General features: G+C 37.4%; 1 protein-coding gene across 1 annotated transcript; it reads left to right on the forward strand.

The window, feature by feature from the left end:
- The first annotated feature begins 762 nt into the window (after positions 1-762).
- Eif3e (eukaryotic translation initiation factor 3 subunit E) lies at positions 763-39,576 on the forward strand. Its single transcript, XM_060389485.1, has 13 exons — positions 763-915; positions 5,262-5,376; positions 7,467-7,584; positions 10,804-10,846; positions 12,102-12,206; positions 20,846-20,971; positions 21,707-21,831; positions 27,040-27,166; positions 27,850-27,951; positions 29,342-29,451; positions 37,637-37,739; positions 38,352-38,486; positions 39,397-39,576. The coding sequence occupies exons 1-13, from the start codon at positions 826-828 to the stop codon at positions 39,433-39,435; spliced, it is 1,338 nt and encodes a 445-aa protein (XP_060245468.1). The 5' UTR covers positions 763-825; the 3' UTR covers positions 39,436-39,576.
- The last annotated feature ends 32,513 nt before the right edge of the window (positions 39,577-72,089 follow it).

The raw sequence follows: 72,089 nt of genomic DNA on the forward strand, positions 1-72,089 counted from the left end.
CTGTGAGTTCGAGGCCAGCCTGGTCTACATAGTGAGTTTCTTCAGGACGTCCAAAACTATATACAGAAAAACCCTGTCTCAAAAACAAACAAACAAACAAACAAACAAACAAAAAGGTGGGTCATCTAATCTTAAGTGATATGGATTTAAGATGGGTCTTCTTACTTCAAATAATTTAATTAAGAAAAATCCCTCACAGATGTACCCAAATGCTCGGGGTTTATTTAATTCCAGATGTAGGGAAATTGAGCACCATGAACAGCCATCCACATACATTATGCTGTGGTTTCTTTGCTTGATCTGAATTGCTCCCGTTTCTGTAAGGTGAAGCACCTATATTTAACCTCCCTCATTTCTCTTTCAAACACTGTTACAGCTCAGTTTTATGTAGTTTCGTGGTTTTTCAATTCCATCAATAAGTTAGCAAGAGTTAATTTATATCTCTTTTTCGGATCTTTGACTCAGTTTTAGTTTTAAGTATGTACCATGACCTAAGTATCTCCACTGTTATGTCAAGTAGGCGGCCAAACTACATCAAATCTAAGTGTAAAGCTAAATTTTTGGTTTCCTTCATCCCTAAAACTAGCACTTATTTATTGGTACAACAAGAAAACACTGAAGAATTTGGGAGCAGACCAGATTAGGCGCAAGGCTTGAGCCCCACCCAGAAGGCGAGGAGAAGGAGCAGAGGGAGGGTCCACAACGCGCACGCGCTGCCATTGTCAGCGCGCTTTCGCTGGGCCGCGACTGCACATGCGCAGTGCGGTCTCTGTCTCGCGCTGTCAATAAAGTTTTAGGGAACAGCCTCCTTTTTCCCCCGGCAAGATGGCGGAGTACGACCTAACTACTCGCATCGCGCACTTTCTGGATCGGCACCTGGTCTTTCCGCTCCTTGAGTTTCTCTCTGTGAAGGAGGTGAGGAAGCTCTGAGCGGGAGTGAGGCGTGGGAACCGGAGAGGCGCCGGGAGAGGCGGGAGGCGGCGGCCGGGCCTACACACGTGCGAGCTGGCAGCCGGCTTCCGCCGCCCCGACCCCGCTGGCCCTGGACGGCGGCTACTCTCGCGGCGTCGTTGGGGTGCTTGGGGCGGTGGCATCCGGCAGTGGGAGGGTGGGGTGGCCCCGCGGGGCTCTGGCGACCCCGAGGCTCTGCTTCCTCGCCGGAGGGGCTGGGCCCCGCGAGCGGCCGCGTCCCTGCTCGCCCGAGGCTGCGCTGGCGGCGCGGGAGGGGCGCCGGAGCTCGGGGCTCCCGTAGGCGCAGTCGCGAGTTTCGTTTTTCTTTTTAGAAACGAAGTCAGTGGGCTTGGATTTGGGTTGTGTGCGGGATCCCATGACCTGATACTTTTTAAAGTAGTAATTGGCAGGAAGTTGTGAATGTTGTGCTGTGAATTTCCTGGTCTTTGATAGGTATTTACGTCGTGGAAATGTAGCGTATGTTGTCAGATGAGGATAAAAAACAAGAATAACCCATAGTCTCTTGAGCTGCAGTGTAAACTTTTTTTTTTTTTGGTTGATGTTCAGACAACATAGTATGATTTAGTCGTTAATGTTTTATGAGATAATCCCCACTAAGTATGTAGTTCTGGGGCTTAATACATATTTCATACATATTTCTGCCCTAAAAGACTTTGTTCTGGGGGTGTTGAAAAGAAATACTGGATTAGAAAAAATTAGCCTTAGCTTTATATTGACTTTATAGATTATTGATGTGTTTTTACTGATTACAGTAAATCAAATGTAAGGTTAGCATTTTTGCCAGAAAAGTTAATGAATTCTGTTTTCTGGACACAGATTATAATTTAGGAAATTGTAGATTCGGAGGACAAAGTTTTTGTGTTCAACAGCAGTTTTTTGTTTGTTCCTTTTTTGAGACAGGGTTTCTCAGTGTAGCCTTGGCTGTCCTGGAACTCACTCTGTAGACAAGTGAGTTGTCTCTGGCCTCAAACTCACAGAGATCCACCTGCCTCTGCCTCCTGAGTGCTGAGATTAAAGGCATGTGCCACCGCCACCCGGCTCGATAGCAGTTTTTTAAAAGCCTGATAAAACGGTTTTGATGACATTTATAAGCTTTCAGAAAGCTATGGTTGATATGACAGGTGTAATCTTTATATCCATAGGAAACTTTCTAAACACCTATGTAGACTACTCTAAAATAGAGTAGGGAACAGCAAAATTCATTTTCAGTAAATGCTGAAGAATGTCTTGACAGGTGAGACTTGAGCTTGATAGATATGTTCTTTTTATGTTGAATTGTGTAGTCTGTAGACCAGAGATAAGTTTTGTGTGTCTTATGTTTCATTTTCTGGGTAAATGAGGGTTCTTTAGCAAAGGTACATGAGAAATACATATTGAAATCCCTCATTTGCTATGTGTAGCAGAGATATTTTGAAACTGCCTGAACTTCATTTTTTTTTAACTTAATATTTTTGTGTTCTTTATGCATTCCTGTTTTGTTTGTTGATTTTTTTTTTTTTTTGTGGGGGGGAGTGTTGTTTTGGATTTACAAGACAGAGGCTTGGCTGTCCTGGGCTCACTTCCTACACCAGGCTGGCCTCAAACTCACAGTGATCTGGCTGCCTCTACCTCCCTGAGTGCTGGGACTCCAGGTGTGTGCCACTGTGCTTGGCTTGCATTCGTGTATTTAAGAATTTTTAAGAATGTTTATTTGTAAGGCAAGACTGCCGCTGAGACTCAATGGAAACATCTTAGAGGACATTATTAAGGTGGCTTTAGTACTTTAGGAGGAAAGCAGTTCCTACATAGTGGGATGTAGAACTTTGAAAAATTCAAGATAAAACTTAGATATCTCACCACTGAAAAACATAACATCTTTTGCCAGATGAGTCTTTAGGTAAAAGTAGTTCATATCAGATAAGTGCTCTTAAAGAATTTGTTACCATTGGTAGGCAAAAAGGACTTTGAGTCTTGTAAGCTAGATAATTAGGAAAAAGTCAGGGATCATGATGTTTGTCAATACTGATACATTTAAGAAGAGGAACATGTTCTCAGCAATTAAAATAGTTCTGCACAAAGGCTTATGATAATTGTTGAGTAGTTATATGAATTGCATCTCACTGTTAATCCTTATGTCAAGTGCCAGAATAGATGATACAAAGGTATAGTCCCTGGATTTTGAATTTGGACTTGGATTAGGATTCTGGCCCAGTCTTAATTCCTCTGCACTTCAGATATTTTTATTTGTTGTTTTTTTAACCAGCTTCTCAGTCATTACACCTCTTTGTGTCTTTGTGATAGATATGTTTGATTTTTTTCCGTGTGTGTGTGTGTGTGTGTGTGTGTGTGTGTGTGTGTTTTGTTTTGTTTTCCTTTCCTTTTAAGATAAAATGTTGTTTGCTTACTGGGTGACCCAGGATGGCTTGAGCTTCTTATCTGCCTGTCAGTTTTTCCAGGGCTGGATTTAAAAGAGTATATAGCACTATGCCCAACCTTTTTTTTTTTTTTTTTAATCATATAAACGAATTCATCACCAGGAATGTATACTTGTTTAATGCTAGGGATTGAACGCAGTCTCTTGGTGTGACAGGCAAACTGGTGTTTACCATTGTGATCTATATTCCAGGTTCTATTTGTAGAAACAGGGTTATCCTATATAGCCCTTACTGGTCTAGAACTCCTAACTCTCAGAGGCCCTCCTCTTTTTTCCTGGGTGCTGGTACTATAAATGTTTGCCAGCATCCCTGGTTTCATGAACTTTGTCATTTTTTTCCTCAGCATTGTTCTAATAATCTCCCACCTTCTTATGACAGCATTTGTGAATTTTCAGTGCTGATGGTTAATTTGTTGTGTCATACCAGTTTGTTCATCCATCCTAGCATTAAACAACCTACCTGTGTACTATGAACATTTTTAGAATATACTTTAAGTAGATGTACTCTTGGGTATTTTACAGAGTTGGTGAGTCAAAGTATGTATGACTTCAGGAGATAAAAGCATTTTTTTAAAGTGATTTCAGTAGGATTTGGATAATCCATTAGTCTGCATTCACATTAACACTGATGATATCAGGTTTTTTGTTCGTTTTTTTTTTGTTTTGTTTTGTTTTTTGTAGCTTTATATACCCTTTTTCATTAGGGAAGGTGAGGTTTCCTCATGCCTACTGTCCATTTGATTATCTTGTTAAGTGACTATGAATATGTGTTAGCCATTTCAGTTAGATTACTTGTCTTATATTTTGTTGGAGTTTTGTATATTTTTTGGAATTTAGAACATAAGTCATATTTGGCTAAATATCTCTCACATTCCATGTATGTTTTAAGTAGCCTTCATGTTTATGTGACTCTGTATGTATGTCTTTATTCCTTGTGAATTAATATGTTTTTTCAAAAAACTCTGTAGAGCAAAATTCTGGCATGAGGTTGTTGACGCACAGAATTGGTGCTAGTTTTATTTTAGAGGTACAGACAGAGAAGCACATAAATGATTGCAACTACTAAATAAAAAAAATGTAAAGGTAAAGGAGTGGCCACATCAAGGAGATGTGGGTAAGCATCATGTAGATGGAAACAGACGATAGTGAGGAGGTGAACTGTAAGCCTGTTCCTAATTACCTAGTGTGCAGTGGGAAAACTTGCTTAGTAGAGAAAGTGTGGATAATTTTTTATGTTGCATAACTCTTCTAGAAAGAATGAAAGATTGCTTGATAAAACAACAGTTTAGAACTAAAATAAATGGGGATGAAAAATTGTGTAAATTGGGTGCTTTTATTTTTTTACAAAAAGTTGATAGTTTGTGTCTGTATATGTGAATACACTCACAGGTGATACTGGGAGGTGAACCTCTGGCTTTATATACAGTAAGCCAGTGCTCTACGACTGACCTGTATATAGCCTTATGATGCTTTTTGAAATAAAAATTGGGGGAGGCGTTGTGGAGAACTCAAGCATACTGGGTATCAGAACACACGTGTGGAGCTTAGAGAACAAAGGATAACTTTGTGAAGTCAATTCTCTTGACTTTTATGTGATTTTTCAGGGGTTGAACACTGCTCTCCTGACTTGCTCAGCAGCTGCTACACCTGTTGAACCAACTCATTAACCCATATACAGACATACAAACACAACGCACGCACACAAATGCCGAACCAACTTGCCAGCCCATACACAGACACACAAACACACACTGAACCAATTCACCAGTCCACACACAGACACAGACACTTTTATATAGTGTTTTATGAAGTGTTTTTTTCTGAATAAACTGAAGAACTTAAACATATTCATTAAAAAGTAGTTTTTCTTTTGCAGATATATAATGAAAAAGAATTATTACAAGGAAAATTGGATCTTCTTAGTGATACCAATATGGTAGACTTTGCTATGGATGTCTACAAAAACCTTTATTCTGATGATATCCCTCATGGTAAGTTTTATTGTTAGAACTAAAGCCTGACAGTAGTTGAAAATGTATGTTTGTGATATAAAAGATCTGTAACAAAAAGGCTTAATGATTGTTCAAGAATTCTTAAAGTCATTGGATGGGAAGGCATAGGAAGGCTATGGATTCTAAGATGTGTTTTCTCCTAGTGAAAGATGTGAATCTACTTTAAACATAATCATTAAATTCCTTCAGATCATAGTGTATGTCATTAAAGTTGTTCTTACTCTACAGGCTATGGGCTTACAAATTTCTGAGAATGCTGTAGTTTTTCCAGTGTTCTGTAAGTCTTTTTCTCCAGGTATGGTTTAAGACTAGCATCAACAGTTCACTTGGGAGAATTCTTTAGAAATGTGAATTTTGGCCCACACCTATTTGTTTAGAAAGTCCTGAGACCCTGCAGTAAAGTAAAGTTGGAGACCAAGTAGGAGAATGTTTTCCAGACTGGTTCAATGCAGTTGATATTTTTTGAAAAAGAACAGAAAAATGGTCCCTGAAGTATTATGGGCTGGGTGTGTTGCCCACCTCTAATTTCAACTCCTAGAGGTATATAGGAGCATATATGGAGAAGACAGCCTGGTCTGTATAGAAAGTTCCAAGCCTTCCAATGCTATAAAGTGTCATGCCTCAAGAAGGAAAAGAAGGAAAAAAAAAAAAAAAAGCACAAAAATACTATGGCTTTTTTTTTTCCCCCCTGTGCATGAAACAAATTCTGGCTATAGCAAACTGCTCTTTACTGTGCTTAAAATTGCTATTTTTCAGATTTTCATACCAGGTTTTCTGTTTTTTTCTTTTAGACATGAACTTGGAAGTTTTTGGGGTTTTGATTGTTAACATATGTCATAAGCACAGAGGTTTACAGAGAAATGCTTAGGGAAAGAAAAGGATAGCATATGTTGGGCCAGAAGGCTCATAGAGTAAAGCACTTGCTACAAATGCCTTATGACCTGAATTTGCTCCCTGCAACTCACAGTAGGAGAGGGAACCAACCCTATGCTCACACAGATAATCCCATCATTTACACAGAGAACAATTATAAATAAATAAATTTGGAATAAAAATGGTAACCATATGTGGAGAGGGAAACACTCACTGCTGGGATAAAAATGCAGAATATACAGCAGTCATTGTTAAAAGTCAGTATAGCTTTTTTGAATTTATAGGCTGTAACTATTTAAAATTAGTTTGTGGTACAAGTAAAGGGTTTTTTTTTTTTTTTAGACTTATTATTTTATGTGTATTAATATTTCCCGCCTGCCTGTATATTAGTACACCATGTGAGTACCTGGTATCCTAGAAGGTCAGAAGAGTGTCATATCTCCTGGAAGTGTACTTACAGATGGTTGTGAGTGCTGTGTGGGTGCTGGGAATTAAAGTGAGCTCCTCTACAAGAGTAAAAAGTGTTTTTAACTGCCGAACCATCTCTCCAGGTTCACTGTTGTTTGTTTTTATCTCAGCTTCTAACTGGCTGGAAGTATAAGTACGTATCACCACAAGTACAATTACTGTTAGTATAAGATATTTTCAAAAGATTATGTGTGAGGTTTTGTTTTGTTTTGGGTGGTGATATAATAAATAGGATCTATGGAATTTGGTTTTTGAGATTACAGTTTATAGTAAAAATCCTTCACTAGATTAAAATTCTGATCTACCTAGTAATAATACATAAACCCATTAGTGTAGTGACTGTACAAAAACTCTAGGGTAGTAGTCTGTCAGTGATTTAATAGGAACAAATAGAAGGCTACTTGAAATGAAATCATGGAAAGCCAGTTCACAAGGACCATTTCCTTCCTACTTTCTTTTACCACTACCCACCCCTGCCCTTCATAGTATGTGTGCAGTTTTCCCTTCTGCAGTAAGTGGATAAATCCTTCTCTTTTATGCACCTTTGTGGCTCAGCCAAAGGAAATTGTGAATGTAGGGAAGTTGGTGAGTGGTGGTTCCTGGCATGTGAATGAAAGTGTGAGGGATGAATAAGTGTGTATAGTTTGAATTAAGGACACTTCTCTAGACAGTTTCATAGAGCAGTCTGGTTTAACTTTCTAGTACTCATACTCAGTGGTTTTCATTAGCTTTGAGAGAGAAAAGAACCACAGTTGTTGCCCAGCTGAAGCAGCTCCAGGCAGAAACAGAACCAATTGTGAAGATGTTTGAAGATCCAGAAACTACAAGACAGATGCAGTCAACCAGGTAACTTGTTAACTTGGAATCTAGAAGTTCTTTCCCAGAGTAATAGAAATAGTTAACCTTGCAGGCTCTGGTAAAAGTTCATGGTTTGAGTGATTGCTTCATTTGTTTATTTTCCCTTATTTTTATTTTTAAGGGGTAGGATTCCATATCAATAAATGTTAGTATTTACTTTTTTACGTATGTGAGTGCTTTGCCTGCATATGTTTATGTACATATATGCCTACTGTGCTTGGAGGTCAGAAGTGGGTGTCAGATTCCTTGGTACTGGAGTTACAGATAGTTGTGAGCCACCAGTTGGAGACCTGGGATTGAACACAGGTCCTCTGCAAGAACAGTAAGTGCTCTTAACATCTGAGCCACCTCTCTAGGCCCCATACTAATTTTTTTTTTTTTTTAGAAGAAACTTTAAAGCCAGTTATTCATACCCTATTGTGCTATGGCAGTTCCATATTTTCTACCTCTTCTAAGGAGACATTTGGTAATTCTGGAGACTTTGAATGTCAAAATTGGAGGGGTGCTGCTCTCACCAAGGAAATGTAGAGGTCCAAATGCTGTTAAGCATCTGTTTCTTTTCCCTTTACTCATCCCCAAGAGTCAGCCAATTCAAAGTGTTACTAGGTCCCTTGATCCTTGCAGATGATTGGGTTGCTTTCTGAAAGAGAGACTTGAACTCACTTATCACTTATATTTTCTTATATCCTTTCGATGTCTATACTTGTCCCAGCTAAGATTATTTTATTCCTGATTTCTTTTTGCCAGAAATAAACTTTCTTGTTTGGTGTAGATCTAATAAGACATGTTGCCGTAACCTAATATAACACATTGAAGCATTTGGAGTTAACTTGAAATATTTAAAAGTAAAATGTACTAAAACTGAATGTTACCATTATAGTTATATGTCTTAGTTACCAGTGCATTCACTTTAGAAGTTGTTAGTGAGTTTTTTCCATGCTGCTAGTTTCTAGAATACATGTTCCAACCAAGTTTTTAAGAAATTAACTCTAAGGTTTTATTTGCGATTTGGGAAAGTGTTACTTGATAGTATTAGAAAAGCTACAGGCGTTACTCAGTTACTCTGCCATGTAACTCTGCCATGTACAGTATGCTATGTACCTACCGTTTTATGGTGGTTTGAAAAGGAATGGCTTCCATAGACTCATAGAATGCTTCAATGGTTGGCCCATAGGGAGTGGTACTATTAGGAGTTGTGGCTTTGTTGGAGGAAGTATGGCCTTGTTGGAGGAAGTGTGTTACTGGGAATGGGCGGTGAGGTCTCATATGCTCAAGCCAGGCCTAGTATGACATTCACTTCTGAATGTGGACCAAGTATAGAACTCTGAGCTTTTTCTCCAGCACCGTGTCTGCCCGCATGACACCATGCTTCCCACCATGACAATAATGGAGTAAACCTCTGAAACTATAAGACAGCCCCAATTAAATGTTTCCTTTATAAGAGTTGCTGTTCACAGCAACTGTTGTGAACTGTTGTCTCTTCACAGCAATAAAACCCTCACTAAGACACTTGCCATATTACATTATCTGCATGTGCAGAAATACATACTGATGCTCAGATAAAAAGCTGTGTTCAAATGCAAAAGCTCCACCTTTCTGTGTGAGTATGCATGTCTCCATTGGACTTTTTGTTTACTTGTAAGAGTACAAAGGGCCTCATATCCAGGAAGTGTAAGTTGAAATAATCCAGATGTTAGCTGAGAACAGACATTTTAAGATGTGTTAGGCATTTTTAGATTGGAAATGGGAACTAGAGAGGTGCCTTAGTAGCAGTGAAGAGCATGTGGTGCTGCAGAGGGCTGGAGTTCGGTTCCCGTCCCCACTTCAGGTGACTCACAACTGCCTGTAAGTCCAGCTCCAGGGACCATACGCTTCTGGCCTCTGTAGACAACCCGCAGTCATGTACGTGATACCCATACAGGCACATATACACATAGTTTAAAATGATACAAATAAACCTTAAAAGATTGGAGATGATGAAATTAGAGTAAAAGACATGAATGGTGGTTCATCACAGAGTAGACAAATGGTGCCTTTCATAAGATAACAGACACTGCTGATTAGTTCTTTGTCAGCTTGACATAAGCCAGACTAGTCTGGGAAAGGGGAACTTCAGGAATTCCTTCTTCTGTCATATTGGCTTGCAGGCAAGTTTGGGGGCATATTATTGATTAGTGGTTTCTGTAGGAGGGCCAGCCCAAAGGGGAGAGAAGAGGGACACTGTCCTCCTGAGCAGGTTGTCCAGAGTTATATAAGAAAGCAAATTGAGTAAGCCGTTGGAGAGCATTTCTCAATGGGCTCTGCCTCAGTTTGGGCTTCAAGGTTCTTGCCTTGAGTTCTTGCCATGATTCCAGTGATGGTCTATAATGTTTAAGCCGAGTGAGCCCTTCTTCCATAGATTGCTGTGTTTCATAATGTTCTGTCACAGCACTAGAAAAGACTAAGGGACTAAGTTGAAAACAAATGAAGGGATCAAGTGTTACGAATTTGTAATCTAAATTAGAGTTTAAAACTACTTATTTCCACACTAATTATTTTCTTTCTACCAATCTCTTTAAGTTTTTATTGAACATATAGTATTATATTTCTCATACTTTCTGAGAAACAATTATCCAGAGGATAGTAAAAGTTTTAACTTTGTGCACATTTCAGTATTTCAGTATTGAGTAATTTAATGCTTGCAGGGCCCCTCCCAGTTAAGTTCTAAGTGAAGTTATGCTCCCACAGCATGCCATAGGCCATCACATCTTCCCACGTATGAAGACTCTTAAGAAAACCCTGTCCTTTTTGAAAATATGAAGATGAGCAATTTGACTTTTTAGTCTTCTCCATGGTGTCCTTGTTAGGCTTGCCTTATACAGTCTGTCAGGCTCTTGAGTTAATGCAAAACTAACTTCTAACTTAGTTAGGTTGGGCTGTTTGGCAACTTGATATCGGTACCGATTGAGTGGAGCTTGTAACATTTTGAAATAACCTTCATCTAAGTTTCGTCTTCAGTCAGAACTTAAGAGATCTGAAAGTAAAATTTCAAGTTTGGATTTCCTAATTCATATCAGAACTTGACATGTGCTGTTTATTCTATAAGTTCTATTTCTTTTTAAGCATTAAGAGATTTGCGGTGACTTTTTGATAACTTAGAAGTCAGAACTGTACATTTTGTGTTCTGCAGCTTATAAAGCATAATAACACTCACTTTCCAATATTAAGGGATGGTCGGATGCTGTTTGACTACCTGGCAGACAAGCATGGGGTAAGGTTTTTTGTTTTTGTTTTGTTTTTTTAATATTAAGAAATGGTCATGTTCTGAAAAAAGTTCATTAGAGACTAATGCTATATACAAATAGTTTGGTATAAGAATAGATATAATTTTTAGATTAACTTACAAATACTGGTATGTTTTTTAAAGTAGTTTTTAAAAAATTCAGCAACAATAGTTTATAATCCTCCTTTGATAATATATGATAATATATCCTCACAATATTTGTCTTTTTGAGAATTATTATAGAATAGTAACTCATGTTAGTGCCAATAGAAAACCAAAACTTAGAGGGTATGGGATCTCTCTTTTTTGTTTTTCCCACTTCTTGAGCCCCCAGGACTCTGTTAGATTTTTGAGGTAGGATCTTGCTATGTAGGCCAAACTGTCTCCAAATTTCTGGTTCTAGGATTACATGCATGTGATACTGTGTCTAAACTCAGGATTTTATTTTTCCCCTCGTGGCTTTTACTTATAAATAAGTGAAGGCAGAACTAGAGTTAAAATTAAAAATGCTTTGTTTGCTCAATAGAGAACATTTTAGCTACCTTAGGGAATGCAATAGCTTATGATATTTTCTTGGTCTTCAGTAATTCACAAATTTATAAATAAATGTTATCATTTTTCATAGACATCTTTGATTTCTCTTCTGTTAGCTTAGAGAATGACACTTTGTATATAATCAAGCTTAACTTTCAAGTCTCATCTCTCATTTAATAATGCTATAGATGGCTTGCTGACCACTGCATAAAAAATTCTCTGGTTTGCTACAGATTATTTAGTAGTTTGTTGTTGTTGTTTTAAGTCCTCGGTTCTTTCACGTTTCTTCAGTTTTATTTTATTTACATGTTAGCTCAGTTAATGTAGTTTTGAGCCAATTTTCAGAGAAGAGAGGCTTATTTTATGTTTTATTTGTGTAAGGCCACAAAACCTTAGAGGTGCATACATACACAGTAGTTGGCCAGCTTAGTCAACTTAGTGGACTGAGACCAGATTCGTTACAGTCCAGGTTTGTTTTGCAGTCAAATGGCTATCAGCGCAATTCACAACTCTTTGAGATCAATGCTGAACATATAAATGGACAGTTTACACACACACATTCGTATATACATACAATCAAGTGTTTTTCTGATTATGGTATTATTGGTGGCAATTTTAAGGAGACTTTAAAAGAATTGACTAACTGGCTCATCTAAGAGTTAAGTGAATGGAATTTACAACTTAACTATAAAAGCTTTTTTCCCCCCAGTTTAGGCAAGAGTATTTAGATACACTCTATAGATACGCAAAATTCCAATATGAGTGTGGAAATTACTCAGGAGCTGCAGAGTATCTTTACTTCTTTAGAGTTTTGGTAAGTACCTGTTTGTTTTTTTCTCTTCACCTTCTGCTTCCAGAACTTTGATTTAAGTCTGTATATTACATTTTAAAACAGTCATGGACAAAGTTGAAAGAGAAAGAGAAAAAATGAAAAGGCCCTCTACATCAAAAACCAAATAGAAAATCCTTCTAACACCTCAGTCTGTATGTAGAGAGGGCTGGTGAGATCGGACAGAAGGCAAACACTCAAACCTGCAGTCAAACCTGCACTACAAACCTGGCCACCTGAGTTTGACTCCCCAAAACCTCCAGCAGGGTGTATAGAGAGAACCAACTCCATAGAGTTGTCCCCTGACTTCCATATGTATGTTATGGCATCCTGCACCCATGCATAGACATATATGCATGCAATAATAATAAATATAATTTTAAAAACAAATTTAGAGGGACTTTAGTTTGACCTTCACATCACAAAATAGGAAACTGTTAAGTTATAATTGTATGAATTTTAGTATTAACAGAATTCTGTCCTTAGTTTAATACATGTTACCTAATCAATTTTTTGTTCTGAACAAAAAGGTGTTATGTTTTAATACTGACCTAAATGATTTCTTTGTTACTGGAGGTGTGGAAAAGCTCAAACAGTGTTACTAACTGGCATTTGCAATCTGCTGGGTCATAGCATGCTCCTCTTTTCTATCTTTTTATCTGAGAAGTTAAAATTTATTACTTGTTGTGGATTAATGAGCAAGTTACCAAAGTCTGTGTTTTCACTAGTTCATCCTAGAACCTAGAGCAAGTCTGCTTAAGACAGGGACATACTGTCCTTCAATCTTAAGAGTTCTTTATTTGCTATTGTCACAAAGACAACACTTGGACCATGCTGTCTTTGGTGCCTTCCATGAAATTCAAGTTTCCTGTTTGGGGTAGCTCAAGGGGCAGATCAGTGTTATTTATTCAGGTATCTCCTACACTAAAATGGCACAGGGAACTTTAGTTTTTAATACTCCCCACCATCCTTTCTTCAGGGAAACAAATATTTTCTGTTTATTTCCAAGTTTAGCTTAAAACATTATTTTTCTTTTTCTCTCATTTGTAAATGAGTTCTTCATTTACGGATAAGCTGTGATTAGCTTGCAAGTGCACTGAAGGTAATCATTGATGTTAAACTTGAAGTGACTTATCAGAAAATTCCATCAGTTTTCCCTTGAATGTTACCAGGGATTTAGGAGAGCAAAAGTTGATTACTTTGAGACTATAAACAGCTTAAGCTAGGATTGTAAAGCCAGAAGCCTGGTATGATTACAGGTACATGAAAAGAGCCGGTTATTCATATCATTTGTTACTGCGGGGAGTGAATTCTGAGAATGAAGATTTAGTGTCATGTTAGAGTTCTAGCACAGTAAATTTATTGTTGCTGGTCAGTGAGCAAACGTGCCATTTTCCTAAGACATGGAAACTTAAGGTAACTGCTGGAAATCCAGATATTGAAACTCTTCTAATATATCCACGCTTGAAAGCAGTTGCTCTGAAGAGCCAACTGTAATGACATGGAGCTGAGCCAGGGTAGTGCACATGAACCTTTTGGGGGTTACAAAACTTGCTGAGCTTGTACAAAAAGCTTTTATCCCACCACATGTAACACATTTTAGTTTTACAAGTTTGTGGTTATGTAGTATTGCTTTATAATTAGCATAAGAATTTCTAAAATTAATAGGTACATATTTTATAACCGAGAGTTTTCATATTTACTTTAAAAAGTTATGCCATCTATTATTCTGTCTTTAAAAACATTCAACTCTATGCCTTTGCATTATTCCTAAGAGTCTTTTATGTTGGAATCCAAATAATAAAGATCCACAAATGGAAATTAGGTTTCTTGAAATGTATGTAGTATTCACTTAAAAATTAATTTTATTGTCTTGTTTTATACCATAAAAGATTAGAGCTAGGTAGAAGCTGTTTTCTTTTGGCATATTGTTACCTAGTGCAGAGAAAAGAGGATTAGGCGTTAATTATGTTTTCTTGATTTAGCTACTGCCATTAAAAATCTTCAGTGTTTAATTTGAAAGTTCAGTAGCAAAATGAAATCTTGCTTTGGATGAAAATGACGTGGTTTTTAAAATTTAGTTGTATTTTTTTGCGTTAGTTTTTTTTTTTTTTCTAGAATTTTTTTTCCCCCCTGGTTGGTTCCTTTTAAATCTATGGTTAGGGAAACATAAGCTATGAAAGAGCCATTGTAACTATGGGCTGAGATTAGAATTTGACTCTCCAAATGACCTATTGTAGGTCAGTGTTTATAAATTAAAACTGTGTGACCCTAGATTTATTTTTAAAGGAGTTGGTGGCTTTTCCAATATGTTGTGGAATATACCATTTGGATGTGAGACTTATTTGAATTATGCTCCAAAAGTGTGTTAATTAGAATGAAATCAGGGGAATTGTTAGAAATGTTTGAATGATTTTGTTTTAAAAGTTTTACTGAATTTTTATTAAAGATCTGTCCTAACTGTATAGAGCCTTTTGTTTACCTCTAAAATAAGACAATTAAGCCAACTATTGAAGGTAAAAGTGATTTTAAAGTACTAGAACTATTTCTTGTATTTTTTAGAATTTTTTTACTCCCAGTTGGAGTTGAAGATGTATTGAGTGTTAATGGTATATCGATTCATTTAAAAGTACTTTCTGCCAGGCACTGTGGTACACACCTATCATCCCAGCACTTGGGGAGCTAAAGGCAGGTGATCTCTGTGAGTTTGAGGCCAGCCTGGTCTGCAGAGCAAGCCTGTGGACAGCCATGGCTACACAGTGAAACCCTGTCTTGAAAAACAAAACAAAACAAACAAAAAAGTATTTTCCATGGTGCCCAGACAGCTTGGGTAGTAGTGACTTGAGCGTCTTGGCCACAGTTTAGGCTCTGATGTACCTATTGTCCTGTCAGTTTAAAAGGCTTGTACTTCACTGTCTCTAATTGGAATATATATTGAGTTGGTTGCTTTTAGTTTTAGGTAGACAAGTAAGTGTATTAAATTTGATAACATATTAGACTTGATGAAATTACATGTGTTGGGGTAGGGTGGGATATCCACTCTGGATTGATGTGCACATGTGAAGGCCAAAGTAATGTTAGGTGTCCTCTATCACTTTGCATTGAGAATAAACCCCAAAAGGTTCATGTGCACTACCCTGGCTCAGCTCCATGTCATTACAGTCTCTAATTGTATCTAAAGCTAGACCAATACTTGCATCTCCACTCTCAATGTTGTTATATTTACCTATGGATCATATTGTGGATATACTTCATGATAAAATTGGAAAAAGTGGCTTTTTGCTCATGTATCACATTTTAAATTACAGCTGTTATTTCTACTGTTCAATTGCTCTGAGCTTGCTAAATGTTTTCCAGAACATTTGAGAAAATTATTGCAAACAATAAAAATTATTTCAAAGCACTATAAATTACCCACTTTGATCTCACATTTACTGAGTTCTTAGTATGTGTTGGTTAATATACTTTCTGTCATGTTGAAGCTGCAAAGCAACTGAGAAGGGTTCTCTTTCATCCTCATGTTGCAAGCAAGGAGGCTAACACAGGTGCCTTGCTACTTAGAGTAGGAGTGGCAGAGTAGAACACTTGGCTGGCTTTCTCATCACACTGTATAGATGCATTTTACTTTATCATAAATGTTACAGGTACTTTCTGTTGTTTAAATGGTTTGGTGAGATGTGAATTCAGAATTTCGTCTTGGAGTGCAGGAACATATCCTCATTTTTTTCTTCCTCATAAACTCCCAGTTCCACCCACCCACCCTCTTTTCCCCTACGCATACCCTTTCCTAGTCCACTGATAGGGGAGGACTTCTTCCCCTTCTATTTGACCCTAGCCTATCAAGTCTTACCAGGGCATGTTGCAGCATCTTCCTGTATTCTGGCAAGGTTGCACCTCCCAGGGGTATCTGATCAAAGAGCCAGCTACTAAGTTCACGTCAGAGACAGCCCCTGCTTCCCTTATTAGGAAACCCACTTAGAAACTGAGCAGCCTATGGGCTTCCTCTGAGCAGGGCATCTAGGTCCTCTCCATGCATGATCCTTTGTTGGAATATCAGTCTCTGCAGTCCACCCTGGACCCAAGTTTTCTGGTTCTGTTGGTCTCCTTGTGGAGTTTCTGACCCCCCAGGTCTTCCTATCTCTCTCTTTTTCCATAAGGTTTCCAACACTCTGCCTAAAGTTTGGCTTTGAGTCTCAGTATCTCCTTTAATACTCAGGGGTAGAGTCTTTCAGGGGCCCCTGTGGAATGCTCATGTGCTGTTCCTTGTGTTCTCCTCCTTCCAGTGTCTATCCTGTTTACCATTCTGAGTGAGGTTTTCAGCCTCTTCGCTAGGGACCTCCTTCATGTTTAGCTTCTTTAGGACTATAGATCTTAGTGTTTATCCTATATTTTATGGCTAATATCCACTTAAGAGTGTATACCATATGTGTTTTTCTGCTTCTCGGTTACCTCAGGATGATCTTTTCTAGTTTTTAATTGCTGAGTAGTATTCCATTGTGTAAATGTACCACAATTTCTATATCTATTCCTCAGTTAGGGACATCTCTGTTGTTTCCAGATTCTGGCTATTAAAAATAAAATAAAGCTGCTATGACCATGGTTAACCAACTGTTTTTGTTGATCATATTTTGGATGTATGCCTAAAAGTGCTATAGGTGGATCTTGAGGAAGCACTATTCTTAGTTGTCTGAGACAGCGCCAAATCGCTTTCCAAAGTGGTTGTACAAGTTTACATCCCCACCAGCAATGGTTCCTTTTTCGCCACATCTTCTCCAGCATATGTTGTCACTTGAGTTTTTTTTTTCTCATCCCACTATGCTTTATTTTTATAATTTTTATTAATTTACACTTTATTCACATTGTATCCTCCTTGTACCTCTTTCCCTCTTTCCCTCCCAATCCTTCCCTTCCTCTCCCTTCTCCACACATGCCCCTCCCCAAGTTAACTGATAGGGGAGGTCTTCCTTTCCTTCCTTCTGATCCTAGTCAATTATGTCTCATCAGGAGTGGCCACATTGTCTTCCTCTGTTGCTTGGTAAGGCTGGGTGCCCCTATGAGGAGGTGATCAAAGAGTAGGTCAATCAATTCATGTCAGAGGCAGTCCCACTTCCCATTACTGTGAAACCCACTTGGACACTGAACTGTCATGGGCTACATTTCTACAGGGGTTCTAGGTTATCTCCATGCATGGTCCTTGGTTGGAGTATCAGTCTCAGAAAAGATCCCTGTGCCCAGATTTTTTGGTTCCTTTGCTCTCCTTGTGGAGCTCTTGTCCTCTGCAGGTCTTACTATTTCCCACTTCTTTCATAAGATTCCCTGCACTCTGCCCAAAGGTTGGCCATAAGTCTCAGCATCTGCTTTGATACCCTGTAGGGTAGAGCCTTTCAAGGGCCCTCTGTGTCAGGCTCCTGACTTGTTCCCTGTTTTCTTCTTCTTCTGATGTCCATCCTCTTTGCCTTTCTGAATGGGGCTTGAGCGTTTTAACCAGAGTCCTCCTTCTTGATTAGTTTCTTTGGGGAGTATATATTTTAGTAGGTTTATCTTATATGTCTAATATTCACTTAGGAGTGAGTCTATACCCTGTGTGTCTTTCTGCTTTTGGGACACCTCATTCAGGATGATCTTTTTCAGTTCTCACCATTTACCTGCAAATTTCATGATTTTCTTGTTTTTTATTGCTGAGTAATATTCCATTATGTAGATGTAGCACAATTTCTGTATCCATTCCTCCGTTGAGGGATATCTGGGTTGTTTCCAGGTTCTGGCTATTACACATAAAGCTGCTACAAACATGGTTGTTCATATATCCTTGTGTACTTGAGCATCTTTTGGATATATGACTAGGAGTGGTATAGCTGGATCTTGAGGAAGCTCTATTCCTAGTTGTTTGAGAAAGCACCAGATTGATTTCCAGAGTGGTTGTAGAAGTTTATATTCCCACAAGCAGTGGAGGAGGGTTCCCCTTTCTCCACAATCTCTCCAGTATGTGCTGTCACTTGAGTTTTTGATCTTGGCCATTCTGATGGGTGTAAGGTGAAATCTCTGGGTTGTTTTCATTTGTATCTCTCTGATGGCTAATGACGTTGAACATTTCTTTAAGTGTTTCTCTGCCATTCAATATTCCTCTATTGAGAATTCTCTGTTTAGCCCTGTTCCCCATTTTTTAATTGTATTTCTTGGTTTGTGTGTTTAATTTCTTGAGTTCTTTATATATTCTGGATATTAGTCCTCTGTCAGATGTTGGGTTGGTGAAGATCCTTTTCCCAGTCTGTAGGCTGTCGTTTTGTTTTGATGATAGTGTCTTTTGCTTTATAGAAGCTTTTCAATTTCATGAGGTCCCATTTATTGATTGTTGATCTTAGAGCCTGTGCTGTTGGTGGTCTGCTCAGGAGGTTGTCTCCTGTGCCAATAAGTTCAAGGATCTTCCCCACTTTTTCTTCTAACCCATTTAGTGTGTCTGGTTTTATGTTGAGGTCTTTGATCCACTAGGACTTTAGTTTTGTGCAGGGTGATAAATACGGATCTAGTTTGATTTTTCTGCATGTAGACATTCAGTTGTTCCAGCACCATTTGTTGAAGATGCTGTCTTTTTTCTATTGAATGTTTTTGGCTTCTTTGTCAAAAATCAAGTACTCATAGGTGTGTGGGTTTATTTCTGGGTCTTCTATTTGGTTCCTTTGATCCACCTTTCTGCTTCTATGCCAATACCATGCAGTTTTTTTACTATTGCTCTGTAATACAGCTTGAGATCAGGGATGGAGATATCTCCAGATGATCTGTTGTTGCTCGGGATCGTTTTGGAATTTCTGGATTTTTTGTTTCTCCATATGAAGTTGATAATTTTTCTCTCAAGATCTATAAAGAATTGTGTTGGTATTTTGATGGGAATTGCGTTGAATCTGTAGATTGCTTTTTGGCAGAGTGGCCATTTTCACTATGTTAATCTTACCTATCCATGAACATGGTAGATCTTTCCATCTTCTGATATCTTCAGTTTCTTTCTTCAGAGACTTGAAGTTTTTTTTCAAACAGGTCTTTCACCTGCTTGGTTAGAGTCACTCCAAGGTACTTTATGTTATTAGTGGTTATTGTGAAGGGTGTTGTTTCCCTGATCTCTTTCTCGGCCCTTTTGTCTTGGGTCTACAGGAGGGCTTCTTATTTTTTTGAATTAATTTTGTGTCCAGCCACTTTTCTAAAGGTGTTTATGAGCTGAAAGAGTTCTCTGGTTGAATTTTTGGGGTGACTCAGGTATACTATAATATCTGCGAATAGTGAAACTTTGACCTCTCTACCAGGTCAAATCATAAAGCACATGGTTTCCTCCTGTTCTCTACTGGCCTGTTTGGACCTCCTGAGTCAAATGTGGGAGGTTGAGCTCAGTTAGCTCAGTGGTGCTGCAGTCTTTAAACTAGGGAGTCCAGCTGCTGCTGCAGAACTGAAGTGTCCAGGTGCCTGCTCGGAAGTCCAGGGGAGCCACAAAAGTGGTCCACAGACCTAGGTGGCCTGGTGCCTGGTGTACCTGGGTGGTTTTGCAGGTCTGCTGGACTTTGGTTGGCTGTACAGTCACTGGCATGGAGGCCCTGAGGAGTCAGCATTGCTGCTTGCAGATGTGAGACCTGGGAAGGATTATACTGCTGATCTGGGATCTGGCAGGCGGGTGTAGCCCGCAGCCCTGGCTGAGGAGCTAGGAGCCCTACCTCTGCCGTCTTGGTCCCCATGAGTTCTGTGCTCAGTGTCACTGGTGCTGTGTGTTGGCTTCCCAGAGGAGGAGGAAGGGCCAAACAAGGGAAGTGCCCCTTTCCATTCCCAGAGAAGTCTGTGCCTGATCTGAATCTAAATGTTCTCTGCTCCTGTGATTCCCCTCTCTTTCAGGAAGCCAAAACGTTGATTTTTCTGGCTTCAGTTGCTTCTCCACTCACCAATTTCAGAGTTTCAAATCCTCTGCTTCTCAGAAATGGTGGTCGCCGCCATCTTGGATCTAGTTTGATAGTTATATTTACAACTTTGAATATAATTCTTTAGTAACTTCCCTTGTAAACCAGTAGGCCTGCATTTTACATTTTCTTTTGTGTCATAATTTTGTATTATTTGTTTTCATGAGTGTCAAGGCCTGGTATGTGGTCTCGGCTGGTCTCAAACTTGTGAGTCTCAAACTTCTTGTCTCAGTTTTCTAAGTGCTAAGATGGTTACTTGCTACTGTGCCCTGTTTTGAAATGTTTTTATTTTTTTTGTTTTATTTTACTGTATTGTGAATGAGACTCAGAAGTTTAGGTTTCATACACATTAAATTCATTGACATTTTCTTCCTTTGAATCTAACATTGTTTGTAATTTTAGGTATATGGCATTTGATTGCATATGTATTATCTGAAATAGATTATGCTAAAATGCTGCTGCTATTTCCCAGCTTTAAAATCACCTTTTATTTTACAGTAAAGACCTGGTATTAAAGGCTAAGTATTTTTAAATAAATTATTTGAAGTAGTTTACTGTTGTGTTTCAATAAGGCCTTGAATAAAAGAGTTTGTGGTAGAGGTATAATTTGGTTATATGTTTGTAGGTAAGCTAGATGGTTGTGTTGGGTATAAAATGTACCTTTTTTCTTGCTGCATAATATTCATATAGGTTCCAGCCACAGATAGAAATGCTTTAAGTTCACTCTGGGGAAAACTGGCCTCTGAAATCTTAATGCAGAATTGGGATGCAGCCATGGAAGACCTTACTCGGTTAAAAGAGACCATAGACAATAATGTGAGTTACATGTTCTGGATTGATTCTATGAAATTTTTATGTACTTGTCATGTTTTCTGATACGGAACAAGACTGCACATTTTAAGAGGGAATAGGGAAGAATAAAACCTTCATATTTTGAGGTTTTTTTTTTTATTGTTGTTGTTGTTGATATTGTTCTGTCTTGACTGAAAACTCAGTTAATTGATTAGGTGTGTTTACTTAAAGTCACACTTAGTTTGGCTATTAGAGGAAAGGATTTATCCCTTCCCTTCTGCTGTAACTAACTACCATGTCATTGAAAATGATGCTGCCCTTGTCTTCCCCATGACGCTGCCCTTGTCATCCCCATGATGCTGCCCTTGTCATCCCCATGACGCTGCCCTTGTCATCCCCATGATGCTGCCCCTGTCATCCCCATGACGCTGCCCTTGTCATTCCCCCTACTATAGAAAGTTGTTGCAGAAAGACAGCAGTTTCACCCACAGTTAATGTCACCCTCTCACCCACAAGTTAAGGACTGTCTACTTCTGTCCTTGTTTTTAAAATGTCTTCTGAAATGATTATTACAGTGTAATACTTTGAAACATCACAAAAGCGAAGGGGTCAAACCTCAGTCATAATGCAGTATTATTATGGTTAGTACAGTATTAGAATAGAGTCTAGTTTTGGTTAAACTAATGAAATCTCTGTGTTTATTTTCATGTCTTTTCTACATACTAATATTTCCTCTCTATAAATTTCTAAATCCTTTAGTCTGTGAGTTCTCCTCTCCAGTCTCTTCAGCAGCGAACATGGCTCATCCATTGGTCTCTGTTTGTTTTTTTCAACCATCCAAAAGGCCGTGATAATATTATTGATCTCTTCCTTTACCAACCACAGTAAGTTACATCACTGTTTATTTTTAGTTTTTGATTATGTGAAATGTCCTCCTTTAATATTTCAGTTTGTCACCTGCCAATATTTTGTTTGTGTGATAAATGTGTGTGTGTGTGCATGTTAATTTAAAAGCTAATATGTAACAGTGGGTAAGTTATTTGATAACTGTATTCTGTGCTGTTCAGAATTCTTTTTTTTTCTATTGGTATATTTTTATTGTTTATTATTATTAGTTACATTTTATTAACTCTGTATCCTCGCTGTATCCCACTCCCTTATTCCCTCCCAATCCCACCCTCCCTCCCTCAGCTTTTCCCTGCCCCTTTCCAAGTCCATGGATTGGGGAGGACCTCCTCCCCTTTCGTGTGGCCCTGTTTTATCAGGTATCTTCAGGGCTGGCTGCAAAGTCCTCCTTGTGGCTTAGCAGGACTACTCCTCCCTTGGGGGGTGGGGAGGTCAAAGAGCCTGCCATTGAGTTCCTGTCAGAGATAGTCCCTGTTCCCCTTACTATGGGAAACCAATTGGTTATTGAGCTACCATGAGCTTAGTCTGAGTAAAGGTTCTAGTTTATATCCATACATGTTCCTTGGTTAGAGAAACAATTTCAGAAAAAAACCCTGTGCCCAGATATATATGATCCTTGTGGGGCTCCTATCCATTCCCTGTCATACTAACTCCCCTTCTGCCAAAGGTTTGGTTATGAGTCTTAGTATCTGTTTTGAAACGCTTCTTGGTAGGGTCTTTCAGATGCCTTCTGCAGTAGACTCCTGTCATACGTCCCAATACACATCTCATTTGTCTTTCTAAGCGAGGATTGATCATCTTACCTCGTGTCTGCTTTCTTGTTTATCTTCTTTACGTGTATAGACTTCATTATGTTTATCATATCTTGTAGGTCTTTAAGAATTCTTAAAGAATGATGTCTAAACCAAAAATGCAGGTATCATTTATACTCTGGGCTCACTTTAAAGGATTAAATCAATGTGCATTGTTGCTGTGTCCGTGGTTATTTAGCATATAGCTGGTCCTCCATTTCTGTGGGTTACACATTTATAACCAACTCAGAGAAAAATTTTGTTTTTAGTGAATATGTCCAGGTATTTTATTCTTGCAATTACTCCATAAATAATACAGCAGATCTACAAACTACATTTATATAGTAGGTATTACAGTAATTAGAGGTTGTTTTATTTTTACAGGAATGTATGCAAACAGTACTCTATAATTTTATAGGGGATATTGCCATCCATAGAGTTTGACACATAATGACATTTTGGAACCAATCCTCTGTTGATACTAAAGGGTTACTGTAAATTCAAGTGTTAAGAATAAGACCTACACTATTCCTAAATTATTGGAAAAGAAAACAGGAGAGATAGGGTTGTTATATCATGGAAGAGTCCTTTTGTATCAGGTTGCCCTGTCCAGTTTTTTCTTTGTCTTGGGTTGATAACAAATGTATACACTGCTTTGTAAATTTGTGAACTGCAGCATTCTGTTCTTAGCCAGAAGTAATTTTATTTATTATTTAAAATTCTCACTATTTTACTGAGGTTTTCGATGTTCCTCAGTCATTCCTAAAGCTTGGTTATCCTTTTATAAATCACAGATATATAGTACCATGCCCAGCACTGTTTTAAATTTGACTCTTCCAGATCTTAGGATGTGTGTTTGTATATAAGTATATATCACATGCCTCTATATTCATGTCGCAACAAATAGTGAAATGGACCCCATTGTGCTTTTAAGACACAGTGGAAATTTTTTTTATTTATTCAGTTGACTTAAGATGTATAACACTGAATTGATAGTATGGATATGCTATGTATATATCCACTTACCATCACAGTATTCTCAACTGAGTGAAGAACAATTGTAAGAAAATTAGGAAATTCAAAATGTTACACCACAGCAAAATTTGCTCACAAAGACTAATGAAAGTGAGGTTTCAACAAAGTTTCTGGTTATTTGTTTTGTTAGCCAAGTAAGAAAGGTCATTTACCAGCAGGGGTTCTATTTTTTGTTGTTGTTGTTGTTTTTAATAGGCTTTCAAAATTTTATATATTTATTTTTATTTCATCAGCCAGAACAATGCAGCCAGAACAAATGAAATTGTTTGAAACTAGAATAGTTGCTCAGGTGGGGCCACTGGGGACTTGCTCAGGGTAAGGTAGATACTTTTTGAGTTATAGCTGCCCTTGGGCCACTGTCATCACATATTGCATGACGTGAAGATTCACTTCTGCAGTCTAATATTCAATCTGAAATTTCAAAGTAAAACAGTGCTTTCATGTGAAATTTATGCTTCAGTAAAAACATTTGAATCACAACTTGTAGCTTGTACATTTTTCATCTGCCAAAAGCCAAGACAAGAAGCAGACCTTCCTTGCTGCATGTATTTGTGACAGATACTTTTAACTCACATTACAGTTCTAGGATCTTATAGACCTCGTTGCAAGCACAGAGGAAAGTCCCATGTTTCTAAGTTCATTCAACTCAGTTACATTGGAAGTGATGCTGTAATGTAGTTGCATGCTAAGAAGAAATATCAAAACAGTGTAACTGAATTATTTAAGCAATAAAGTATTCCCATATGCTTGTCAAATGATAACAGTATTTAGTTAAGGGTATCTGTGCATGAAAAAATGTTTCTTAAAAAGTAGATAGAAGAATTGGAGATGTAGCTTAGTGGTAGAGCTACATCCTCTCATAGCTTTGGGGCCCTCAGGTTAAGCCCTGGCAATACAGTCAATCAGTCAGTCAATCAAACAAGAATGACTAAATATTAAATATTTGAAAATCTTATAGGTCAGCATTAACCAGTAAACATTTAAAAATGTCTTAAGAAATATTAAAAGTTTTGATTTACTGATTTTTTTTCTCAAGATGGTCTCAGGGAGCCTAGTATCTTGAACTTGATTTACTCTATCCCACTCCCACGTGCAGAAGTAACTGTTGTGCACTGCCATGCCCAGTTCATTTGCAATCAATTTTTATACATAATTCTAAATTTGAACCCAGTTAATGTTATTCCAAAGGAAGGAATTCTACTTGTCTCTTTACTTGTATTTTTAAAACATAAACTCAATGCCATATTTTATATTTTGAGTATTGTAGTTTGTTGCTTGAAATAAGGCTCAGTTTTTTCAGAAGATACAGCTGTTAGCTGGGACATTTCCATTCTCTCCCTGGAAGTTTATTTTTAAGGATACAGTTTTTATACCTTACCTAAGTCAGGGGACATTTAAGAGAACAGATGGTACTAAACAGTATTAGATATTAAATTCTAAAGTTCCCTGAAGAATTCAGTAGGAATCTACAATACACTGGTGTGTGTGCGTGTGTGTGTGAGAGTGTATGTGTACACATGGATAGTCTAGGAGAGCTTGGGAATTAAAATATTTTTCATAATTTATTTATATCTTAATTCAGTGTACATTGGTGTTTTGCGTGCATTTATGTCTGTGTGAGTTTGTTGGATACCCTGGAATAGGAGTTACAGTTGTGAGCTGCCAGGGTTAGGAATTGAACCCAACTCTTTTGGAAGAGCAGTCAGTTCTTTCACTCACTGAGCCATCTCTCCAATGTCCTGGGAATTAAAAAATTAAGATGTGGCTGGGATTTCATCCTCTGAGAAGTATATAATTGGGAAAGCAGTTTCTGTGGAGTCAGTTTATTGATGGGAGCTGAGTTGGTGGTTTAGAAAGTGAATATATATATGTTACATATAATATATATGTACCATTTCTCAAAGGGCTGTGTTTATGTGTTTGTATATATGTATGTATATACCTTTTGTTGAGGGGTCCGCTTAAATCCAACATGACTCAAATACCAGGTCAGTGCAGATGACAAAAATGTATTGTAATCAAGCCAGTACTGATTGATGAGGGCTGCAGAACAGACTATATACTGAACAGTGATGCAGAAGGTCCACTGTATAGCATATTCGTAGGATGAAACCATAAAGTGAGTAGGATCGGGATGGGCTATAGCATTGTCCAGTCATATTTTGACAAAAGCAGTTGAGAAAGAGGGTTTCCATCACCCTCTGAGGATAGGAATAGGTTCCTGGGCCTGAGAACATGAACTTAGTTGGCCCTGACAGCAAGATGGAGAAGTTGTCTTTAAAATGGCTGGAGTCAGACAATTGTCTCCTTACAACAGAAGCTATTGGGACGTCCCAAGCTCCTCTAGGGCCAGAGAACTTGAACTTAGCCTCCCTAGGAATAAATGGAGGCTGAAAATGAAATAGTAAGACTTTGAATAAGCTTCCTTTGCTTGTCCCCAACACTTTTAAGAAATGGGTTTTACAGACAGATAATTATTAGTCTAGTAAGTAATCTGCTGGGGGAATGGTCAGGTAGTACATATTAGATCAACAAGAAAACTGATCAGGGGAAATGCAATGAGTTAGAGGGTCGTCTACTCTCAAAATAGTAGCATGCTTTGATGAATAATTGCTAAGGCCTATTGACCTTTACCTGACTTTCCTTCCTGTTTTTCATGATTGCCACTGCTACTGATTTAATCCAGGCTGTGTAATACTATAATAATGTCCTCACTGTTTCTACTTTTGCATAAATAAAATTATTTGATTTGTGTAAGTGCCCTTTTTTTTTTTTTTTTGACTATGAAAAGTACTTTGCACATGCAAAGTTTCATTCCATTGTTCTAATGGAAGAATGAAAGTCATACCTGAGCTGGGCGTAGTGGTGCATGGCTTTAATCCCAGCACTCAGGGAGGCAGAGTAGGTGGATCTCTGAGTTCAGGCCTGGTCTATAAAGCCAGTCCAGGACAGCCAAAGCTACACAGAGAAACCCTATCTCGAAAAACCAAAAAATAAAAAACAAATAGAAAATTAAAAAAATTCATAGCTGCTTTCAGGTCTTGAATAAACTAATAGTATATCTGAAGAACTTTCACCATATTTTCAGCCATGGTGAGTGACTTCTTAGACTCCTAGGTGAGTCTTCCAGCTCACTCTTACTGACAATAGTGATGATATTCCCATTTAGATTCTTGTCATTGGATTCTGCTGATTTTACCGGTGGTTATTCTCTTGAAATACTTAATCGTAAATCTTAAATGATTGTAGTCTTAGACTAAACAATGTCATTAGATGTTTCCTTTAATTCACACTGAATTATATACATGGGAAATTGTGGGAGTTTAATGAATATAAATAATTGTTGTATTTTTACCTTAGGTACCTTAATGCAATACAGACAATGTGTCCACATATTCTCCGCTATTTGACCACTGCTGTTATAACAAACAAAGATGTGCGAAAACGCCGGCAGGTCCTGAAAGATCTAGTGAAAGTTATCCAGCAGGTAAAGCTAAACTTAACACCACTAAAAGTCAAGGTGTAATTTCTTCTAAAATAAGACTCTGTGGTCTTGGGTGAAAATATGCAAAATGGGAGGGACATGTATATGAACTTAGAAGAGAGGCAAGCCCTTGAGTGTTTTCTTTTGTAAATTCTTAGGTATCTTTATTATAGATGTGATATGAGTGATTATGCTTTCTACTAAAGACTGTAGCTTGCTGGAACTGCTTTTTGATGGTTTATGGAGTTGTTACCTGCATAACTCCAGATGGTGACCTTTTAAATAAAATATTGTAGTAACACTCCTGAGGTGACAGAAGCCCCTGCTGTTTGATTTCTGGGGGTGGGGGTCGGCAAGGCAAAGAACTCTGAGTTAGTTACTCATGAATGCATGAATAGAAAAGAAGTTATTGTATAGTAGAGTGTATTGTATCTTCATAGCAGGAAAAGTTCATCATTTATTGACTAAAGGAGACCGGGTTTTAGAATTTAAGCTTCTGGAATAATTCTACAATGAGAATTTAGAGACTGATTTGGACATATGACAAGTTTAATGTGTTATCTGAAGTAAGGGTTAGAACACGTGCTTTCAGAAGATGACATTGGATTATTTGCTGTTAATTTGGACATTTTATAGGCGCTATACTACACAGCAAGATCTAACGGGACATTCTCTTGATGTTGCAGGAGTCTTACACATATAAAGACCCAATTACAGAATTTGTTGAATGCTTATATGTTAACTTTGATTTCGATGGGGCTCAGAAAAAGCTGAGGGAGTGTGAATCAGTAAGTATGAATTTTTACTAAGCAGTTTACATTAAATTTTGAGATGTGATAGAAAGTATTGAAGTAATTGAATAAGGAAAAAATAAGCTAAATGGCACATTATTGGTAGAATGAAGTCATTTAATTGGCATTTGTCTTTTGGTTACAGAAATTAAAGCAGGGGCTGATTTGAATCCATCTGACTTCCTTAAATCTTTCTAATCTGGTTCATATATACATGCATATCACAACTGTGATTCTCTTTATGGATGGATTTACTTTTAGATTTTTCATTTCCTATAAATGAGATTTAATATTCCTATATTTAACATTTCCTATAAAGTAGAAAATGTATTGTAGTGATGAATTTTATACCTAATTTTTCCCATTGTTTGGTTGAAAATAAAGTTTTCAGAGCAAGTTTGGAACTTGATATATAGACCAAACCAAAGACTCATAGAAATCCATCCCCCTGACTGTGTCCCCAGGTGTTTCTGTTAAAGGGCTGCTCTATCACACGCTAAGGACAACTTTGTGGAGTCTTTTTTTTTTTTTGTTTCTCTATTACATGGGCTCCAAAGGTCCAACTCATGTGCTAGGCTTGCATGCCATGTGCTTTACCCACCAGGCCATCTCCAGGGCCCTGCCACATCTATTTGGTTATTTATTTGCTCATATTCACAAATTTTGGGGTTGGGAGGTTGGGTGAGGAGTGAGTACACAGTTTGCTGGTGTCTTAAGCCAATTTTAGGCTCTTGATCTTTGTACCTTAGTTTCCTGAGTGCTGGGATAGTATGCATTCCCGTCCTCAGCTAGTTTCATCTTTTAAAATCAAATTTTTGGAACAAAATAATTCAATTTAACTAAGATCTTGTTTCTCTAAGGGAAAAATATAAATATACATTGTGATAGTTTTTTAATATTAATCAAAATAGAAAACTAAAATCTGACTTGATAGTTTGTGTTCTTATAAACATGAACATTATACATTGCTTATGTTGCTGTTGGAATAATTTTTTAATTATTATTATCTTTGAAATAAATGCTATTTCTTGCATTGTTTTCTAAGTCTGTCCTATGTTGCAGAAAGTTCATGTCCTTAGTTCTTTAAGTAGCTAGAGAATGTTGTACACAAAAACATTTGTCAGGAAGTTAGTATGTTATTTCAAATCATCAATAAAACAAGGAGATGTTGAGACTTTTTAAAGTTTTTTTCCGTCATTCTTTAACTGTTTGTTTAAATTATTTTTAAGGATTTGAACATGAACAATATTCCAGAAAGTGCTGTGCTGGTAGATTTTTTTAGGTAGTGAGATTATAGTGAATAAAGAAATAAACTACACAAAGTGGGTCAAGTTTTTAAGAACAGTTGTCAGCATGATTAATTTTTGTATGTATTTCATGCATCTAGGTGCTTGTGAATGACTTCTTCTTGGTGGCGTGTCTTGAGGACTTCATTGAGAATGCCCGTCTCTTCATATTTGAGACTTTTTGTCGTATCCACCAGTGTATCAGCATTAAGTAAGAACACTCAGATTGGATATGTATTTTCTACCTTTAGTCTCTAGAAATTATCATTTATTATATTACATGTAATGAATTTCATTTTTATATCGCTTTGCTTTTAGAAAAAAGTTTGCCAAAAATTTGTGAAATTTTTAACCTGTTTTAATTTTGAGAAGTGTTTAGTCTATTTCAATGGCAAAGGATAGTTTCCCCAAATGACAAGAGGTGTTAAACTTACTTTCAGTTACCATTTTAAAGATTAAATAGGATTTTGTATTGTTATGAAGGCTAGGTAAGATGGTTTTCAACAGTAGGTGAAATGAGCTAGCCCTTGGCAAATTGGAAATTTTGTTGAAAGACCACTACATTTGGTAATAATTTCTGTTAATTAAGTTTGTATATTTAATTAAATATTTCAATTCTCATATAGTAAGCTCCTATGACATCCTGAAATGTTGAAACATGGAAATCGTGTGGGGAGTTTTGTTGAAAGTTTCTCTGTTGTGTGAGAAAATAATTGGGAAAATTGTGAAATGTACATGACCCATTAGAAACTAATTTTCTGTATTAGGGTTTCAAAAATTATTAGTGTCCTTTGGCCATGGATGAAGTCAAATATAAAACATAAAAACTTGGTACTTTTAATCTTTGCCTCTGAGGAATTGTGTGTAGACCAAATTCTATTTCTTAATGTGGTTTGTTTTGGTAGGAGACCCATCTTGCCTCATTTTAGTGAGTTGTCCTTGAAGTGGTTGTCCAGAGTTAGAAGTGTAGTGTGACCACTGGGCTTTTCTTTGGGGAATTAGGACTTTTTTGTTTGCAGGCATGCTTTTTAAAATTGATTCTCTTCCTATTCTTGAAATTGAATATGAAACTGATTGTGAGATAAAAAGGCAGGCACATCACATGTGGGACTGATGGATAGTACTACCTGGTCTTGACTCTTCTTTGTTTTTTAGATTTGTAATTAGGGCTTTTCTGTGAGAGAGGAATGCTTAGTGTTTTGGATATTTATCTATCTATCTATCTATCTATCTATCTATCTATTTATTTATTTATTTATGGTATTTTCCTCCATTTCCTCGTAGGCTGTGATTGCTTTTGTGTTTGGGATTGATCTGTTTTGTTTGCCTCTGTGTTTGACCAGACATCATGAGTTGCTCCTGTGTTTGTTAGCAAATTTAGTGCAGATCTTTGTTATGTTAATAAATGTATTCTGAATATTTTAAGCCATAAGGCTTCTCTTTGCATTTTAGTACTGCGGTACCATGGAAAAGAAGTTTGTGTTAATTATAGCTCTTAACCCTTGTAAACCGGTATTTGGGTTCATTATTATGTTTCTTAGAATTGAGTTTATGATGTTTGTCAGTAAAGTAAACTAAATATTTATAATGTCTACTCTTAGTAAAATGTGTAGCTTGATGAAGGTAATAGACCAGAAATCCCTTTGTGAGTGTATCTGGTTTTGTCTGTTGGTTGTTTTGCTGTTTTGTATAACTGGGATCCAAACCAAGACCTTGTAATTTTTAGGCAAGCACCTGACATTGTCCAATCTGTCATGTATTTTTACTTTTTCTTGGATAGCTTCTGTTTCTGCTAGACTGTCTCTAATATATCTTTTATTTTTTTATTTTTTTTATCAGTTACATTTTATTAACTCTGTATCCCAGCCGTGTCCCGATCCCTCATTCCCTCCCAGTCCCTCCCTCATCTCCACCGTGCCCCTTTCCAAGTCCACTGATAGGGGGGACCTCCTCCCCATTCATCTGATCCTGTTTTATCAGGTATCTTCAGGACTGGCTGCAAAGCCCTCCTCTGTGGCCTAACAGGACTGCTCCTCCCTTTGGGGATGGGGAGACCAAAGAGCCAGTCATTGAGTTCCTGTTAGAAATAGTCCCTGTTCCCCTCACTTTGGGAAACCAATTGGTTACTGAGCTACCACAGGCTACATCTGAGTGGAGGTTCTAGGTTATATCCATACATGGTCCTTGGTTGAATGTCAGTCTCAGAAAAGACCCTGTGCCCATATATATTTGGTCCTTGTGGAGCTCCTATCCTTTCCCCATCAGACTAACTCCCCTTCTTTCAATGCTCATCCTCATTAGCCATCAGGGAAATGCAAATCAAAACGACCCTGAGATATCACCTTACACCCATCAGAATGGCCAAGATGAAAAACTCAAGCGATAACACATGCTGGAGAGGTTGTGGAGAAAGGGAACCCTCCTCCACTGCTGGTGGGAATGTAAACTGGTACAACCACTCTGGAAAGCTATCTGGCGCTTTCTAAGACAAATAGGAATAGTGCTTCCTCCAGACCCAGCTATACCACTGCTAGGTATATACCCAAAGTTTGTTCAAGTACACAAAAAGGACACTTGCTCAACCATGTTTATAGCAGCTCTAATATATCTTAAACTAAGTTTCTAAAGGTGTTATATAGCCCTAGGGTCTCCTAGTCCTTATACTGCATTTACTTGAGGTTGTTCAGACTTTTCTTTGCCTTTCTTAGAAGATTTAAAATAATTTTTTTTTTCTTCTAAGGAATACATAATTTTCCTTTTCAAAATAGTAGGTATGATCAGGCATATTCAGGTTGCTATGTCTATAAATGTTTTCAGATGTTAGAGGTTTTGAGCTTCAAGAATTCTTAAAAAATTTCTAATCCAATACTGCTTATCTGTAGAAAAACGTATTTTAAGTCTTTTCAGTAGAATAAATCTAAAAAAACGCAGAAATTTGTGTGGTGGTGGACATGTTTCATAGCTTCCTTCTTTAGCCTTGGACACTTAAGATGACACAGGTTTCAAATGCTAGAACTTTCAAATGTTGAGTGTGTGCTGGCCTGCATATGAACAATTTGGCCCACTACTACATGCAGTCTTGTTTATAAATATTGTTGTGTATGCATGCAGATAGATTGTCAGGCCTTTTTCATGCTTACATTTTTTTCTGATATTCTTTGGATTCCCAAGACTAGTAGAAATGTTAATGCAGTGCACTGTCTTATTACTCAGCTGGAAAACTTAAGGTTTGTTGTCATCCAGCTGCTGCTTATGTCATCCTGGATTACAAACTTAGGCTGGTAAGCCTCTCAGACATTGTACTGTTCCTCACTAGGAATTGTTTTGTTGTGAACAGTTTATATTTTTAGAAATAAACTTTGTATAAGTTGATTGTTTAAGCTATCAGTTGATCTGAAGAGTAAACATGAAATCTTTGTCAACTCTTAACTCTGTATCCCAAAATCTCAAGTTTTGTTTGACACACATGGTTGAGATGTGTAGCGGGGCTGCTAGGCAGTACCCTCAGGGTTGGTTATCCCAAAGCAGAGCCGGACTGAAACAGTCACATCCCATCACTCAATTTTTTTATTCATGTAAATTACATCTCTAGCATAATGAAGTGATAGGCCAGTAGCATACTGTCTTTAGTATATTGAATGTAGTAAGCTTTTTCGTGTTTTTAAAGCTGTTTTACTGGATTAGAATAACAGCAGCTGAAAGTAATATGAGCTATTTATACTAAGATTTTACAATGGCAACAGATCTCTTAAATCAGACTCCAGTGATTTAGAATCTATGCAAGTTATCAACAGAACTAACCTTCATCTTTAAACAATAGACAGGAAGAAAAACAATTGTTTTCTGGTCTAGTTTTTAAACTTGGCTGTATATTGAAGTCATCATGAGAAGTTCAATAGCAACTTAAATAGAATTAATTTTTCTTGAATCATGCAAACCTTCTGAATCAAAACATAACCAACAATATAACTTCAAAGAAAGAAGTATTGCCAGTGTTAGCCAGACACTGAGGATCAAGTACTGACTATGCTCAAAGAACTTAAAGTGAGGAGAAAAAAAGCATATACTAAGCACTCAAATATTTTCAGACTTAAAAATTATGACTGGTGTCTTAGTTTTACTTTTCTTTTGCTGTGACGAGACACCATGGCTGAGGCAACTTATAAAAAGAGCATTTAATTGGGGTTTGCTTGCACACAGTGTCAGAGAGTATGTGATCATTATGATGGGGAGTGTGGCAATGACAGACAGGCATAGTGTTTAAGCAGTAGCCAAGAGCTTCCTTCTTACTACAGGCATGAGACAGAGAGCCTTAGGTTGGGCCTGCTGTAGTACCTTTGAAACAGCAGAGCCCATGTCTAGGAGTACACTTTTTCTAGCAAGGCCACACCTCCTTAATCTTTTCCTGAAGAGTCAATGGACTAGAAAGCTAACAATCAAGTATATGCACCTATGGTGGTGGCCAGTCGCATTTCAACTACTTCAATAGGTATTTTGAAGAACAATATGGAGTGATTAGGAAGGATCATATGAACATATATTGTATATTGGAAAGGCCAGAGAAGAAATTCAGATGGAAGTTAAACTCTGTGCCTATAATTAGACTTTTTGCAAATTCTTATATTGCCACATTAGTTCCCTGGTCCATGCTGCCCTGGTTGCCCTCTAATTAGTGTATGCTCATATCTTTCTTGTTTCTTTTGTGGGTAGTGGGAGATACACATGTCTTAGGCTTCTTTTTCCTTCCAAAGGACATATTTCAGTTGCTCAACACCATAGCCTTATAAGGCTCATTTCTCACTAAGCACATAAGAAGGTCATGTCTTTATAAAATACATATTGGATTGTATGTATGTATAATACTTTAAATTTGTAGGCTGTTACAACTCTAACATAAATTTTGCACCATCTGTCAGAAAAGGTACTAGTTTATTAGATATGTGTGTCTGAAATTTAAAAGTTGATGCAAAATAATTTTGGACTGATTTTCAACAGGAAGTAAAGAATGGAAGTAATATTTTCAATGTATATGGTACACTAATGTGATTTCCTTGGTGGATTAATTTAGTTATATCCAACTATTCTTGAATTTTTTTGCATCAAGGTCTTATTACCCCATAAGAATCTGTATATAAAATCACATTGGGAGTAGAGAGAAATAGTTGTTAACAGATAGCAGTTTGGCAGCAAGCACCTTTACATGCCGAGCCATTTTGCCAGCCCAGTGTATATATTCTTTAATTTGTTCTTGAAGTGATTGGTAGCTTGGATCACCTAAGAAGCCTTCAAAATAATGTGCTAATGATCTTAGAACTTAATTCACGTTTTACTTTGACTTCATTTTATTAAGGATCAAGAAACACAGTAGAGATAGTGAATCACACACCTGCCCTACAGTGAGATTATAGCTTAGCCTGCTGATATTTTTGCAGCTCTACTGCTCCTAGTGACAAATTACTGTAGCCATGGTAGAATGTGCATTTAAAGAAAAGGAGTATATTGATTCTAGTTAGAGTGCTGTGTAGAGTGTAATTTCCTTTCTTATTAAATCTGAAATGAGGTGTTTCCTTAGATCAACTCTCTAGCCTGGAATCTGTCTAGCATTGGTAAACCCAGTTGGATTTGTCATAGATCTTCTAGTTATTGTTATAGTTGATGTATTTGCTGGTTAGGTGATTACCTCTCCCTAACTCCTCAGCTTATATGAGAGTTGATCTTTGTCATAAGCATCAAAGCCAGTTCATACTTCATTGAAAAAGTGATAAGGAAGGAAGAGTGTTGATTTGCTAAGGCTGTCCTATGTTATTTGTGAGGGAGCGTAATGGGAATCTGAAAACTTAAGATTAGAGCCAAACTGGAGGAAGCCATGACTGTGTAATTAAGTTTGAATGTTTATGCTTCTTGTATTAAGAGATTTTTAAAATTTGAAAAGAGCTGAGAAATGAACTGATTGTAGCAATTTAAGGCTAAACAACTATATAAAATAGATAAGGGCTCAATATACAGATGATTTCTGTAATAACTGGAAAATAGTAATGGAGCCTGAATCAGGTTTGGCTAGAGCATTAATCAGACAATTAAGTATTGATTGCCTCCTTTGTGGTCTGTGTGACATTCTTATGGATGCATAGTGAAGAAGGCATCTGAGAAAGGTGCATGCTCTTTGGTTTACTATGTACCATTTTTTGGAGGCGTGGAGTCAACAAAGCAGAGCAACTAAAGAGAGTAGGCTGGTTGTAAAAATACCATCATTAGAAGATTTATTAGGGCCCTTTTCTATTTAAGAACTGTGTCAGAGATAGGTAGCTAATTGAGGAAAAGGGCAGATGGAGGGACAACCTGTGCAAAGACCCTAACGTAGAGTTGGGAGTGTTTAAAGAACATATTACTATGGGTGATGGGAAAAAATGCTTTCTATGGTGAGAAGAGATTGGTAAGAACTTTTGGTGGGTAGCTGTGATTTAAAAAGCAACTAAGGGATTAGCATTTAGATAGAGAAGAGACAGAAGAATCAAATAACCTTGGTTTTAAACTGTTAGCATTGTATTTTACTTACATAGCTTATGAACAGAATTTGTATTATAATTAAAATTTTTAGTGATGCCAACTACATAATTATTGTCTGATGAAAATAGGTTCTCCACTTTTAAACAGCAGAGTATAGCTGGATATGGTGACACATCCTTGCGTCTTAGCATTTGGAGTGGAGGTAGGCAGAGGCAGGAGGCTCACTGCACCTTTGAGGCCAGCCAGAGCTAAACTGTAAAATTCTGCTTCCAAAAAATGAAGTAAATAAGCAGGATGTAGAGAAGATGACTGTCAATCAGTCCAATTTTAAACATATTGTTTCAGTTATGCTGAGTGAGATACTGTGTTTTTAAAAACGTGTTCTTTAAGTGACAGTGTCAGACATTATTTGCTTAGTACAAAGGTAAGTTTTACATTTCTAGGAGTACTAATGGAAAACAGGGATCAACTATGGAGAGAGAGTTCATCAGGAAAGGGTTGAACAGGAAGGAATACTTGCAGGATTTCCCCCTTTTGAAAACAATGCCTTTGAACTGGGTGGGTCTCTGGCAAAGAAGACTCAAGACTCAGAAGGTATTTGCTGGAAGATAGCAAGTTCAGACCCTCACTGAACCAAAGACCCAACTTAAGGTCAGCTTTGGCAATGTAGTCAGGCCTGTCCCAGAAAGTAAAAACAGATTAGGAATATAGTGCAGATATAAAGTACTTATCTAACATGTGCAAAGTCCCTTTTCCCTTTTTTTTCCTTGAGACAGGGTTTCTCTGTGTAGCCTTGGATGTCCTGGATTTGTCCTCAAACTCACAGAGATCTGCCTGCCTCTGCCTCCCAGCAAGGCCCCTTTTCAGTCCTGTTGCAGATTGTTTGATAGACTTGATTTTGCATTTTCCACAATACTTTTTAAATTTCTTGTGTTGAAATATTGTGAAGTAGGATTATAGTAGAGAGTATATTATTTCCTAAAAGGTATTTTCAGTTGGTTACATTTGGATTGAAACCTTATCACTACATATTTGCTTGTACAGTGGCTAATGATTAAAAATGTTGAAAGGTGAGTATACTGTTAGATCCCGAATTTCTGTCTATGATATTCTAAGGAATCGTTTTGTTGAGGATTGTGATGTCTTAGCAGTGAACATAACTGACTTTCAGTCTTGTTGAAAATATTCTCTATATTAAATCAGTGGTTATATTAAAGAATGAACATTGTGTAATAGTTTCAAGTGAAGAGACAGAGGGCAGTTACTAATGGTGTGTGCACACTCATGCTTGCAAATATAGTTTGTTTTTATTATATGTTTACTCCTTGTCAGCTGACTGAGTAACAAGTAGCTGCTCAAGTACAAGTCCTCTACAACCTGGTTGTAAGTTGGAAAATAAAAGATGCAGATCAATTGTCAAAGGCATTTTAGCATATCTCCGTGGTGTCATTTGTGTCTGTTGCTCCATCTCCATCATTATTAGCATTGCTGGTTATTTGCATAATACCTACAATGAGTCCCCTAGAGTTTTATCACAAACATAAAGAGCAGCCTTAAGTGTTAGTTCTTTGTAGTGGGTAGACTTTGTCTAATCATACAATATCATAAAACTCTTCTTCCTTTGAAAGCTGCTTTGGAGCACTCACATATAAGATCATGTTTTCAAAAAGCAGTTTATAAATGCAGAATATAGTACCTTTTGTCAAAGATCTTTACAGTCCAGCTGGTATTATGAAGGTACTATGTTTGAGACAGGCAAAAACAAATATGGTGTATGTAGAAAAGGGGCATATATGTAAGAGAACATGATCCAGAAGTATTTGAAATGTATGCAAAGTATGAGTCAAACACTATGTGCAAAATAACCAAGCTTTTATGTCTCTCATTAGTATGTTAGCAGATAAACTGAATATGACTCCAGAAGAAGCTGAAAGATGGATTGTGAATTTGATTAGAAATGCAAGGTTGGATGCCAAGATTGATTCTAAACTAGTGAGTATTATATTAGGTTATTGTATATGCTATATAACAGTTGATAACTTTTTTATAATTCTCTGAATTTCTCTTTAGAAATTTTATTGTACAAACTTTTTAAGATAGGGTCTCACTATGAGACTCTGGCTACTCTGGAACTCACTGTATAGACCAGTCTGGCCAATTGCCTCCTGTGCTGGGGTTATGGGCATGTACAATACATTACTTGTCTGTCAAACTGTTAGACTGAGCCTAGTGGTACAGGCCTGTAATTTGTGTACAGGGCTGTGAGGCAGGAAGATTGCAAGTTCAAGGTCATCCTAGGCAAATTAACAAAATACTTCTCAAACTGGAAAAGTAAAACCAAGACTAGGACTGTCTTGGGCAGTAACCAGGTGCTTGTTCTGTGTCAGGCCCTATTTTCTGGTACTACATCCCTACCAAAAAAATAGTTGGGTGACAGTTGTTTGAAGTCAGCAGCAACATCCTATGTCTTCTTACTGGGTAAATATTGTGATCTCAATAGTGTATAAGTGTACAGTAGGTATGTGGTATGATGATGTGCTCATGATGTACTGAGACACTCCAGTCACTGATGTTACTAGAATAACTTCTCTTTTTGCATTTTAGGGTCATGTGGTAATGGGTAACAATGCAGTCTCACCCTATCAGCAAGTGATTGAAAAGACTAAAAGTCTTTCTTTTAGAAGCCAAATGTTGGCCATGAATATCGAAAAGAAACTTAATCAGAACAGTAGATCAGAGGTAATAACCAAACACTCTCCTTTCTTTATGGGATTTAGCAACTATACAACAACTGTTACATGAACTTTGAGAGCATGATCATTATTGGTTAGGTCTAATTTTGTATTTCTGTTTAAAATTACAAACATAGTGTTTAAGAAATCACTAAGCTGAAACTAATATTATCTTACATGTATTATATTCATTAGTCAAGGAAAAAGAAAAAAAATTAGGCTCCTAATTATAACTGGGTTTACTTGTTTATTCTTCTTTTGTGACTTCATTAACTTGTCTTCTCAGGAGTCCCAGCACATCATTTTGGTTCTGATAGATGATAACTTCCATGTGCTTGAAATGTGTGTTCTCTTTTTAAATCTAAAGAAGTAGTTATATAAAGATACTGCTTTTTGTGCCGATCTTACATAAATTTTAATTTTCTTTTATTTGATGTTCATAATTAACTGCCACAAAATATGTCTCCTTCCTCTTTGAGTAGAGAGAGGTTCCTCATTTTTGATGTCCAAAGAACCTAAGTAACCTTGTAACTTCAGAATTTCAAGCCATCTTTAATTCTCCTTAGACACTGACAGCATATAACTGAGAATAGAGAGTTGTTAATTTGTAATTAGAGTATTGAATTGAGGCTTGAAGGACAGGTTAAATTGATTGAATTACAATTTCATTTTCCAACCAAGTCTAGTAGAGATGAGCCTGGAAAGTATTTTATGTGATAGTCTTATTCTTGTCTGCCTTTTTCTTATATATTCCAAATCAGTTTGTTGGTTATTGTCTCCATGTTGGTGATTGATTACTGTTATACTCTATCACTGTTCAAAAGCTATCGATGAGAAGATGCTTATACCACTCTTTGTTCTTTTAATGGTTTCAAATTTCAATTTATCTTAATAATTTCTCTCTGTGTGTATTTCAGGCTCCCAACTGGGCAACCCAAGATTCTGGCTTTTATTAAAGAATTATAAAGAAAACAAGTAAAAGGAATCCATGAAAGTCACAGTAACCTTTATGCATAAAGGATGACATACATTTTTAGAAGCAATTTACATGTTTGCTATAAATTTTGGAAAATTTGAATAAAATTGGCTATGATTAATTTTTTTTATCTTGCTTGAATTTCTTTGTGTGTGCAAGTGTGTTTTATTAACTTTATTTTAAAACAATAATACCTTCCCAGAAAGTTGCTAAGCATTACAAAAAGGGTCATATGTAAACCCAATTTCCTTGGTACTGTAGGCCAATAGAAACCAGGGTATTGGCATGGGCAGTTATATATATGATTCTTTATCTTAATATATGTAGATATGTGTAACTTGTAGTTGAGGTATGGAGTTGTTACTAGATCACACTCTTGTCAGGTGTGGACATAAGTAATCTTGGTAGTTCTAACACCTGGCAACCACTAATGAAGTTTCCATCCCTGAAAATTTTACAAAAATGGAATTTTAATTAGCCTTTCCTCTTGGCTTGTTTTATACCTGCAGCGTAGAACACAAGCTCTCAAACAAACAAACAGACAAAAAAATGTACCTATATTGAATATAACAAATAAAGAACAAATTGTAGTTTATTCTTATTACTAAATAGGGTTCCTTTTGTTTATTTACTACATTGTATAATGATTTTGATTGTTTTAAGAATTTTTTTTAATTACTCTATTTATAGAGACTAACTAGGAGAGTAGGTCAAATTCTATAATTTCCCTGAATGTTATACATTCACAAGTTTAGCAGATACCTATATTACGTTAAGTATAATTTCCTTATTGGGTCTCAATCACAGTACTGGATTGGTGTGGTTGTCTTTCTGAGTGTGTTTTACTTTACTGTAGAGCTAAGACCCAGCTTGGAAGTTTTTCTTCTGTGCTAATGGTATAAAAATGGAAGACTTCTTTGTTGTTGTTTTACTATTTGTCAGACACTGCTAAAAGTGATTTGTTACGATTCTAGCATAATTACATTGCATATCGTTTAAAAAGCATAGAGAACTTGTAAGAGCAGGGTGTAAAAACTCTCTAAGAATGCTATATCATAACTAGGCCCTTAAGGCCTAAATATTCTGTTTTTCAAGTGCCATACAGTACAAAAGCATATGTGTGGTTATGGATATCTTGTAATAATTTATTTCTGAAAACAAATGAGTGTCAGAATTGCGGTTTCTGGCACTTGTCTTGGGATATTAGTGTCCTTAAATTGGAGTCCAGAGGTGCTGAAATTACAGTAAGCCAAGTGTTGATGTTTTTTTCTCTTCACAGTTGTGAAAATGCTGACTGTTGCCCTAGAAAATATTATCAAAGTTTATGGAGAAGGCTCCAGAAAATGATCCTATGTAAAAACTAATCCCTTTATCAAAAGTAGTAGTGAAGCCATAGTTTATTACAAAGTTTGATAGAGTTGCATACACTACTAAAATGTCAAGTTTTATCTAGTTAACATTAGTAACAAATATTTCTCCATAATTTGTATAGCAATTAAAGTGCTTATCAGATGTGTCCTAAGTGTGTTAACAAAAGTTCAGGGAAGAGATATAGTTACTATTAAATGTCTCTCTGTGCTGGGCTCTAAGCAACTCTCTGGAAAAGGAATCTAACATTTGAATTCCTTAGGTGAGCCTAGAAATGAGGAAATGCCCATAGCACTTTATATTATTAGTGACAAAACATAGTCAATCTAGTGTATGTTTTGGTGTAGAGCAGAGAGCAGTTGTATCAATTCTGTCAAGTTCTCTTATCAGCAGTGGTTCTCAGCCTGAGGGTCCTAACTTCTTTGGGAGTCAGATGACTTTTTCACGGGGGTTGTATATCATATATTTATATTATGGTTCAGAATTACAGTTATGAAGTAACAGTGAAATAATTTTATGGTTGGGGGTCACTACAACATGAGGAATTAAAGGTTACAATATTAGGAAGATGGAGAATCACTCTTACATCCTTTCCATTTGCTGAAGATTAATCCCGTGTGGTCTGTTAGGACATGGTCAGGGAAAGCTGTTTCAAGTAAGCACAATAAGTATTCTTTGTTCAATTCTACCACTGTGATCTCTGGTTACTACTCTATCTTTTTTCTTCAAACATTGTATCACTATTAGTATCACTTGGAAAAAATTATATTATGGTCATTTTTGCACATTTATAACATCTGCTCATTATTAAGATATGGTCTTGGCATGCATTTGTTTAAAGTTTATTTGGCTGTAGATAAAACCTTAAATCTAAACAAAAGGTAAAATCTTCCAGAAAGGTACCAAGTCAAAATGTTTTCATGTTTGCACTCTGTTCTTTATATTCTACATTCTAGGCATTAGCAGCTTTTTTTGAGGACACATCAATGATCCACATATTTATAAACTTTAGATGTTTTCTAGTGTATTTTACACTTTTTCTACTCAAACATGACTTTGTGCTATTTAAAATTATAAGGTATAAATAATTATTTCCATATGTGTGTATAGACATACACATAGGTAACCTGTTCATTGAAATCAGCATCTTCTCAATAACTTACTTTGAGGTGTTCTGCTTAAGATATAAAAATACAAGTGCCGGAAGAGTTTACATTTTCTTCACCCGTGAAAAGTAAGCACTGACTTTTATTTGAATAATTAACTTGTGTATATCTATAGTTGTTATCGTTTGTGTTTCAGTAATGAAAGTTCAGATTTCAGTGCTTCCAGTCTTAAAAGTTGAAATTATGCTTGGTATTCTGTAGCTTGCTTCACTCTGCGGGTTAAGATGTATTTACCTTTAATTCATAGCTTCTTATTGCCTTTGGTATTAACTGTATGTATGTGTCATAGATTACTCATGCATATGTTCTATATCAATTTCCTCAGTGAATGTATCCTATAGGAAGCTCTTTAAGCAGGAAAGCAAACAAGTAACTTCAGGAAGTCCCTGAAACTGAGCAGATTGACTAGGGCTCTCTCCACCAGAGTAAGCAATACAAGCTGAGAATTCCCTTCAGAAGAAGGGAAGCTGCAGAGAAGTCTGAGACCAGACCAGCTGCAGGTTTAGAATTACCGAGCGTCCTAGAAAAGACATTCCAACCTGTTTAGCTGCCTATAGGCTGTGCAATGTGTTTCAGGTTTCCAGCTTGGGCTTTGGTGATGAAACTGTCTGTGAATAGTGTCTGCTTCTGTAAGTAACCCCTCACCCATATTCCTGTAATTAACCATTAAGCTCATTGGTTCACCAAGTTGAACTTTGTTGGTATCCGTACTTTGTCTTGGGACCCTTATTGGAGTGAGTATATGTATATTGTGTTGTGTCAGGAAGAGTTTTGTCACACAAGTGTTAATAAAAAAGCTTCCAACTTCTTGGTTATGTGGAGTTTGTGGTTTTTTGTTTTGTTTTGTTTTTTAACAAGATAGAATATTGTGTGTTTAAGCCAGTGAAAGCTCTGTATTTTAACTGATATAGAAAATGTGGTCCCAACTTGATGTCTTTTGATAATCTCCTTTAGCCTTTTTCCTTTCACTTCTTGCCTTTTAGCTTGTTCTCTGCAGTTTTATTATTTTCTGTGCACTAGTTGAGCAGGCCAATGCTGCATTTCTGTTCTTAGAATGTTTATCCTAGAAATGTTGACATGTATGAATGTACTTGTATATTAAAATTATCTATGTACCATCGAATATACATGGAATGTTTTATTGAACGAAGCTTCCATCTTATTATGATATACATCCTGTCCAAATTATAACCCTAAAATGACATGGTTTTCCCATCTTTTAGGACTTTTTTTTTTTTATTTAACTGGTGTTTTTGTGGTTCACTACAATGTCTTTATGTGCAAATACCCTGATTGGGATTCCCTGTGACTGTCAGTTTGAAGATAGCTTTTGTATTGCTCTCATTAGAAAGGTTGTCTCTAGATACTCTGTTTCCAAATTTCTGATGTATGTTTCCTTAAATTTCAAATTATCTGGTGATGGTAGGGGAGTGTCTTTCTGTGTATGTCGCATACTTTGGGTTTTGTTTTTTGTTTGTTTTTTTACTGTGCTTTCTGGTTCTCTGTTGATCTTTTCACCTGATTTGCTGTTAAATATCCATTGAAATTCTCACTTTGGTGACTTTTCCCTCCGTTTTTCATAGTCTGTTTTTACAATCTTATTTTATAGATGAAGGTAGCCACTGAAAGCCTGTCAAGTCTCAAAACTGCGCATCTTAACTGTGCAATTAAAATGACCATTCTCAAGCTGTGGAGCTTTTCTTGGGGTTTATAATTTCATTCTCAATTACATTTCTATGTATTTATCCACTATAGACACGTGCACATGTGCAAAAATTAAAACTAAAGTTTTAATTTCAGTGCATACTTGGGTTGTTTAAACCTTACATTTTCTGGCACCTAGTATACTCAACTACCTACCTTATCCAAACTGTCACCAGTTACTTCTATGATTATTATAACTTTGATAACTCCCCATTTTATTATTCTAGACTAAAGACTGGGTTCCTAAAAGCAATCTTACATCAGCCATAAGCCTTGATGTTTCAAACTATTGGTGACTGTAGATTAAGAAAAGCATTTTAAGTTGTCCTACTCTGTGTGTGTGTTCTATGTGTAGACTAGTAATTGTGTTCCTAAATTGATTTTATAACCTGTTATTTAGTACTAATTGCTCTGTTGTTTCCAAGTCAGGTGCTGCTCCTCTGGGAATCAATTGTGTTCCTTTACAGCCTCACTACCTATACATAAACTTCTAATTTGCATTTTACTTTTTCTCTGGAATTCAGATATCAAGGTAAATTTTCCTTCTGACAAAGCTGTTAAAGGCTATTTTGTATACTATCAAACTTGGAATTATGCAGTTTTTGTTACTAGTTGTTTGTTCCAGAATAACACTTTGATTTGAGGATACCTGTCTTTTTTTACTGCTAATCCCTGATGTCTAGTGTCCCTTAGGCTTCAGTAAATTCTAGAATCAAAGAATAATGTTCAGAAAGATCTGAGAGATTTAAAAGAGTGATTTGAAGGTCTAAAGCTGAAAACTAAGTCTACTTATCAGAAAACTTAGTTTTATTTTTGTATAATCTTGTGATGTGAATACTGTTGACTTTGTATCCTATAGTAAGCACCAAAGTACATAAGTAAGTAGCTGAGTCCCCAGGCACAGGCCTTGTAACTCTGATTCTCAGGAGGCTGAAGCAGACCTATCTGGGTTTCAGAGGGAGGAGCTGAAGGCTAAAGGAGCAGTGTAAGAACCTGTAAGTTTCTGAAAGAGTCTAGAATCTAGGCAACTGGTAAACTATTTGCTGAGCACATGCAAGGCCCCAAACTTAAACCTTAAGGCTGAAAAGTTAAAAAATACATGTATTACTAGAGCCTGTTTTCTTCACCATAAGTAAACTGAAAGCATCATTTAGACCTAGGAAGTATTGTTGGGTAATTTTATTTTGTGTTCCCTCCCCAACACCGCAACCCCAGGAGGGGTAAGGACAGGGGCCTATTACAAGGAGACTAATTTCACGACGTTTTATTTTATGAAAAGTTTGAAAACACATTTAATCATTTCTCTTCGTAATGGTGTAAATAAGATTAGAAGGGACTCCAAAGTTGTCTTCCCCAGTGTCAGTGGAATAGCTACGCAGTTTCCAAATTGATCACATGTAGATGTATCTGGTGTTTCTTGGCCTCCCTCTGGTCTGCAAGCATGATCACTGTTGTGTTCCCCAACTGGTAGATGCGTGAGCAGAGTGAAAGGGCAATTCTACCTTTAGATAACTTCCGTTTCCTTTGAAAAGGCAGGCAGCTGGGAAGTGAACCCCCATCCTTCCTGAGCCACTAACTTAAGTACTATTGAAAGCGACATCAAGTCAGCTATAAAGGCCAGTGTAAAAAAAATATAGAAAAGCAGTCAAGTTTGGTCAAGGCCAAACTGTCAGAGTGAAATGTTTAAAGCTTCCAATGAGACTTTAATCACTCTTAAGAAACAGATCACTGTTAAACTGTCTGTGTTTTCCATGCATAATTTATTCCTATGCATTTTAAATTTCGAAATCAAGGATCCTTTGAAAAAACCTCTAACTTCCTGGAGGAGCACAAACACTGTTCTGTTCTGCTCATTTTTCATTTTCTGTATTTAATAAACTGTTTGACTTAGAATCTGTACAAAAGAACGTTAATGCATCTCCTATTTTGGTTCCAAAACTGACTCTTGTACTGCCTTCCATTTAATCTGCTGAGATTGGGGGTAGGGTGGGGATGCCAGATTTTTTAATTCATTTTGTTTTTAAGTGTTGTGAAGACAATGAAGAGATGAAGATAATATTCTATGAAGATGACATTTGAACAGACACCAGCTTGGTGACTTAAGCTTCATTCCAGGTAAATGGGCTGTCTGTCTATCTTTCTGTCAAAAGATAAACTTCTAAGATATGTGGATCAGTGATAGAAGGGATTGAAGGCTAGAGGTGTGGCAAATGGGCAGAATGACATAAAGTGTAATAAGATCACAACAAAATTTATCAGTATTTTTAATATGGATGTTCAGGACTAAAATACTGAGGTGCATTTTTTAAGGGACATTGTTAAATGTTACTTCTGCATTACCCTTTTGATAAAGGAACTATAATTCACTCATAGGTGCTTGGTCGGTTATTTATTTGTTTGAGATCATTAAAGCAGCAGCCTGACCAAAAACTGCTCTCATGCTCTCGTTTTGTCTGCTGAAACATTGGGTTTCTCATTTTTCTTTAATGGCAAGTGATCCACAGAGAAGCACCTGCTTAACTGTGTCTTTGTTTAGATACCTAATAGGTCAGGGCTGTTGTTCCATTTCTGCATAGGACATTCAATGATTTCTCCTTTCCTACCACAGGCTTCCACTTTGAGTCTTTGCCAGCTTTTCCTAAGTACTTGTTGTAAGGAGACTTGAAAAGGGTCCAAATAGATTAAATCACTACTTTTTAATTTTTTTTTTTAATGTACATTAGTGTTCTGCCTGAATGCTTGTCTGTTTGAGGGTGTCAGATGCCCTGGAACTGGAGTTACAGACAGTTGTGAGGTGCCATGTGGGTGCTGAGAATTGAACCCAGGTCCTTTGGAAGAACATCCAGTGCTCTTAACTGCTGAGCCATCTCTCCAGCCCCAAATCACTACTTTTTAAAAACAAGTTGGGGCTCTGTCTCTCCCATTATTTGGTGGTCTCAGATTGCTTTGACATAGGCATATATTTTAGAAAGCTGCTGCTGTATTGTTTTGATCTTCTTCAAATAAACCTTCATTTTAGCTGTCTTTTATCATATTCTCTCCCCGTTTCTTCTCCCCACTTGCACCTCTGATTCCAATCTCCCCACCCACCCATAACTCTTCTATTTCCCTTTACTTGGGAGATCTGTCTGTCCACTTACTCTACCTACGTTAACTCTATGCCTACTCTCTGTGATTCTACAGATCCTCATCAACTCTATAGCCAATGTCCACGTATAAATGAATACGTACTGTCAGAGTCCAAGAATGGAGTCATATGAGGATAAGTTTAATTGTCTGTAAGAAAACTCCAAGAAAACAAGAAAAGTGTCTTGTGACCTTAGTTTCTTCAAAACAAAACAAAAAAAAATTGTCCTTGGGATGCGTTTTCATGATCCTCTCAGGTGTAGTGAATAGGAGTGAGTTTATCTCAGATTATTTATTACAGCTGGCTATTGTTTGTTTATATGCCTCTGGAAAAACATGTTTTTTTGTTGCATGTGGCTTACCTGTCACTTGAGGCTTGCCTTTGTGATTGTACACTTTACTCATGTAACTCCTCTTAACCTTTGTGGTATAAATTGTCTGAGATGCTCTGAGTAAAGTGACTACTACATAATATTTTGTTACATCTCATTTGTCAGCTCCGTTCTCAGGTCCTACTACCTCTAGTAAACATATACCATATTTGTCTTTCTGGGTCTTGGGATGATTTTTTTTTTTCTGGTTCTATCCATTTACCTACATTTTTTTTTAACAGCTGAGGAATACTCCATTGTATACATATGCCACTTTTTTAATCCACTCATCTGTTGAAGGACATATAGGTTGTTTCCAATTTTTGGATATTGTGAATAGGGCAGCAATGAACAAACATGACTGAGCAGGTGTGTCTGTGGCAGGATGAAGCACTCTTTGGATATATGCCCAAGTATGGTATAGCTGGATCTTGAGGTAGATCAGTTCCCATCTTCCCAACTGCCACACTGATTTCTATACTGACCGTACAAGATTGTGCCAGCAGTGTATGAGTGTTGGACTCACTCTATATCCTCACCAACATGAGCTGTCACTTGTTTTTATTATCTTAGCCATTCTTACACACATAAGATAAAACCTCAAAGCCATTTGATTTGTTTGTCCCCGATGACTAAGGATTTTGAACATTTCATGAAGTGTTTCTAACATGAGTTCCCCCTTTTGATTATTCTCTGTTTAGATCTGTAACCCATTTAATTGGGTTATTGGTTTTTTTTTTTTTTCATGTCTAGTTTTTAGAGTTCTTTATAAACTTTGGAAGTTAACCCACTATCAGATGTGGAGTTGGTATTAAAAAAATAAATCTCCTATTCTTTAGGTTACCACTTTATTTGAATGGCAGTGTCCTTTGCCATACAGAAGCTTTTCCACTTTAGAAATCTCATTTTTCGATTGTTCTTTGTACTTGTGCTAATCGTGTTCTGTTTAGGAAGTCTTTTCCTGTGCCATTGAGTTCAAGAATATTTCCCACTTTCTCTTAATGTCAAGTTCAGTGTATCTGCTTTTATGTTGAGATCTTTGACCATATAGAGTTGGGTTTTGTGATAAGTTGGATCTATTTGGATTCTTTTACATGCAGCCAGCCAATTTGACAAACACCATTAGATGAAGATGCTGTCTTTTTCTCAAGTATGGTTTTTTTTGGGGGGGGGGCTTCTTTATCAATTCAGGTGTTCATAGGTGTGTGGATTTATGTCTAGATTTTCCGTTTGATCAATGTCTTTTTATTTCCATGTGATGCCATTTTAAATTATTATAGCTTTACATATGACTTAAAAGTGGGGATAGTGATGCCTTTTACAGTTATTGTATTATTCAGGACTGTTTTAGTTATCCTGGTTTGTGTGTGTGTGTTTCCATATTTAGCTTAGAATCTGCCTTTCCAGATGTGTGAAGATTTGTATTAGAATTTTCATGGGGAGTGCATTGAATTTATAGATTGCTTTTGGTAGGATGACCATTTTTACTATATTAATTTTACCCATCCATTAGCATGGAAGATCTTTCTATTTCTGATATCTTCTTCAGTTTCTTTTTAAAAGACTTCAAGTTTTTATGATACAACCCTTTGACTTACCTGGTTCAAGTTACCTCAAATTATTTTATATTTTTTGAGGCTATTGTAAAGATCATTCCTTTTTCTGATTTCTTTCTCAGTGCATTTGTTTTATATATATATATATATATATATATATATATGAGGGCTACTGACTTTTGTGAGTTAATGTTGTATCTGGTTACTTTTCTTTGCTAAAAGTGTTAATCAAATGTAAGAGTGACCTGGTGGAATTTTAAGGTTACTTATTGTATACTATCATATCATTTGCAAATAAAGACACTTTGATAAGAAGAATAAGCTTTTAAAACAGAATCAAATGCCTACACAATGCCATATTCCTTGACAGTTTTATTGCTGTTACCAGAAAAATATTTGAGTAATTAGTTGGTAAAAATTCAGTGTTTTTATGGTAGATTTTTTTTCTGCATTGTTTATTGTTTTCCATGAAAGAAGAGTTAAAACTTACAAACAATAGTTCTAACGTTGATCATTGCTGGGAGGAGTGTGTATTGGTGTATACCATCAGGGGGACTGGGAGTTCAAAGCAGACTAGGCTATGTCATAGTAAGTTCTAGTTCAACCTGGCCTGTAGAAGGTCCAGCTTGAAAACAAACAAACAAACAAACAAAAAAACACATTACCTCTCCTCCAACAAGCACATATGTCATTACTATAAGAATGAGAATGCATGATTCTTGAACCCCCCACAATAACTAGTAGAAAAGTCTATATTTTACTAAATGAAATGTGATTGTTGTGTAACCCATAATGTGCTGTTGTGCAATAATTGAAGAATTTTTAAACTGAAGATTAAATTGGAATGTTGTTATAAACATAAGGGAATGGCCAACATTTTTTCTCTGTTTAAAAAGAAAACTAAGTTCTAAAAATATGCAACCTCTCTGTGATGACTCTTTGTAATAAGTTTAAGAGGTTCCATCCACAGATGAGATTTTTGGTTGTGTAGCATGTTGCAATGAATAGTCTGTTCCAGTCTTGTAGCCTTTCATTGACTATTTATCCACAAAGAGAAAGGCTGGACATGACAATGGCACCAGGTAGTCTTTCCATCTCTTGGGAGGAGCATGGCTTAGTGAAAACATGCAGCTGGGAAGTGGGAGGCTTCCTTTGAGTGTGAATTTAAGGAAATAGTAACGTCATTACCTGGTTATAAACTTTTATTAATTTGAATCAACTGTGAGTTTTTCTAAAGTCATTTAATTTAAATTTTTGTCTTGGTTACAAAAAACAAGTGGTTTTGTTAACTCCCATTTTTTTGTTTGTTTGTTTGTTTGTTTCCTAGAAATCAGAAATAAGTGAAAGATTAGGAATGTTACTGTGTGTGTGTGTGTGTGTGTGTGTGTGTGTGTGTGTGTGTGTGTATACAGTTATCCTAGGAGGGTGTTGAGTCCTCTGGACCTAGGATTACAGTTAGTAGAACTTAAATAGCATAGTGTAGGGAAACCACAATGCCTGGTTGATGTTTTAAGTAGTTAGGTAACATTCATCAACGTAAAATTATTTAATATAACTGCTACATATTGATTTTGTTTTTACTTTACAGTCTTGAATGGTTAAGCCAAAGAAAATTCTATTTAGTTTATCTTCTATCCCATCCACACTGGAATCCGAATATCTTATCACTGCTGATTCTGTCACTCACAAGAGGCCACACATTGGTCTATTTCTCATGTACTTTTTCTTTGTTTTTGTTTTCAAGGAGTAATGTAGTCACAACTAGATTTTTGTTGGGGAAGTTTACCTCTAAAAACTATTTTGAGTACTTTGTGGGCCTCAACTCTAAATAATTAACACAATACCTACCTCAATGCCTGCTTGCCAGCAATCAGCCTCCCTTCTCTGTCCCAGACTCTCCTTTTCCCTCTCCTTTCATGCTTCTCATGGAGAAAGCACTGAATGTTTTCATCTGTAAAACTTCCTCCTTCCCACCTATCAAACCTTGCCCATCTTCTACACTGCAACACTCAGTTAACTGATTCAACTACTCTGCTTTTCTACCCAGTAAAGTTCTGTATCTATTGACAAGTTTATAAAATTATACTTGAAGAATGAAACCATTGATTTGGAATTGGAAAAAAGAACATTACAAAAGATCACTGTCAAAACTGTTACTCTTTATTTTTGTAATCATTTCCTGTTAGTCTTCATAATTAAACATTTGAAGCAAATGTTTAAGTGACCTTGTGAATGTATATAATCTCTTTTACTTGTAAGTATTGTGAGAGTTTACCATATACCAGGCGTGATGCTTTCCCTACACTATCCTATTTAAGACCTACTAGCCTGTAATAGTTCAGGGGATTTGACACCTGCCTGGAATACGTGCGCACACACACACACACACACACACACACACACACACACACACAGATAGAGAGAGAGAGAGAACAGCAGGCTGGGGGAGGGGCACACAAAAAATAAATAAAAGTAAAAAATTTAAAGATTGCTAAGAAAACTTTTAAAAAATATGCAGTTTAGCAGATGCCCGAGTATATTTTTCTAAACAGAACCCTACTCCTACCATTTTATTTCATCTTTCATCTTTCAAAAAAAAAAACCAAACTGTCATTATATATTAAAGTTTTGTTTTATATATCAGAATAAAAACTTTTCTCTTTTGAAAAAAAAAAAAATATGCAGTTGTTGATACATTTCCATACTAACATTACCTAAATCTTAATAGTCATGATCAGATTTTCCATATCCTTATTTTCTTTCGTACTAAACAAATACAGCAGTTACTGAGTCTTCAGTTAAAATTTTCCTTTATTCACTGGCCAAAGCCAATGGCCCATACCTGACTCCCAAACATTATAGGCTATTGTTTATTGGTTATCTTTTACAATCTTGCAAAAAGGTTGTATTACTGAAGACACCATTTTTTAAATTTTAACTTTTTATATTAATTACAGTTTATTCACTTTGTATCCCAGCTGTAGCCCCCTTCCTCATTCCTTCCCAATCCCACTGTCATCTCCTCCCTGCCCCTCCTCAAGTCCACGGATAAGGGAGGTCCCCTCTCCTTCCTTCTGATCTTAGTCTATCAAATCTCATTAAGAGTGGTTGCATTGTCATCTTCTGAGGTCTGATAAGGCTGCTCCCCACTCAGGGGGAGGTGATCAAAGAGTAGGCCAATCAGTTTATGTCAGAGGCAGTCTTATTATTATAGAACCCATTTGGACACTGAACTGCCATGGGCTACATCTGTGCAGGGGTTCTAGATTATCTCCATGCATGGTACTTGGTTGGAGTATGAGTCTCTGGGAAGATCCCTGTGTTCAAATTTTCTGGTTCTGTTGCTCTCCTTGTGGAGTTCCTGTCCTCTCCAGATCTTACTATTTCCCTCTTCTTTCATAAGATTCCATGTACACTGCCCAACAGTTGGCCATAAGTCTCCACATATGCTTTGATAGTCTGCAGGCAGAGTATTTCAGAGGCCCTCCATAGCAGGTTCCTAACTTGTTTCCTGTTTTCTTCTTCTTCTGATGTCCATCCTCTTTGCCTTTCCGGATGGGGATTGAGCATTTTAGGCAGGGACCTTCCTCTTGATTAGTTTCTTTAGATGTACAGATTTTAGTAGGCTTATCCTATATTAAATATCTATATGAGTGAGTATATACCGTGTGTGTCTTTCTGCTTCTGGAATAGCTCACTCAGGATGATCCTTTACAGTTCCCACCATTTACCTGCGAATTTCATGATTTTCTTATTTTTCATTGCTGAGTAATATTCCATTGTGTAGATGTACCACAATTTCTGTATTCATTCTTCAGTTGAGGGGCATCTATGTTGTTTCCAGCTTCTGGGTATTACAAATAAGGCTGCTGCAAACATGCTTGAGCAAATGTCCTTATTGTGTACTTGAGCCTCTTTTGGATACATGCCTAAGAGTGGTACAGCTGGATCTTGAGGAAGCGCTTTTCCTATTTGTCTGAGAAAGTGCCAGATTGCTTTCCAGAGTGGTTGTACAAGTTAATATTCCCACCAGCAGTGGAGGAGGGTTCCCCTCTCTCCACAACCTCTCCAGCGTGTGTTGTCACTTGAGTTTGTGATCTTGACCATTCCGATGGGTGTGATGTGAAATCTCAGGGTTGTTTTGATTTGCATTTCCCTGATGGGCATTTCTGTGTTTCTCTGCCATTCGATATTCCTCTATCGAGAATTCTCTGTTTAGCTCTGTTGCCCATTTTTTAATTGGATTACTTGGTTTGTTGCTCTTCAGCTTCTTTAGTTCTTTATATATACTGGATATGAGTCCTCTGTCAGATAAAGGGTTGGTGAAGATTCTTTCCGAATCTGTAGCATTCGTTTGGTTTTGATGACGGTGTCCTTTGCTTTACAGAAGCTTTTCAGTTTCATGAGGTCCCATTTATTGATTGTTGCTCTTAGAGCCTGTGCTATTGGTGTTCTGTTCAGGAAGTTGGCTCCTGTACCAGAGAGTTCTAGGGTCTTCCCTACTTTTTCTTCTAACCGATTTAATGTATCTGGTTTTATGTTGAGGTCTTTGATCCACTTGGACTTTAGTTCAGTGCAGGGTGATAAGTATGCATCTATTTTCATTTTTCTCCATGTAGACATCCAGTTAGACCAGCACCATTTGTTGAAGATGCTATCTTTTTTCCATTGTATGGTTTTGGCGTCTTTGTCAAAGATCAGGTGTCCATAAGTATGTGGATTTATTTCTGGGTCCTCTGTTCAGTTCCATTGATCCACCATTCTGTTTCTATGCCAGTACCATGCAGTTTTTAAAACTGTTGCTCTATAGTGCAACTTAAGATCAGGGATGGAGATACCTCCAGAAGATCTTTTATTGTAGAGGATTGTTTTAGCAATTCTGGGTTTCTTGTTATTCCATATGAAGTTGAGAATTTTTCTTTCCAGGTCTGTAAAGAATTGTGTTGGTAATTTAATGGGAATTGCATTGAATCTGTAGATTGCTTTAGGTAAGATGGCCATTTTTACTATGTTAATCCTGCCAAGCCATGAGCATGAGAGATCTTTCCATTTTCTCATATCTTCTTCTAATCTTTCTTCAGAGACTTGAAATTTTTTTCATACAAGTCTTTGACGTGCTTGGTTAGGGTTACACCAAGGAAATTTATGTCCTTTGTTGTTGTGGTGTTGTTTCCCTAATTTCTTTCTCAGCCCTTTTGTCTTTTGTACACAGGAGGGCTACTGAATTTTTTTGTTGTTGTTGTTAATTTTGTATCCAGCCACTTTGCACAAGGTATTTATCAGCTTTAGAAGTTTCCTGGTAGAATTTTTGGGGTCACTCACATATACTATCATATCATCTGCAAATAGTGATAATTTGACTTCTTCCTTTTCAATTTATATCCCCTTGATCTCCTTCAACTGTCTTATTGCTTTAGCAAGGACTTCCAGAACTATGTTGAAGAGATATGAAAAGAGTGGGCAGCTTTGCTTTGTCCCTGATTTCAGTGGGGTTGCTTTAAGTTTCTCTCTGTTTAGTTTGATGTTGACTATAGGCTTGCTGTATATCGTCTTTACTATGTTTAGGTATGTGCCTTGTATCTGTGTTCTCTCCAATACTTTAAACATGAATGGATGTTGGATTTTGTCAAATGCTTTTTCAGCATCTAAGGAGATTATCATGTGTTTTTTTTTTTTTTTCTTCATTTTGTTAATATGGTGGATCACATTGATGGATTTCCATATATTGAACCACCCCTGCATAGCTGGGATGAAGCCTACCTGGGTCATAGTGGATGATATTTTGATGTGTTCTTGGATCCAGTTTGCAAATATTTTGTTGAGTATTTTTGCATTAATGTTCATAAGGGAGATTGGCCTGAAATTCTCTTTCTTTGTTGGATCTTTGTGAGGTTTAGGTACCAATGTGACTGTGGCTTCATAGAATGAGTTTGGTAGTTTTCATTCTGTTTCTATTTTGTTGAAAAGTTTGAAGAGTACTGGAATTAGCTCTTCTTTGAAGGTCTGGTAGAATTCTGCACTGAAACCATCTGGTTCTGGGCTTTTTTTGAGTGGGAGACTTTCGATGACTTCTATTTCCTTAGTAATATAGGACTATTTAATTGATTTACCTAGTCTTGAATCAGATTTGGTAAGTGGAATTGATCAAAAAGATTGTCCATTTCATTTAGATTTTTAAATTTTGTGGCATATAGACTTTTGAAGTAAGTCCTAATGATTGTTTGGGTTTCCTCAGTGTCTGTAGTTATGTCCCCCTTTTCATTTCTGATTTTGTTGATTTGGATGGTGTCTCTCTGCCTTTCAGTTAGTTTGGCTAAGGGTTTGTCTATCTTGTTGATTTTCTCAAAGAACCAGGTCTTGGTTTCATTGATTCTTCGAATTGTTTTATTTGTTTCTAATTTATTTCAGCCCTGAGTTTGATTATTTCCAGCTGTCTACTCCTTTTTGGTGTGTCTACTTCTTCTTTTTCTAGGGTTTTTAAGTGAGCCATTAAGTTGCTTGAATGAGCTGTCTCTTCTTGAAGGCCCTCAGTGCTATGAACTTTCCTCTTAGCACTGCTTTCATTGTGTCTCACAAATTTGGGTATGTTTTGCCTTCATTTTCATTGAGTTCTAGGAAGACTTTAATTTCTTTCTTTATTTCTTCCCTGACCCAGCTGTCATTTAGTAGCAAGTTGTTCAGTTTCCATGTGTTTGTAGGCTTTTTTCTATTTCTGTTGTTGTTGAAGTCCAGCTTTATTCCATGGTGATCAGATAGGATACAAGGGATTATTTCAATCTTCTTTTGTATGTTGAGGCTCGCTTTGTGACCAGCCATATGGTCTATTTTGGAGAAGGTTCCACGTGGTGCTAAGAAGAAGGTAAATTCTTTTGTGTTTTGGTGTAACATTCTGTAAATGTCTGTGAGGTCCATTTGATTCACGACCTTTGTTAGAGACATTGTTTCTTTAATTTTTGTTTTGTTGACCTGTCCTTTGTTGAGAGTGGGGTGTTGAAGTCTACCACTATTAGTGTGTGGGCGTCTATGTGTGGTTTAAGATTTATTAATGTTTCTTTCACAAATGTGGGTGCCCTTGTATTTGGGGCATAGATGTTCAGGATTGTGATGTCTTTTTGGTGGAATTTTCCCTTGATGAGTATTAAGTGTCCTTCCCCATTTCTTTTGATTAATTTTGGTTGAAAGTCTATTTTATCAGATATTAGAATGGCTACTCCTGCCTGCTTCTTGGGTCCATTTGCTTGGAAAGCTGTCTTCCAGCCCTTCACCCTCAGGTAATGTCTATCTTTGTGACTTAGGTGTGTTTCTTGTATACAACAGATTGCTGGGTCTTGTTTATGCATCCATTCTATTAGTCTGTGTCTTTTTATTGGAGAATTGAGTCCATTGATGTTGAGAGAGATTAATAACTAGTGGCTGTTAGATCCTTTGATTTTCATGTTGGCTGTGGTCATAAGGTTGTGTGCTTGGTTGCTTTTTGTTTTACTGTAGTAAGGTTAATTATTTCCTGTGTTTTCTTGAAATTAGCTAGTTTTCTTGGGTTGTATTTTTCATTCTAGTCTCTTCTATAACGCTGGATTTGTGTGTGGATATTGTTGAAATTTGTTTTTGTCATTGAATATCTTGTTTTCTCCATCTATGAGGACTGAGAGTTTTGCTAGGTATAGTAGCCTGGGCTAACATCTATGTTCTCTTAGGGCCTGCATAATATCTGTCCAGGCCCTTCTGGCTTTCATAGTCTCTGTTGAGAAGTCGGGTGTGATTCTGTTGGGTTTGTCATTATATGTTACTTGGCCTTTTTCCCTTGCAGCTTTTGGTATTTTTTCTTTGTTCTGTATACTTACTGTTTTGATTATTATGTGGCGAGAGGATTTTCTTTTCTGGTCTAATTTTTTGGATATTCTGTAGGCCTCTTGTATTCTTATAGGCCTCTCCTTTAAGTTGGGGAATTTTTCTTCTATGATTTTGTTGAAAATGTTTTCTGGGCCTTGGAGGAGGGAATCTTCTCTTTCCTCTATTCCTATTATGCTTAGGTTTTGTCTTTTTATGTTGTCTTTAATTTCTTGGACAGTCTTTGTCAGGAATTTTTTAGATTTAACATTTTCTTTGACAGATACATCTATTTCTTCCATTGTGTCTTCTACACCTGAGATTCTTTCTTCTATTTCTTGCAAAAGATTGAAGAAAGAATCTCAAGTGTAAATACAGATTTTTAAAGATATATTTGGACAATGTGAAAAATCCACTATTTATTCATTTGAAATCCCTTTTGATTTTTGCAAACAGCCAGTTTTAATAATTTTGTTAATATAGAAACATGATACTATAAATGAAGAAATGTGTTTGAATTAAACAAACCACAAGAGACTTATACTAACCTAAGTCTTATTTCTAATATTCACCTCCAACTGATTCCAAGTAGTTTGTGTGCTATAAGTTGTATCTTCTGAAAAACTTACATAAAGATGATTTGTCTATACAATCTGTCATCCCATTGGTCTCCAGGGTTGACTAAGCTTATCTGCAAGGCTAGACAGATGATCACTTCCTCTCCCAGCACTCCTTGTATATCTTTTTGAAGCAGTGTGTTTAGCTGAAGAGAAAAAAACTTCTTCAGTAGAGGAGAAGCAATTTTTTTGGTCAAGGGTATACAAATAGCTGTGTTCCTCTGTTAGAACTGCCAAACAGGATATAAGGGTCTATTTAAAGACCCATTTAGTCTAGTAATATCATAATCATCCTTGGGGGTTCTTGTAGGGTTAGACTTAAAAAAAAAAACTATATAGGGTTTTTAAATGCCTCTAACTCCCTTTCAAACCCCCGTTTCTAGTTAAAAGAGAAAGCAGGTTAGTGGGGACACGTAATGCAGACCTTTATAGTTACTTCCTACTGGTTAGGGTCATCGGGTTCTTCAGGGCATTACCAATCCCAATCATCCAGATTCCAGAAGTCCAGTCAAACAAATGGTAGCAGCAACCTCTAAAATTCTTTGGAGCCTTTCTCTCTAGGAGCATTTCAAAGTGAACTGAAGCTAAGTAATGCCAAACAGTGCAAAACAATGCAAAGTGACATCTCTCTGTCTCTAGGCTCCTATTTATATGTTCTCAGAGTCCAAACAAGAATGTTTTCCAGCTGGCAAAAGCCACGCCCCTTACACGAGGTAGTTTCCAGCTGGAAAACATCACAGGTCTCTCACAAGGCTGTTTTCTGAGATGGATAAAGCATGTCCACATCCCACACTTGGGACCAAAACAAAAAACACATTCTCATAGCACAAGTGAATTTAAAAAAAAAACAAAAAAAAACAAAAAACAGGAAACTTCCACTACAGGTTCTTGTTTGAAAAGTATCCAGTTTGCAAGTGTTGGGGGTTGGGTGGGGGTGAAAAATTAAATACTTATTCCTGAGTAAAAGGAAAATGTTTCTATACCCCTGAAGACTAATTATGCAACTAATGTCTTCTTTAAAAGATATTTTATTATTTATTTATGTGTTTGCATGCATACTTTGAGTGTAGATGGCTGTGGGTGTAGGTGCCCTTGGAGGCCAGAAGAGAGAATTTCATTCCATGGATCTGAAATTACGGGTATCTATGAGCTGTTAATGTTAACATGAATTGTCTTTTATCTGTTGAGAAAATTGCATTTATATGTTAAAAGACTATGAACAAATAAAAACTATAGTTCTACTAAAAACATTACAAAATAAATTAAAGGAAGAATTAAAATGAATTCTACAAAAACCACTCCAGACAATATAGGTACAAAATGTACTTCCAAACTTTTCTGATGCTCTCAGAATTCTAATATGAAGATAACTATTTTACAAGGAAAAAAATAGTGACCATATTTCTGAAGCATGATTATAAAAATTTTCAACAGTGTATTACTAAATCAAGTGCATCGACACATATAAGAATAAAACAAGCCACGTGTGGTAGTCATGCCTGTATTTGCAAGACTTGGTAGACTAGGAGAAGAGGATCGCATTTGAGGCTAGACTGGGCTATCTAGCAACACAAAAGCCAAAATAAAAATATAACCACATATGCTTAATTTTAGGAATATTTTGGTGAAATAAATGATGATTCACAATAGATGAAGAAGAGAAATCACATGACTCTCAAAAGATGTATAAAGAAACATCCAAGAAAAATTCCATTACTTTCTATAATATCATTTCATAGTAAATAAAAAGTCCTCCTTAAGCTACAAAGAACATTTGCAAGAACATTACAGCTAGTAGTGTGCCAACACACTCAACACTTTCCTTCTAAAACGTGAACAAAAAATCAATCCTACTTAACATTATTCTGGAAGCCTCTGTAGGTGCAGTGAGATAGTAAAAGAAAAACTTTATTCATATTAAAAAGAAACGTGCTACTATATGTTAGAAGTATGTGATTTGCTTTTTTTTTTTAAACGGGGTTACAATTAAGGGATTGCCTTAAATCTAAGAAGAGACTTTGAATTTTTAAAATGAATGAGATTGTGAAAGGTTATGGGGACTTTTGATATTTGACTAAATCTGTTTTGCGTGATAATGTGGCTACAAGCCTATGGATATCAGGAAATGGAATGTAGTGGTTTGAATGAGAATGATCACCATAGGCTCACATACTTGGTCTATATTTGATGGAACTCTTTGGGAAGTATTAGTAAATGTGGCCCTTGCTGGAGGTGTGTCAGAGTGCAGGCTATCAGGTTTCAAAAATGTCCTGTCATTCCTTTCTCTCTGTCTCTTTCTATATCTCTCTCCCTTTCTTCCTCTCTCCTTCTCCTCTCACTCTTCCCCTCCTTTCCCCACCCCCATTCCTTGTGCTTATGGATGGAAATATGCCCTCTACTGATATGTCCTCCCATACTGTCCAGCACAACGCCGCCTTCTCTGCTGCCATGCTCTTCACCATGATAGTCACGGACTCTAACTCTTTGGAACCATGAACCCCAAATTAAATGTTTTCTTTTATAGTTGCCTTGGTCATGGCATTTCTTCATGGCAATAGATAAGTAAGACAAAACAGGATTATAGCAATTCTTCTCAGATTGACTTAGAAATTCAAAACTATTCTAAATCCTAACCCTATTTTATGATATTGGCAAATGATTTTAACATGTATATGTGAAATCAATGATACTAATAGACACTTTTCTAAAAGAAAAGCAGTGTTGAAAGACAAAAATTGTCTGATTTTAGGGCTTGCTTTAAAGATGCAGCAATTGAGGAAGCAAGGTATTTGTGAAGGTCATGTCTCTCTGGATCAGTGGATCAGAGTAGGTCTCTGAGTGAACAAGTTATGTCTACCAAAGGCATGAAGATAGAAAATATGATCATCCTCCTTCTCTTCTGGTTGGGTAGCAAACCTAGGGCTTTGCACATGTCTTTACCGTTGAGCTACATCCCTAAGTATCTTGACCCCACTTGGAGTCAAGATCTAGCTCTATACCCTATGTTGGCCTTGAGCTTACTGTGTAGCCCAGACTTGTCTCTAACTCATTATTTTTCCTCAGCTCCCCAAGTGTTGGCGTTATAGTTAGGCATCTTTGTTAGGGTTTTCTGGATGAACACAACTGATAGAATGAAAATATAAAAATATATATTTATATGAATAATATTTATGGGCTTTATTAGAGTGGTTTACAGGCTATGGCCCAACAATGGCTGTCTCCTGATGGAAAGTCCAAGATTCCATCAGTTATTCAGTCCACAAAAGCTGGATGTCTCAGCTGTTCTTTAGTATCTGTAGGAATCCCAGAGAAGTAGGCTCTAATGATAAGAAAGGAATTAATTGCCTAGCCGCAGAATATATAAATTACCAGCGAGGGTGAGGACAAGCAAGCAAAAAGTAGGATGGAGAAAGTGGCCAAGATGAGGTATTCTGATCTGAAAGGATCTAGATTTAAGGTAGTCTTCCTCCTTCAAATGATCCCGATAACTAAAAGCCCCTCACAAATGTGCCCAGCTGCTTGAATTTTTATTTAAATCGAGATGTAGTCAAGTTGACATCTATAAGTAGCCACCATAGCCACCTTGTTGTGGTTAATAGATTTTCTTGGCTAATGATTTCAACATACTATGTTGTAACTACTATGCAAAAATAATGTTCACATTTACTTGTATACACATTTGGTGTCAGTTTTACCTGAAAATGTATGGAAGATACATTATCTCAATGTTTGGAACATGGGAAAAACCTTGTAACCAAAGGTTAGGACAGAATTGCTTAGATTCAAAGCAAAAACTCTGTAAACCAAACATATTTACATGTTTAAAGTCATCAATGTTAAATACTTTCACTGTGCAAATGATGCTGTGAGTAAACAAAATGGAAGCCCTAGACCTCAAGAAAATATTTGGGGTCTCATTTCTGACAAATACCTTATATTCAGAACATAATTACCTCAAATTTCAAAAATAAGACACAGATCCCATCATTTATATATATATAATAGATATCTTATTATATATCTATATAATAAGGCCCCTACCCCTCCACCCATGTAATCACCCTGGATCTGAGGAATGACAGGATGTCCAAGATGAAGGGATCATTTTCCTGTATTAGATCTCCTTAAAATGCTTCTATGACATTTGCTGCCCCTGGAGGACACTTTGTCATTCATAGTCTACTGCCCCTGGCTGTGTTAAAGCCCGAGGTTCGTGTGGCCTATGGTCCTACGGAAGCCAGTAGCCTTTTTGATGTCCCTGGCCGAGGTTCCACCGAAGGCCATACAGGGATCTTTGGTCTGGACCAGAGGCCATGCTAATGTTTGAGTCTGCTTCTGCTGCTGGGGGCCATACTGTGGCCCGAGCTGCCACCTAATGCCATAGTGATATGCCAGTCGGTGTTGCTGCTAAGGACCATATCCAGGTCTGTCTTCCTACTGCTGCGAAGGGCTCTGTTGATGTCTTTGGTCTGTACTGTCACCTGAAACCATGCTGAGGTACATGGCACACTATGACACTGGAGCTCATGTGGCCTGTGCTATCTCAAAAAAAACATGTCTAGATTCATGATCTGTGCTCTTGCTGACTGTAAAGGTCATGGTATTGATAATTTACAAACAGAGTTGAGAAAGCAGAACTTCTCCCCAGAAGAGTGGAGAGTAACAGCCTAGACAGAAAGCCATGGAAGAGAATTCTTAAAATCTGTGACAAGGATGTTGAAGTGTAGTTTTCCACAAGTGATGGCTTCTGGGGGCAGTGGTATGGGTGGGGAAGGACTCAGTTTTCTTTAAGGGGCTTTGACCATGTTCCCATGAGTATATGAGCAATACAAATTGAGCTTGTTTTTTGTTGGCTTGTTTGGGGGGGGGAGGCAGGTTACAAGTGTGGGGGTTGGACCTGGGAGGACAGGGAAGAAAGTGTGGGTTTCATGATGTGGGATTTCCAAATAATCAAAAATACTATGGAAAAAACTTAAGAACCTCCCCCAAAACAAATCTTTTTGACACCATGTCATAATTTTAATCCTGGGAATAAACAACTGCAAATAATTACTTCACAACTGGGATAAACAAACCAGAGAAGCCACACAATATAATACTATTCATTAATAAAAACCAATGAATTAGTAATATGTATTATTAAGTGAATTAACCTCAAATTCTTTTTAGTAAATAAAAGAAGTCATTCAAAAAATACAATTGATTCCAGAATGCAGTATTCTGAGGGTGTATTGAGGGTGTGGTACTGTATTCAAAAAAGTAACCCAGCATAATTTTGAAGAACCATTTCCCACTTTGTTTATAGTTACGTTAAAACAACTGCTCTTTGGTTAATTCATAGAACTGCACACTGAAAGCAGTGAGATTTAATGTTTGTAAATTAAAGTAAAAGGATATTTTTTTATGTGTGGATAGTACTAGGTATTAAATTTAGGGTCTCATGCATGTTAGCTAAAAGCTCTACTGTGTTATCTCTGAAACCTGGCTTTTCTTTTTGCTTAGTAACTTTAAAGGTCCTCCCTAGGTGATTCCCAGGGGAACTTTTCTAGAGTCACTTCCACACGTTTCAGTTTGCAAATGACTTTGTAATGATGTAACTACCAAATGCCATTTTGAATAACAAGGTTGACTATATTTAAGTTTCATTTATTTATTCTACTTTAATATACACAAGATATATGAGTTTGGGCACTTTCCATAATTATACTGGCCTCAGGTGTCTGGTCTGTAAAATAAATAAAGAATTAAATAAGATAAATAAGGAATTATCTATTTCATGGTGTTGCTATGAGAACAAATGTATTTGGACTTTTAGAGCCCTAAAAGTGCATGACAGTAAGCATGCAATGTCAGGTGTTATTACTGTTATTGCCAACCATTGACTATAAAAGCTAATTGAAAACTATCTTGGGTCCAACATTATTGATCCAAGAAAAGATTTGTGAGCTGTACTTAATATTACACTGGGTAGTATTGAGTTTAAATTCCTGTCACTAAGTATTCAAAGCATCTTATTGATAAATGAATATTTGGGACGAACTGAATACATGTGAAGAAAAAAGGGCAGTCTCGTGGGGCCAGGATAAGTGAAGAGAAATGATTATCCAACAGTAGAATAAACACTTGTAATATAGTGAGGACGTGTGAAGGATTACTGGACAGTGGGATACATTCACTAACTTCACTTTTATAATTAGAGAATGTCACAAAGAGAATATTAAGAGAAGTAAGCAAGCCCCACATGAAAAACATTTATTATTCTAGTCATAAAATTCAAAGGCAGGCAAAACTAAATTAGATTACTTTTGTTGTTGTTTCTTTGTTTTGGGGGGTTGTTTTTTGTTTTTGTTCGAGACAGGGTTTCTCTGTGTAGCCTTGGCTGTCATGGACTTGCTTTGTAGACCAGGCTGGTCTCAAACACACAGAAATCCACCTGCCTCTGCCTTCCTGAGTGTTCAGAATGCAGGTGTACACCATGATACCTGGCTTAAATTAAATTAAATTATTAATAGATGATATGTATATATAAAAATGATAAACTCATGATCATCACAGAAATAGTAATGGTAAATTACAGTCATTTTTGAAGGTATTAACCATGCATCTGCAATGCATATGTATGTATGTACAGGCAGAGAAAAGAGAGGTGTGACTTGGATATATGCTTTCAACTGGTATTTAAAAATAATAAAACCACTAAAGTGTGAATGGGGTCTAAGAAGCCATGAAGCCCCAGCAGAGAGACCTCTATCATGTGGATAGTAAGAGTTAAAACTAATAAGATTTATTCAGTCTACTTTCTGAACTGAATAGTGTCAGACTGGCTTTTTCCTCCTCCTATAAGCTTAAAAATCTCACTTTCCTCAGTGTACAATGATAAATAGTGGAAGTCATGAATACACACAAAAGGTCACAAGGGAAGGTATTGAATCCTCCAAGAGGAATGTTACCTCTGACACCTACCTACCTGGGCTACAGGATCAGGCACAAGAGAAAAAGAAGGCGTTGATATCCAGGAGTTGTCTATCAATATTAAAGGCTTTCTTCTCACAATTGAAGCCCTTATTCCAGTTGACAAATGACACCCCACTGAAAAAGAGGAAGGAATTCATTCTACGTTCCATGATAGGGCTCGAGTAGAGTTTGGTCGGTCATCGGCGGGGAAATGGAAGCGATGGAGTGAGGATAAACCAAAGGAATGTACTTTATGAAGATCAGAATGAGATACAGGCTGATATATTGCAAGTTTAGACACATGGAGTTTATCTCCTATGTCTGAAATCTGCCCCAGACATTCTGTTCCTTGTTGCTTTCTTGTAAAACTGCTGTCAAGGAAATAAAATACCAGCTGACTAAGGGTAAGTGAGAACCAAAAAGTTTAATATTCTGCTTGAATAGAATGTATACAACAACAGGAAGAATCAGTCCAAATTCGTTCCTTTAAAAAAAAAAAAAAAGTTCTTACCACCCAAGAATGCTTGGGAGATATAAAGGCTCAAGGTTAAATCAGAGGAATACTAAAAAACTGTAGCAGATAAATCTTGATCCTCAGCAGGCTTATGAAACTGATTTTAAGAAATAAAAAATTTAAATAATTTAGCCAAGAACATAGAGTGAAGCTAGGATGCCAGCTGAATTCTTTCTGAACGCAAACCAGAAGTGGCAGGTAAGAAATATGTCTGGGAAAAGATGAGGCATCTTTAAAAGCTCTTACCAGAGCTCCTCAGAAAAGATTAGTATTATCTGGGGAAGCACTTTCTACGCTAATGAGAGGCAGGGAGGGGAAGCTGCTCCCTAACATAGACAAGCCTGTTTCAGCTTCTCAAGAGGTTGTGGAAATTACAGTCAAAGAAAAAGACAGTACTTTCGCAAACTGGAAAGACTAGATATTGCATATTTGGATTTAGTCATCTAGAACATCAACTAAGGTCTCAGTTTTAAATCATCACTGAACTGTGGCTATCACTTCATAAACTTGACTAGTATGGATTGCAGAAGTATACTCCTGTAGCTGGAAAAATGGTCGAAGATGCTTAGATCCTTAGCAGCCTGGCATTTTGGACTGTAGCTAACATGCTACATGTTAAACATTTGTAAATCCGAATTTCTTTTTGTGACATTAATGTAACAATAAACAGATCTATCATTCATGCATTTATTGATTTGTCTTATTACTTCATGTCTTGCATCCAAAAATTTAGTGTTCCCTGTCCAGCACATGTTCCCCAAAGGCTAGGAGAGTATTTGGGGGCTTGTTCCAGGGACAGGATAAGGCTAAGAGTTGACAGTTCTAGCTAGAGGCCTCTACTTCTGTGAAAGGTCAGCCAGGTTAAATACATTAAGAAAGGAATTTAGAAGTACTGTGGGTGGTGAAATGCCATGCAGGTTCTGAACTACAGCTCTCTTATTAAAAAAAAAAAAAAAAAAGTGCTTGAATTGTGAAATGTAGAGACCATGGCTTTTCCTGAAAATGGCTTAATGGTGGACATTAGGACTCAAATGCCTCCAGTGGTCTCAATGAGTGGAGTGGGGAAATATAAATAATATCAGCCCTTTTGTTTTCTTGTGATAATACATTTTATGTGAGCAACAGCTGGCATGCCTGAAGACAAATGGCTTGCTACTCAGTCTTAATGGTAGGGGGTGGGGAGTGGGGAGGAAGGGGTGGGAGGCAAATGTTGGGAGTAATAGGGCTACACTATAAATTGGAGATGGTCTGCATTATCTAAAGGGGCCATGATTATTTATTTTGTTAATGATAATAATTTTGGATTCTGAATTTTTTTTATTTTTCCTATGGCCTGAAATCATTTTTAAATGAAGATTTCCTGGCTAAAACAAAAGAAAAAAAATAAAGGTTTTCTTGGGCCCAAGTTTTTATAAAACAAATGAAGCATGTACTCAGCATGAATCTGCCCTGGAGGCAGCTGTTTCAGCCCAGCAATTTATTCCAATATCAGAAACCTGGTCTTGCAGGTGATTCTGATTTTATCCTCCAAGGAGCTGACTAGCTGCCACCCCCTGGCCAGATTACCTTTCCTGGCTGAACTCTCTCTAGCTCTCTGTAGCCCCTGCTCTTTCTCCACACACTTTTGTAATTACATTTGAAGTATTTCATTCCTGCTAGACTATAAATCCATTGGAGGAGGAAACAATTTCTACATTAGTCGCTGCTACTCAGCGCCCTGCAACTTGACTCCAGTTGACTGGGAGTTCTATAGAGGAGGATTACTGGGCAATGTTCTTGGGAGAAGGGAAGTGAACAGATTTGTAGAGATTCAACATGGGATGCAGTCATACAGACTGCAATAAATAATCACATACATTCATACAGACTGCAATAAATAATCACATACATTATTACTTCAATAGAAAAATATCAAAATGAGTAGGTATCTGAAATTATAAGCTGCATTACCAACTTTCCTGTAATAAAATAATATTATTTAAGTCCTAAAACAGAGTTAGTTGACAGTGACAATAGTAGGTCTAAATAAACAAATAATATACATAAGAAATACTTAATAATATTTCTCCTTGATATATTTTGTACTCATCACTTTCTTGAATATTAAATAATTTTTTTAGTTTTTTTAATATATTTTATTTTACTTTATAATTTTTATATTAGTTTATTTACTTCACATCTCGAGAGTGGTCCCTCCCTCCCCTTCTCCAACTCTCCCCCACTTCCTTCCTTCCCCCTTTCCCTCTCCTTTTCCCCCCAGAAAAGGGGAGCCCCAATCCCACCCTCATAAAACCTTTTCCAGCACATCAAGTCACATCAGGACTGCTCTTATGTTCATCCCCTGAGGCCAGGCAAGGAAGTGATCCAAAAGCAGGCAATGCGTCCATGTTAGAAACAGCCTTCCTCCACTTGCTGGGAGCCCCATATGAACACCCACCCAGCCGCCCATTGGCTACATGTGTGTAGGGAGCCTAGGTCCAGATCATGTAGGCTGCTTAGTTGATATCTCAGTCTCTGAAAGCCCCAACAAGACTGGGTTAGTTGTCTCTATTGGTCTTCTTGTGAGATTCCTGCCCCCTCCAGGCCTTTCCATATTTCCCCCAACACTTCCTGTCCCCTCCAGGTTCTTCCATCTTTTCTCCAACAATTCTTCAGGAACCCCCAGAGTTCTGCCCATCCTTGGCTGCAAGTTCCAGCATCTGCTTCCATCTGCTGTTGGCTGGAGCCTCCCAGAGGACAGTCAAGTTAGGCTCCTGTCTGCAAGCATAGCAGAGTATCATTATTAATGTCAGGGGCTGGCTCTCTGCCGAGGGGTGGGTCTCACATTGGGCTAATTATTGTTTGGACTTTCTATCTTTGTTTCCTCATTATTCCTACACCTTTTATAGGAAGGGTAATTTTTGGTTCACAGGTTTTGTCAGTGGGTTGTTGATCCCCTCATTTCACTAGTCCTGCCTGGCTAGGGGGTTGCCACTTCACTCTTGATGTCCCCCTGTTAGGAGTCTCAGCTAGAATCAAACCCATATCCTCCCAGGTGCCTACCTTGTAGCAGGCCTCCAGCTTGAGCAAGAGATGTCCCTCCCCAATTTCCCTTCTTGTTCCCAGCCCTCTCACTCTCTCACCCCCATTCTCCCCACATCTGATCTGCACCCTTGTTTTCCTCTCCTTTCTGTCTCCTGCTCAGTTCCCTCTCTTCATCTACTTTTGCTGTCTATTTTTCTTTCTGAGTGACATTCAGGCACGCTTCCTTGGGCCCTCACTCTTACTTAGCTTCTTTGAGTCTGTTGATTGTAGTATGATTCTCCTGTACTATAGGTCTAATATAAGATTCATACAGACTAGATGATGCTGTATCTAATAAAAAATAGCAGCTAGGTGAGAGAGATGACTATATAAGAGTACTTGCTACACAAACTTGAGTACTTGAGTCTAGATCCCAGCACCCATGTTAAAAGCTGAGTATGATCATGTGTACACCTGTAATCACAGTGCTGTAGGAGGAGGGGAGATGGATACAGAAGGATTTCTGGGGCTTCCTGGCCACCAGCCTAGCTCCAAGTTCAGGAAGATCCTGTTTCAAGAAGATAAGGCAGAAACCAATAGATCATGTCTTAGTTATTTTAAAAGTAATTTAAATGACTTAATAACAGTTGATGTCATGAAATACCCTGACTTGTAGCTTAAGGGAAAAAGGATTGGTTTTGGTTCACAGTCCAAGAGTATCATCCATCCTAGTGAGGAAGGTCTGCAGTCAGCAGTTTGAGGGAGCTGGTTACATGACATCTGCATCAGGATCAGAGAATGATGAATGCTGTGATGAGCTTCTTTTCTTTTTCTGCAATTCACAGGCCAAGCACAAAGAGCACTGTTGACCCTATTAGAGTGACTTTCCCATTTCAACTGACATAATCAATCAAGCTAATGCCCTTCTGGGCATTCCTAGAAACTAAACTAATGTCAATTATGTCCACAGGTATGCCTAGAAGCTTGTCTCAGGTGATTTCAGATCCTATAAAGTTGACAGTCAGCAGTCATCTTCATGCAGCGGTACAACTGATGTTCTTTGGCATCCACATATATGTGCATGGGCATTCACACCTCAACACACAGTGCACGTGTATACACACACACACACACACACATAATGCTATTTTTTGATAATTTAAGATATTTTTATGTTTCATCTTCTCTACTAATGCTTCTCTGGTTAGCCTACTGCCTTTACTTCAGAACATTCCTTTCTTTTATGCAAAGATAAAGGTGGATATGGTTGAATATCAAACTTGGTTTGTTCTTCTCAGGTTCACATTTCAGAATAACAGTTTCAAACTAATGGGATGACATCAATCTAAAAATGTATCTTCTCAACAAAGACAGTTGTACATTTATATCTTGAGAGTTTATTCACTAGCAACAATGGTTGTTTTAATTTAAATTGAAGAATCACTTCTCTTTACTTCCAAATCCTGAAGGTGGTAAACCTCTTGTAGGCCAACAGCTGTGAAAGGCATTGCTCCTGATCATGCATAAGGGGATAATTAGGAAGATGAAGGATATGAATCTTGAAGGCTAAAGCTTTATTGAAATCCTAGGCATAATCCATGGAGGTTTCTTGAGACTTCTATGTCTTAGCTAGGGTTTTATTGCTTTGAAGAGACACCACAACCATGGCAACTCTTATAAGAGAAAATATTTAATTGAAACTGGCTTACAGTTTCAGAGGTTTACTACATTATCATCATGCTGGGAAGCATGACAGTGTGCAGGATGGAGGAGCTGAGAGTTCTACATCTTGATCCGCAAGCAGCAGAAGGACACTGTGTGCCACAATGAGCATAGCTTGAGCATAGGAGACCATAAAGCCTGCCCCCACAATGACACGCTTCCTCCAACAAGGCCACACCTCCTAATAGTTCCACTTTCTATGGGCCAACCATTCAAACACATGAGTCAATGGGGGCCATTCCTATTCAACCCACCACACTCTAGTTGTTAGATATCAGCCAAAACAGGCACAACTCCATGGAGGAGTCCTGTGACTGAGATGTTCTTCTGACAATATTGCCCAGAAGCAGGTTGGTAGTTTTGTCAGGGTTACTTTTTAGCTCTAAATCTGTCTGATTTTGTGCTTGCAGATGTGTTTGTAGAATAGCTGGTTACCAACCAAGTTCTTTGCGTGTAGAAATTAAATGTATAGCTTATGTATGGCCACACTCTTCACTTCTACACTTTTTTTTGAACATTGGATATAATAGTAAGTTAAGGCTCTTTGTATAAATCCCCAGTGATTATACAATGCTTATACAGTGTTACCAATGTTCTGAATAATTGGTAAGAATTCAATTTTAATTCTTTCAATCACTAGCGCAACTTTTCTTTCTTTCTTTCTTCTTTTCTCTTTCTTTTTTTTTTTTGTAAGCTGACAGTGGCAGAATTGTGGTGTTTTCACATTGAACTTTTATAATGCAGTTAGTAATGTGCTTTGAGTGTATGACTATAAATCTTTGAATTACACAATTGGCAAAAAATAAAGCTCTTTTTCTAAAAGAAAATAATTTAAAACTATATACTGTTTCTTTGTATGTTTGTTTGGGTTTGACTTATTGAGACAAGGACTCAGGTAGCTCAGCCTGGCTTTAAACTTGCTATGTACATGATGCTGGTCTTGAATTCCAAATCCTCCTCTACCCATCTCCTAAGTGTTAGTATTACAAGTTTGTGCCACTGTTGGCCTTCCTGCTTGGATGTGAAGGTGTCCAGGAAAACCATCACTTTGAAGCCTGGGTGCCACACAGCTCTGAGGTGGGACAGTGTCCGAAAGGAAGGGTATCCTCAGACAGGGAGTCCAGGAACTACACATCTCTGAGACAAAGCCTTCACAGCAAAGCTGTTGTAACTCCTCAGGGAGGGTTTCCCCTACCCTGGATGAGTTGAGGAGCTCAGAAGCCTCAGCTACACTCCTTCTCTTCTGAGCTTCTTGGTTTTTTTCAATGAGAGTTATACTAGGCAGCAAATATCTTAAAAGAGATTTATTGGAGGGACAAATCCAGGAGAGGAGGGATGAATCTAGGAGTAGTTGCCTCTGCTATCTTCGGAGAAGCTGGCAGAGAACTGAGAAGACACAGCCTTTTTATATAGGAATTTTTAGGGCACAGAGCTTTCTGTGGCAGATTTCCAGAGAGAGGATTGGTGGAATTTCAAGGCCAGCTCTTGGAGGAGCTTAGAGATTGGTAGGGTTTTGTTCAGACTTTTTACCTAAAATTAGCATAAATATGGGAGGGGTCCCACTGAGGAGCTGGAAATGGTCTTTGTGACAGTTATAGTGATGTGGGGGAGGGGCCTATGAACTCATGCCTCAAGGGTCTTACACAGCCTTGAATTCTAAGCTAAACAAAAAACTGCTTTCCTTAACTAAACTATGAACTATATTAAGGGGCTAGGTTCCTGATCCTGGTCCCTGGCTGACATTACCACATCATGTAAAGTGTCCTGCTTCAGGGGAATAGTTAGTTTATATATTGTTGCCACAAAGATGGCGACAGAGTTAACAGACTAGTTTCAGTTGGACACCTTCCCTCCCCCTGAGTTCCCTGTCAGCAGCGGCTGTAACTGAGGCCTAAGGTCCTGCTGCTTTCTCTGGCTTCAGCTTCTCCGTTTCTCCAGGCTGTGGAGATTTAGCCTCAGCTGCTCTGGGGTCCTGAGGTGTTGCTGTCCAGAGGTGGAAAGAGGCCAGGAGCACAGCCTGAAGATCTGAGTACCCTTTTTGGGTACCACAGGGGTTGGCACCCAAGGGAGCTGAAAAGCTGAGGAGGGGTCACCCAGGGAAAGATGTAGGGGGAGCCTAGAGGCAAAAAGTGAAGCAGCCTAACTTGGCTGCTGGAGCTCCTCAGGCTGAGACCTGGACACTTTCCTGAAAAGTATACAAAGTTTACAAAGTGAGTCCAAGGCTTCCACTGCCTCTTGAGTTGGAATGAAGAGCCAACAGCAACCGCCCCCAGAATGGAGATATTATACCTTGTTACATTGGAGATGGATTGCAGTTTTGTAAATAAATTATCATGGCCTGCTTAACTTGGCTGTTCTTTTCTGAGTTTCAGGAAAGACCATTTTCTAAACACATACAAAACAAAATGAATCTTTCCTTTCACTTGTGTGAGTTTTGTTGCAGCCTATACAAGACATCCAACAATTGCAGCATAGACATTTTACTCTTCCTCAGACTTTTTATTAACCTTCCAAAAGCTGTAAGTTTTAGGTGTCTGTGTTACTGCCATCATTCATTGTTCTCACCCTCACCACATTGTCAAACTGAAGAAATTCTTAGCCAGATGTGGTGGCACATGACTGTAAACTCAGCACCCTGGGAGGCAGAGGCAGGTGGATCTCTATTTTGAGGCTAGCCTGGTTTACAAAGTGAGCCCAGGACAGCCA

Source organism: Meriones unguiculatus, chromosome 8 (genome assembly GCF_030254825.1).
Source record: "Meriones unguiculatus strain TT.TT164.6M chromosome 8, Bangor_MerUng_6.1, whole genome shotgun sequence".
NCBI lineage: Eukaryota > Metazoa > Chordata > Mammalia > Rodentia > Muridae > Meriones > Meriones unguiculatus.

What these genes read in the sequence shown, in the direction of transcription:
- Eif3e (XM_060389485.1), top strand. Translation starts at nt 826, where the DNA reads ATGGCGGAGTACGACCTAACTACTCGCATCGCGCACTTTCTGGATCGG. An exon ending in ACCTGGCAGACAAGCATGGG is followed by an intron (nt 10,847 to 12,101) that starts GTAAGGTTTTTT and finishes TTTTCCCCCCAG; the next exon opens with TTTAGGCAAGAGTATTTAGA. An exon ending in CTCTTCCTTTACCAACCACA is followed by an intron (nt 21,832 to 27,039) that starts GTAAGTTACATC and finishes TTTTTACCTTAG; the next exon opens with GTACCTTAATGCAATACAGA.